The sequence below is a fragment of the Phocoena phocoena genome, chromosome 7, assembly GCF_963924675.1.
Source record: "Phocoena phocoena chromosome 7, mPhoPho1.1, whole genome shotgun sequence".
Taxonomy (NCBI): Eukaryota; Metazoa; Chordata; class Mammalia; order Artiodactyla; family Phocoenidae; genus Phocoena; species Phocoena phocoena.
In genome coordinates, this window is record NC_089225.1 from 9850590 (window position 1) to 9922678 (window position 72089).

The window sequence follows — 72089 nt, forward strand, 5'->3', positions numbered from 1 at the left end:
AGTAGTAGGATGCAAAATTAATGGACTGACATCTCTTGCATTCCTATACACTAATGATGAAAAATCTGAAAGAGAAATCAAGGAAACACTCCCATTTACCATTGCAAAAAAAAGAATAATATACCCAGGAATAAATCTACCTAAAGAGACAAAAGACTTTTATGCAGAAAACTATAAGACATTGATGAAGGAAATTAAAGATGATATAGATGGATAGATATACCATGTTCTTGGATTGGAAGAATCAATATTGTGAAAATGACTGTACTACCCAAAGCAATCTACAGATTCAATACAATCCTTATCAAACTACCACTGGCATTTTTCACAGAACTAGAACAAAAAATTTCACAATTTGCATAGAAACAAAAAATACCCTGAATAGCCAAAGCAATCTTGAGAAAGAAAAAACGTAGCTGTAGGAATCAGGCTCCCTGACTTCAGATTATAGTACAAAGCTACAGTAATCAAGGTAGTATGGTACTGGCACAAAAACAAAAATATAGATCAATGGCACAGGATAGAAAGCCCAGAGATAAACCCACACACATATGGTCACCTTATGTTTGATAAAGAGGCAAAGATATACAGTGGAGAAAAGTCAGCGTCTTCAATAAGTGGTGCTGGGAAAACTGGACAGCTACATGTAAAAGATTGAAATTAGAACACTCCCTAACACCATACACAAAAATAAACTAAAAATGGACTAAAGACCTAAATGTAAGAACGGACACTATGAACCTCTTAGAGGAAAACATAGGAAGGACACTCTTTGACATAAATCACAGCAAGATATTAAAGATCATTTACTTATAATGCAATGATTTATATCAAAATCTTTAGATCATTTTATTACTCATTTTCTTTTTTTGCTTTCTGTTTTTTGTCCCTCTGTTCCCTCTTTATTATTTTTGATTATATAAATAAATTTTAGCATTTCATTTTAATTTATATACTGTTTTTTTGGTGATATACTTTTTTTTATTGTTTCAGTGGTTGCTTTAGGGATTACAACATACATGTGCCTAGGCTTTTACAGCCTATTTAGTTTAATATTTTAGTACTTCACATTAAACTTACGTCTTAAAAACATCTAAGACTGTTTACCATTACCATTCTCCTTTATTTTATAGTTGTCAAATATATTACATCTATATACAATAAAAATCTACTGAAAATGTGGTAATTTTAATTTTTAATATTTATTTGTATATTTAAGGAACTTAAGAAAAAATAGTCATATATTTAGCCAAATATTTACCACCCAAGTCATGGAGCTCCCTAATTGAGTTTCACCAGTGGAAATGGCACAAAAGGAAAGCTAAAATTCAAATATGGATACCCGCTGCCCTCTTTGGAACAGGCAGTCTCATTTTCTTTATTCCTATGGCTAGAAAGATGGGATTTCAATTGGAGATTTAGCTGACAGCATGCCCACTGCTCCATAGCCTCATGACTGGAGAGTTCCCTCAAAGCAAAGCTGTAAAAGAAACAAAAATAATGAGAACCTCACCCACATACCAGGTGGTTCTCTGTTTTTTGACTTTTATCTACAATTTACTTGTAAGTGTCCTCAGATAGTTGATTTTTTGCATCAATTGTCCAGTTGCTTAGCAGGAAGGACAGGTTAAAGAGGGCATACTTGGCTGAAAGGAACATAATTCCATGTATTTTTTCCTGTGATGATAAGAAGAGTTACGACAAAATGAAAAACTGTAAATTAGAGTTCTACGTGACGTATTTGATTTCATAAAATCTTTGGATTTATGCAATAAACTAAATATACAAACTTTATGGAAATTTAATAAAAAATATAAGATTTAATTTGAAATGTACTGTGTGAGGAAAATGAGCCTCTTTTTTGAATTACTAGGAACCAGATAAACTGGAATTATGTAAATCTATAGAAAAAGCTTCTTCTTGAACTTAACTTTCTTTCTTTTTAAAATATTTATTTGTTTATTTATTTATGTATTATTTTTGGCTGTGTCAGGTCTTAGTTGCAGCACACGGGATCTTCATTGTGGCAGGTGAGATCTTTCATTGTGGTGTGGGCTCTTCATTGTGGCATGGCTTCTCTCTTGTTGTGGCATGTGGGTTTTCTCTCTCTAGTTGTGGCATGTGACTCCAGAGCACATGGGCTCTATAATTTGCAGCACATAGGCTCTCTAGTTGAGGTGTGTGGGCCCAGTAGTTGAGGTATGTGAGCTCAGCAGTTGTGGCGCATGGGCTTATTTGTCCTGCAGCATGTGGGATCTTAGTTCCCTGACCAGGGATTGAACCCACATCCTTTACATTGGAAGGCAGGTTTTTTTTTTTTTTTACCACTGGACTGCCAGGGAAGTCCCGAACTTAACTTTCAGATAAACTGGATATTATGTGAATCTATAGAAAAAGTTTCCCTAGAACTTTCTGAGTAAATTTTACTGTTATGATATTTATCACATAGTTATTTTAAAAATTATCTTTACTAAAAAATACAGATGAGAAATAAAATGACACATGTAAGTGGAGTTTTCATGATTTGACAGAAACTGATTCTGGCCCTTCAATATATTATTTATTTGTTTTTTAAATGATGTAGGAAGTACAGTGAAATTCCAGAAGGATCAGGGTTTAGGATTAAACTTTTGAAGGGAAGAGGTACAACAAACATAAATGCTCATCATTTATAAAAGAGTGATTGACCTCCGTAAACCTTGTTTTCATCATCTCTAAAAATAGGATAATAACCTTCCTCTTTGTTAGATTTGTTTAGCAGGTTATATAAGATAGCATTTACAAAGCACCTCACCATGTTTCTAGTGCATGATGCTCAGTAAATGGCAATTGATGTCATTATTATATTCCAGTATTATATCACATGCTAGGGAAATGAACCATAATGAAAACACAATATCAAGTCTCAAGAAACCGAATAGGGAAACATGCTAGTGAAAAAACATTATATAACCACATTGTAACCAGATTATTGAATTATAACACAATAATTGTAGAAACTTTAATATAACACATGTCACTGAATGTGAAGGTAGAAAAGAAAGGCCATTTCCTTGTGTATGTTACCTCATACTATCCACATAAAGTTTTTCTTAAATATGAAAAAAAAAGGGAAAATGTTAGAAAAATGAGAGCTCCTCGGTGCTGGGGTAAGAAAAATGTCCAAGATACATTGTTATGAAGCTATAGAGATATAAATGATTGTATATTGATTATGCTGTCATTTGAGTAAAATGAAATATACTCATGCAAACATGTATGATTATTATTGGAAAGATAATGTAAAAAAAAACATAAACAGTTTTTATCCTTGAGGAAAGATACTGCATTACTGGGTTATAGGAACAAAAGGGAGATTTGCTTTTCAATGTAAATCTTTAAAAATATTTTCCATTTTTTAGATTATGTCTATTTAGAATTTTAATAACATAGTGAAAACATAATATTGGAAAATTTTGTTGACAAAGTATTTTGATGTAAAATGTATACAGAGTAGTCATTCAATAAAGGTTAACTAATTTTTTAAAGCAACCTAATTAATGGTTATTATCATATAATTAAAGAGTTCCTTCTAAAGATCCATCAGTCAATCAAACTTCTTATTTATTACTATCACCATTCCAAAATTCTTGGTGAATTTCTGGAACTCCCTTAGGGTGTCAGAAATATTCATTGATCTACATACAAACCAAACATATTTATCAAGTGTCTTCCAATTTTCCAATATTTCTACAATTCCTTCCATTTTTCCTATAGTTTGCTAAGCTCAGAATGACATTCTCTGCTTCCTTTAATGACTATCCTACACTTGAGTGAAGTGGGGGTTTCTGAGGCTCATAAACCCAAGGGCTCTACATCAGTTAACCTTGAACAGTTAACCATGCATCTCTCCATCTAGGTCACCTGGACTCTGAGACTGAGATCATCCCTGTCATTCTTGCTGCTCAAACACATACACTGGATCTCTTAGACTTTTCCAACATTTTAGTTTGGTTTATTTCACATTACAACATGGCATAAACCTGTTTTATATATGTGTATTTTCTCAAAAAAATGTATATATATATTTCTTTTTTAAATTTCAAACTGAAGTTCTTTGGGGCCTCCTATAGCACTTGCTATTTTTAAGTAAGTTGTTAAACAATAGGAGTTTGTAGCAGACACAGCAGGTTGCCTATTAAATACCCATTTTCTCTTTGTGCTTACTAAGAGAACCCCAGTTCTAATTAGGGTGGCATTATACTTTGCTAAAAGTATGCATTCTTCCAGCCTATCTGGCTGCTAGGTATGGCAATATTGCACAGTTCTGGACTGGGCCACACCTCAGTCATTCAGGGATCCAGGCAAATATTTTTGTGGGCCTCTCTCTATAAATCGTTTGATGAAAAATATATTACAGACTTCCAGTGTGATACATTAGACATATTTTTCCTATTTCTCCTGGTGAATGCAACTGAAAATCCTGGTTATTATATAAAACAAACATAGAAAGATGCTAAATGGTGAAGAAAAGTAGACAGCCTGGTTAGGAATATTGGTATTGGAGGGATGGCGAGGTAGTAGTTTCCTGGGTTTTCTTTTTTTCTCATATATCCCAGACTGTGAAGCCAGCAACCTGGAAATATCAGTGGGCACAGATTTAAGAAAAATAAATAAAAAATAAACAACAAGAAAAGCCTGCTTTCTTTGCTAAAAGACCAAGAAAAAGGCAGCCTAGCAGGACAGAAACTTTTGGAAATAACCACTGTACTCCAGCCAAACACCACAGGAAAAAAAAACACAAAAAAGCAAAACAAAACAAAGCAAAAAACAGGAATTCCACTCTCAACTCCACCAGCAAAACTGAGTGGAAATCCAAAATTGTACAAGGAGTCCCACACTCATAGGGTGATGTCAGAGAAGACATAGTAGAGAGTCAGCACTCTCATCACCAAGGAGTCTTAATAAGCTTACCCCTCTGTTCAGACTAAGTGGATACCATGATACCATATGGGAACTGTACACATTACCCATAGGTAACAAGAAGCCTCTTCCCTGCCTGCTTGGAGGGATGTTGGAGGATGTCTTATGGAGAGTCAAATGTTTACTAACACTTAGTGAGAACAGCGCTACCTTCTCCATAGTATCAGTGGAGGCCACATGCAGAACAGTAAAAAGGCTTCTCTGCCCTTTCCTAGCCAGATTGATATAAGTGGCTGCTTAGATGGGAATTTGGTCTACATAAGAATCCCTCAGGAATCCATTAAAAAAAAAGAAATCTCGGGTATTAATAATGAGTCCAGCAAGACCTCAAGACATAAGATCAACACATAAAAGTTAATTGCATTTTTATATACTAGCAATAAACTTGTGGAATCCGAAAATAAAAAGGCAATACCAATTACAACTATTCAAAAAAAAAATCACAGAGGTTTAAATCTAACAAAACTTGTAAACTAAAAACTATAAAATGCTAATGAAGGAAACAAAACAGGATCTAAATGATGAGATACATTTTGTCTCAAAATCGACCTAAATAAATGGTGAGACATACCATGGATTGAAGGACTCAACATAGTAAAGATGTCAACTCTTTGCAAATTATTATACAGGTTTAATATAATTCCTATCAAAATCTGAGCAAGTTTCTTTTGTTTGTTTATTTTTTGGATATAGGACAGTTTATTCTAAAATTTCTATGGAAAGTCAAAGGAACTAGAATAGCCATTATTCTGAAAAAGTGGAATAACAAGGTTATTTAAGATTTATTACATAGCTTCAGGAGTGAAGACTGTGTAGTATTCACAATGGGATAGACAGACAGATATATTGAGCAGAGTAGAGAATTCAGAAACAGATCCATACACATGCAACCAACTGATTTTTGACAAAGGTGAAAAGACTTTTCAACTATTTGTGCTGGAGCAGTGGATATTCATAGTAAAAAATTATATCTCGGGCTTCCCTGGTGGCACAGTGGTTGAGAGTCCGCCTGCCGATGCAGGGGACACGGGTTTGTGCCCTGGTCCGGGAAGATCCCACATGCCGTGGAGCGGCTGGGCCCGTGAGCCATGGCCGCTGAGCCTGCGCGTCCGGAGCCTGTGCTCCGCAACGGGAGAGGCCGCAACAGTGAGAGGCCCGCGTACCGCAAAAAAAAAAAAAAAAAAAAAAAAAATTATATCTCAAAACTTACACAAAAAAATTAACTCAAAATGGATGATAGATTTAAATGTACAATTGTAAAAACATAAAACTTTTAAGACATAACATAGGAAAAAAGATTCTAGACTTAGGGCATTAACCACAATCCATTAATGAAACAATAGATATCTGACTTTATCAAAATTAAAAACCTAATCCAATTAGGAAATGGGAAAAGACATGAAGAGACATTTCATTGAAGAGGATTCATAGATGGTAAGTAAGAACAGGAAAAGATGTTCAACATCATTAGCCATTAGAGAATGGCTAATTTATACCACAATGAGATATCACCACAGACCTTGTAGAACAACTAAAATTATCAAGAATGACTATATACCAAATGCTGGCAAGGATACAGAGAAACTGGCTTTCTCATACATTGCTGGTGAGAAAGTGAAATAGCGGTACCATTCTGGAAAATACTTTGGCACTTTCTTAAAAACAATATTAAACGTACACTTAACATGTGACCAACAATTATACTACTGGGCAGTTATCCCAACAAAATGAAATCTATGTCCACATAAAAACTTACACATGGTTGTTCATAGCAGTTCTATTTGGAGTAGCCAAAGCTAGAAACAACCCATAAGTGAATGGTTAAACATCTGTAATACCCGGACTTCTTTTGTTTTTTAATGCCTTTTTATATTTATTTATTTTTTGGCTGCATTGGGTCTTAGTTGTGGCACGCGGACTCTTTGTTGTAGCACACGGGCTTCTCTCTAGTCGTGGCACACAGGCTTTGTTGCCTCCTGACAAGTTGGATCTTAGTTCCCTGACCAGGGATTAAACAGTGTCCCTTGTATTGCAAGATGGATTCTTAAGCACTGGACCACCAGGGAAGTCCCTGTGATACCTTGGAATTCTACTTAGAAATAAAGTGGACTGAACTGTTGATGCATCCACCAACTTGAAAGTATCTCAAGGGCATTGTGTTGAATGAAAAAAGCCAGTCTCAAAATGGTCAAAGTGTGTGATTCTATTTATATAACATTCTCGAAACAACAAAATTATAGAGATGGCAACAGATTAGTGTTTGCCAAGTTATGAGATGTTGGGGGAAGAGTGTGTGTATGACAATAAAGAGATAATATGAGGGAAACTTTTATGGTGATGGAATAGTTCTGTGTCTTGACATAGTGTGGTGGTGGTTACATGAACATACACATGTAATGAAAAGAAAATTGGACCTACAATCCATTGAAGTCAAATTCCTGGATTTGATATTGAACTATAATTATGCAAAATGTAACACTTGGGGGAAATTGGATGAAGGGTAGAGGAGACCCCTCTGTACAGTTTTACAACTTTCTACAAAACTGCTATTATTTCAAAATAAAAAAGTATATGGGTATACATTATATACATAAATATTATATGTATGTGCATTATATACATATATATGTTATAAATAATATGTATATAATATAAATACATTTTATATATATAATAGATTTAATGGGCCCATGTAAAGTATATTGACTTACCAATTAACATATATGACAATGTGAAAAGAGAGGCTCTTATATATTTTTTATTGTCCAACCAGTGCATGCGAAGATTCTTCATGAATCCACACCCACCTAGAGGTATGGTAATACGTGGAATCTACTTTCCTTACACATGCTTTTACTACAGGACCCCTGTTCATTCCTGAGCTTTCTCCTCTGCTCCTTTGTTTTAAAAATAGGAGTTTTGCATGGGAACCTAATACATAGTTTGTATCTCTAAAACGCTCTGCTTTCAGTGTTGACTTCACCTGATTTCATTTTTGACATGTGCTGCTTCCCTTTATGAGGTTAAGTTGCTGCTGTTTTTCCTTTTGTTCACTGCTATATCCCCTGGTTGTAGAACATATTGAGAAAACACAATAAAATTTTCAGTGACTGGATGCATAAATATGTATCAACTAATTAAGGAATTAGACAAAATTTTTGATAGATTCTAACAAAATGTAAGATGCTTTTTATTGGGTCTCTGGAGGATATACATGTGTCAAAGAAAAACAGAGGTGAATGGCTTCACCACCACTTTTCTTTTTCTTTTAACTTGATTATGTTTTTAAAAAATTTTTCTATTGAAGTATCTTTGACTTACAATGTTGTACAATTTTTTTTTTTTTTTGGCAGTATGCGGGCCTCTCACTGCTGTTGCCTCTCCCGTTGCAGAGCACAGGCTCCGGACGCACAGGCTCAGCGACCATGGCTCACGGCCCTAGCCGCTCTGCGGCATGTGGGATCTTCCCGGACCAGGGCAGGAACCCGTGTCCCCTGCATAGGCAGGCGGACTCTCAACCGCTGTGCCACCAGGGGAAGCCCTGTTGTACACTTTTTAAATTAAGTAATCCATTGATTGATTGAGTCATTGTACATTTGCTTGATTTCTATAATAAACATTTACAGGACAGCTCATATTGTTTAATTAAACAGGAATGTATTTTGAGCATTACAAACTACAAAGAACTACAGTGAGATAAACTTCTAATTCTGGAGTTTGGGAAGAAAAAGTGAGGCTGAAACAAAAGGGATATATATTTTTTAAAAATAAGAATGTAGAGAAATGGGGGGGAAGAAGGAAAAAGAAAAACTGAAATACACGAGGTGTAATGGTAGACACCTGGTCCAATGCCCACCCTCATCTTGGTCATCCATAATAACCCTTACATAATGAACAGCTTGTATGTAACAACATAAGAGATGCATTCTGCAGGACATGATTCAGTACAACAAAAATAAAATAAAGGCACTTAGTTCAATGATGTTCAAGGAGAAACTGACGGTTCTGCATTGTGCCATGTTGTGATATGCTTGTAGCAGGGACAATAAAAAACAGGGAGAAAAGATGAGTAAGAAATGAAGTTAATTAAAAATACATGTCATATCCAGATGAATTGATTTAAATCATCCAAATTGTACAATAACAATTTTAAACATGCAACTATTTATAGAATATTATATTTATTAACCCATCCTAAGAAATCTAACAAAGATGACTTTTCCAATCCAAGGCCAAGGGAAACTTTAACTGTTTTATATTGGTAAAAGGTTGTCATAGAAAATTAAACATGAAACTATAAAATTAATCTTTTCTAAATACCAGAATACCAGAAAACTAAACAAAACAGTAAAGAAAAAACGTAATACTTGAAGGATCAACCAGAAATTAATAAAAATCACTACATTGAGGGGATAGGTGGGAACAGGGTAAAAGAGAGAGAACTAGACATACGATTTACATATTACTTTTTATAGTTTTGGGTTTTGAAGCATGTAACTTATTTATAATTTCAAAAATAAAAATTAAATTATGAAGATGAAATTGGAAAATAAGAGACCTACATGTGTAAAACAGATAATAAAACTACAGAAAAGAAAAATTAACCTAACAAAATTTTTGCTGATTTTTTAAGCATTTAATTTTGAAATCATTTTAGATTTACAGAGAAGTTACAAAATAGTATTTCTTTCCCCCCACTTCCCCTAGTGTTTTCTCATATAATAATCATATATTTACAAAAACTGTTAAAATAATATTGTCAGAATACTATCAACAGTTTTATTCAAATTTCACAGGTTTTTCTATTTATGCCCTTTTTCATAGAATCCAATCTATGATACCCATTGCAGTTTGCCTTCATGACTCTGTATTCAAGGTTAATGTGTGACGGTTTTTTGGTCTTCCCCTGTTTTTCATGACCTTGTCAGTTTTGAAAGGTACTGGTCAGCTATTTTTTTACAATATCCTTCAATTTGGGTTTGTTTAAGGTTTTGTCATGATTCAACTGAGACTATGGATTTTGGGGAAGAACTCACAAACGTCAAGTGCCCTCCTTGCTGTATCAAACAGGGGGTATATGATCTCAGTATGAGTTAATTATGGTGATATTGATATGGAACACTTGGTTAATGTGGTATCTGCCAAGTTTCTCTACTGAAAAAAAAATTTTTTTTCTCTTGCCAGAAGCTATTTGTTACAAGTGAGATACAGTCCACACCCAAGAGGAGTGAATTAAACTTCATTTTTAGAGGGATGGTTGCCAAACAATTAGTGGACATACATTAAAATCAACACATCAATTAATAGATAATTTTAGGGGATATTTGGATTCTATTCAAATAGCATTTTTCTTCGTCATAAAGTTTCCCACACTTTTTATAACATTCATCAGTGCATTTTGCCTGCAGCAGTAATTACAGTGATTTTCTGTATCCCTCACTCATTCTCCATTTATAATTGGAACTTTTTCTCCAGGCAATGCATCCCTTCTCCCCATTCATTTATTTACTTATGCTACCATTTATTTATATCAGCATCAACTCCCTGATACTTGTTTTGTTATTTTGATTATAATTCATTATAATTCTATTATTATTTATATTGCTACTCAGACTGTTCCAATTTCAGCCACTAGGAGCTGTCTCACATGTCTCTCTTCTTTTTTTCTTTCCTACATTCTAGAACTAGATGTGCCAGACTCATATTTTCCTTGCTCATTTGCTAATTAGCCATTTCTCTAAATAGTTCAGTTCCTTTTATTGGTGAATAGTGTTTAGAAACCAAATCTGTGCCCCAAGTTTTGCTCACTACTATTTTGTTATATCTGTTTCTAGACCACCTCTGCAGAGAGATCATGGGTCATTTTACATACATATAACACGCATGTAATTTTAACATGTTATATGTATGTGAAATATAACATGTATGTAAAGCCATGTAGACAGATCTTTATTTATATCTCTATATGTATGTAGAACAAAATAAACTGGAGTGCATGCTGATTTCTGATTCTAATTCAGTACCACATTATTTGTTCTAGCCTCCTCCCCCCTTGTTTATTTATAACTTTTATGTAATAGGATACCTGGCTCCCTTTTTCCATAATTTATTTGATCATTTCTGGTATACATGCAAAGCATTTTCAAAACTTCTAACCCATATCCCTGTGAGAAACAAAGTTATCTATTAAGCAGAGAGTTTATGTACAGTTGTTTTTATTGTCAGTCTTATAGAATACAGTCAAAAGACTCTTTTCCAAAGTTACCAAGCCAGCTCCTTTTTACTTACCTCCCCATGGCACATGTGGATGTGCCATGCATGTACAAAGAGCAGATTCACTTGTCACAGTTCACATTTCATCCTGGGATTCCACAACACCCTGGTTGATTTCTTAAAATTTGCATAAAGTTCACCCTTTTATTGGTTTTAAAAATGTATAGAATCATTTGCCTACCACCTTGGTAACATAAAAATGGTTCATTCAATCACACAAAAATCTCCTTCTGTGATCTCTGTTGAAATCTCTTTCCATTTCCCTGACCCTTGGTGACAACTGATCTTTGTTTCTGTTGGTTATGGTTGTACCTTTCCAGAATACCAGATAAAGGGGATCACAGCACTCAGCTCAATTTATATTTCTCTAAATGACTCACATACTCTACAGCACGAACAGCAAGGCTTTGGAGCTTGCTCTTTCACTTATCAAATGCATTTACCAATATAACTGTGTAGATCAATAAAAATGTCTTTGTCTATTCTTTTTTATTGCTGACTGGTGTTTTGTTGTATGGATGTACCACAGTTTGTATATATGTTCACTCGCTGAAAATCATCTAGGTTGTTTCCAGTTTTGGGTCATTATGAATAAAGTTGTTATAAATGCTTTCAGATAGGTCTTGGTATGCATACGTTTTAGTTCCCTTGGAAAAAAATTCAGGGGTGGGTGACTTCCCTGGTGGCACACTGGTTAAGGGTCCACCTGCCAATGCAGGGGACACGGGTTAGAGCCCTGGTCCGGGAAGATCCCACATGCTGCAGAGCAACTAATCCCGTGTGCCACAACTACTGAGCCTGCACTCTAGAGCCCGTGAGCCACAACGAATGAGCCCATGTGCCACAACTACTGAAGCCCGAGCACCTAGAACCCATGCTCCACAACAACAGAAGCCACCTCAATGAGAAGCCCACACACCGCAACAAAGAGTAGCCCCCACTCGCCACAGCTAGAGAAAGCCCGGGGCGCAGCACTGAAGACCCAACTTAGCCAAAAATAAATAAGTAAATTAATTAAAAAGTAAAAATAAAAAACAATTTAGAAGTGGTATTGCTGGGTCCTATGGTAAGTGTAAGTGTAACTTTATAAGTAATTGTCAAATTATTTTCTAAAATGACAGTGACATTTTCCACTGGAACCAGAAATGAGTAAGAGTTTATGTTGCTCCACATCCTCACCAGCATTTGATGTTGTGAATGTTTTATGTTGTTGTTTCTTTTGCTTTTGCTGCTTTTGGTGTCTATGACATTTACTTGGAATTTAAATTTACATTTCTCTAATGATAAATGGTGCTGAGAATCAATTAGCATAGCTATTTTCCACACAAATTTAATTGTTGGTGAAGTGTTTGTCCAATTTTTAGCGAGTTGTTTACTTTTTTATTGCTGGGATTTAGGTTTTTAAGACAATATTCTAGATATGTCTTTTTTAAGATATAACTTGCAAATGTTTTCTCCCAGTCTTGGCTCTTCTTTTCAACTGTAACAATTTCTTTGAAAGAGTAAAATCTCCTAAATTTGATAAATCCAGCTTGTTATTTTTTTCTCTTATGGATAATGCTTTTGTTGTAATAGCTTATTGTCAAATTCAAGGTCATCAGATTTGCTCTCATAATTTCTTTAGGGTTTCTATAGCTGAATGCTTTGCATTTATGTCTATGATCAATTATGAGTGAAGTTTTGTATAAGATGTGAAATATAAGCCAAAGATGTTTGCTTTATTTATATTTACTCACTTATTGCATATAGATGTCCAATTATTCTAGTAACAGTTGCTGAAAATAGTACATTTTCTCTGTTAAATTGTCTTGGCACCTTTATCATAAATCTGTTCACTATTTTTGTGGGTCAAATTCTGGGCTCCTTATTCTGTTCTACTTAATCTATGGATCTATCCTTTCACCAAAGCCATAATCTTTATTATGGTAGCTTCATATCAATACCTATGGAAGGATAGTGTGGGTCCCGAATACTTGTTTTCCTTTTAGAATTATCTGACTATTTTAGTTTCTTTGCCTTCCCATGTATATTTTAAAATTGGTTGTTAAAATACACACAAAAAATTGTAGGAATTTGAATAGTAGTCTACTACTCCTCTAGATCAAATTGGAGATAATTGACATTTTAACAATATTGTATCTTCTATCTCATAATTATGGTACATTTCTCAATTTTAAAAAATCTTTGCATTCTTTTCAAATATTTTATGGATTGTTAATATTTTTTCTTACAAGTATAGTGAAATCGATAGGTGGAAGCATGTATTTGAGCATGCTTTAAACTACAAATTTAAAAAATAATTATAGGGGCTTCCCTGGTGGCGCAGTGGTTGAGAGTCCGCCTGCCGATGCAGGGGACATGGGTTCGTGCCCCGGTCCGGGAAGATCCCACATGCCGTGGAGCGGCTGGGCCCATGAGCCATGGCCGCTGAGCCTGCGCATCCGGAGCCTGTGCTCCACAACGGGAGAGGCCACAACAGTGAGAGGCCCGCATACTGCAAAAAAAAAAAATAATAAAATAATAATTATAGATAATTCAGGTTACCTATTTCTTCTTGAGTTTCTAACTTGTGTATTTTAAGGATTTCTTCCATTTCATTGAATTTATTGAACTTATGGACATAGAATTGTGTGTAGTATTTAATTCTTACTCTTTGAATATCTGTATGGTTGGTAGTGATATCTTTCTTTTCTTCTTGATATTTGAAATTTGTGTCTTTATCTTTTTTCCTGGTCAACCTTGGTAGAAGTTCATACATTGTATTGATTCTTTCAAACATTTTATCTATTGTTTTGTTTTGAATTTCATGTATTTTTGCTCTTGTTTTTATTGTCTACTTGCTCTGAATTTAATTTGCTTTTCTTTCTCCTATTTCTTAAGGTAAATGCCTAGGTTATTTACTATAAATTGTGTTTTTTTTCTACTATAATAATTTAGTGCATGCAGTTTTCCTCTAAGCACTGCTTTACCTGAAGTTCAAATAATTTGACATGATATATTTTCATTTCATTAAGTTCAAACTAAATTTTATTTCCCTTGAGAGATTCTCTTTGACTTATGAGTTATTTGAAAGTATGTCACTTAATTTCCAACTATTTGGGGATTTTCCAGATATGCTTCTGTTATGATTTCTATTTTAATTCTGTTATGAACTAAAAATTAATTCATATCATTTAATTCCTTTCAGATTTGCTAAGATTTGTTTCATGGCTCACAATATCAACTATATGGATCCATGTTTCTTGTACATTTAAGAAGATTGTATATTTTTCTAGTATTTTTTGATTGTTCTATACCTGGCAATTTTGTCCAGTTCCCTAATGGCTTTGTTTAGGTCTCTATAACCTACTGCATTTCTCCCTAATGGTTCTATCCATTACAGAGAGAAGAGTATAGCAACCTCCAACTATACTGTGCATATGTCTATATCACTTTTCAGATCTATTATAGGAATCATATATGAAGCTTTATTGTTATGTATGTACAACAATTTAGTATTGTCATATATTCTTGAAGAATTGACCTACTTATCAATATGTTCATTTCATGTCATTTACTGTATGAATCCAAGTTTCGGATCTATATTATATTCCTTCTCCCTGTACAACTTCCTTAAGCCTTCTTTGTACAGTAGTCTACTGTCAGTGGATTTCCTAAGATTTTTTTTCTTTATTTGTGTTAGAAAATCTTTATTTTTCCTTAATTTTTTAAGACTACCTTCTTTGGATATATGATTCTGGATTGACAGTGTTTTTTCCTTCAGTACTTAATGTTTTAAAAAATTTCTTCTTACATAAGTTATGACTATAAGTTACTTGTAATTCTTATTCCATCCCACTATAAATAATGAATCCAACTCCATTATATTTCAAGAATTTTTCTTCATTTTCTAGTAGTTTGAATATGTCTATGCAAAAAATATTATTTTGCTTAGTGTTCTATTAACTTTTTGAATTTGTGGTTTAGAATCTACATTAATTTTGCAAAAATTTGGGGATAGTTTAACATTTCTTCTGTTCCATTTTCTTTTCTTCTTTGGGGATGCCAACTACATGGATTTTAGGATGGTTTATATAGCTCTTGTGTACTGCTTTTCACCTATGTTATCTTTACTTTTTGCATTGAGTAATTTCTATTGACCTATCCCTTAATTTCAATGACTCTTTTCTTAGCTGTATTGAATCTATTGATGATTCTGTCAAAACACTATCACATTACAGATTAAAAAAAAATCTTTCTTATAATATCTATCCCTCTTACAAATTTATGTCTTAATTTTGTTCCAATGATGGTGTCATTTCTTCATACTCTGTTTTATCCTGCAGTTTTTTCCTCTAGGTCTATTTTTTTTTAATTATTAAAAGCTGGACATGTGGTAGAGAACATTAGATACCACTATGATTGAAGTTAAGCTAGCCTTTCTTACTCCCAGGGCTTTAATATGGAAATTTATATTAATATTCAGTATAATCAGTAGTTCAGCTGAGTGTAAAATTTGAGATTGATCACATTATCCTAAGTGCATTCCAGGCTTCATATGCTGCTTGTGATTTATTTGTGTTATCTGTGCTCATGATACCCTGTGTTAGTTTGTGGACTAATTTGTCAGAGAATTTGTATCAAAGTTTTCTTCCTTCTTGTCTTTGAGCATCTCTGCTTTGCTTTGGATTTTTCTTTTATATTGCTTCTCAAATAGAATTGACCTGTTGCTTTTCCCAAAGCTGCATTCACAGTAACTTTTTCTTGTTATTTCCTTTATTTCTTGCAAATGTGGTGGTGTGGCACAGAGGAGCATTCTGTGGTATTTTTACCAAGTCTTAAATTAAGGCAAGCACTGTGAAACTTTGGGCTTGTGGCATTTGAGCACGCTCTTACCCCTCCCTCAGTTGGGATGCTGGTCATAGCATATATTCCTGCATTGCCTTGTGGGTAGAGTTTTCTTATTTTTCTTTCCCTATTCACCATACCTTAATGGTGATGTGTTTCCTCTGGATCCCCAAGCTACTATTTTTATTTTAGCTTTCCTCTGCAGAGTAAGGTTTTTGGTTCACAGATAGAAACAAGATTGATCTGGGCTGAAATCCACTCCCAGCCATCATGGTGAGAGAATTTTCTCAAAATTCTTACCAACTTTCCCTTTAAGGGAAAGCCTATGAGAGGATCAAATTCCTCTTTATCCAAGGTCTCCATGTGAGCTAACAATTGGGCTTTAGCAATTTAATAAAAATTTCTAGGGGGATAGCTTCAAGATGGCAGAGGAGTAAGACATGGAGATCACCTTCCTCCCCACAAATATACAAAAAATACATCTACATGTGGAACAGCTTCTAGAGAACACCTACTGAACACTGGCAGAAGATCTAAGAGTTCCAAAAAGGTGAGAAATTCCCCACATAACTTGGTAGGGCAAAAGAAAAAAGAGAGACAAAGAATAGGGATGGGATCTGCACCTCTGGGAGGGAGCTGTGAAGGAAGAAATGTTCCACACACTAGGAAGCCCCTTCACTGGCAGAGATGGGGGGTGAGTGACAGGGAAGTTTTGGAGCCACAGAGGAGAACGCAGCAACAGGGGAGCAGAGAGCAAAGTGGAGAGATTCCCACACAGAGGATCAGTGCCAACCAGTTCTCACCAGCCTGACAGTCTTGTCTGCTCAGCTGCCGGGACAGGTGGGGGTTGGGACCTGAGGCTCTGGCTTCGGAGGTCAGATCCCAGGGAGAAGACTGGGAGTGGCTGCGTGAACACAGCCTGAAGGGGTTAGTGCACCAGAGCTAGCCAGGAGGGAGTCCAGGAAAATGTCTGGAACTGCCTAAGAGGCAAGAGACCATTGTTTCAGGGTGCATGAGGAGAGGGGATTCAGAGCACCACCTAAATGAGCTCCAGAGATGGATGCGAGCTGCGGCTATCAGGGCAGACACCAGAGATGGGGATGAGACATTAAGGCTGCTGCTACAGCCACTAGGAAGCCTGTGTGCAAGGACAGGTCACTATCCACACGACCACTTCCCCCCGGAAGTCTGCAGCCCACCACTGTCAGGGTCCTGGGATCCAAGGACAACTTCCCTGGGAGAACACATGGCGTGCCTCAGGCTATTACAACATCACACTGGCCTCTGCTGCTGCAGGCTCACCCTGCATTCTGTACCCTTCCCTCCCCATGGCCTGAGTGAGCCAGAGCCCCATAATCAGCTGCTACTTTAATTCAGTCCTGACTGGGAGGGGAAAAGACGCCCTCAGGTGACCTACATGCAGCGGTGGGGCCAAATACAAAGCTGGACCCCAGGAGCTGTGCGAACAAAGAAGGGAAAGGGAAATCTCTCCCAGCAGCCTCAGGAGCAGCAGATTAAATTTCCACAATCAACTTGATGTACCTGCAACTGTGGAATACCTGAGTAGACAACGAAACATCCCAAAATTGAGGTGGTGGACTTTGGGATCAACTGTAGACTTGGGGTTTGTTTTCTGAGTCTAATTTGTTTCTGTTTTATGTTTATCTTAGTTTAGTATTTAGAGCTTATTATCATTGTTAGGTGTGTTTATTGATTTGGTTGCTCTCTTCCTTTTTTTAAATATATATATATATAAAATTTCATTTTTCTCCTTCTGTGAGTGTGTATGTGTATGCTTCTTTGTGTGATTTTGTCTGTATAGATTTGCTTTTACCATTTGTCCTAGGGTTCAATCTATCTGCTTTTTTTTGTTTGTATAGTTTTCAGTGCTTGTTATTATTGTTGGATTTGTCTTTTGGTTTGGTTGCTCTATTTCTTTTTTTTTTTTTTTACTACTTTTGTATTTTTTGATTTTTAATAATATTAAAATTTTTTTTATTTTAATAATTTATTATATTTATTTATTTATCTTTCTTTCTTTCTTTTTATTTTTTTCTCCCTTTTCTTCTGAGCTGGGTGGCTGACAGAGTCTCAGAGTCTTGGTGCTCCAGGAGGGAGAGCCGAGTTCAGGACATTGATCCACCAGTGACCTCCTGGCCGCATGTAATATGAACTGGCAAAAGCTCTCTCAGAGATCTCCATCTCAATGTTAAGACCCAACTCCACTTGACAACCAGCAAGCTACAGTGCTGGATATCTTATGTCAAACAGCTAGCAAGAGAGAAACACAACCCTGTCCATTAGCAGAGAGGCTGCCTAAAATCATCATAAATTCAGATACCACAAAACACACCACTGGACCTGGTTCGGCCCACCAGAAAGCCAAGATCCAGCCTCATCCACCAGAACACAGGCATCAGTCCCCTCCACCAGGAAGCCTACACAACCCACTGAACACACCTTACCCACTGGGGGTATACACCAAAAACAACAGGAATGGCGAACACAAAGCCTGTGAAAGGAGACTCAAACACATTAAGTTAACCAAAATGAGACAACAGAGAAATACAAAGCAGATGAAGGAGCAAGATAAAAATCTACCAGACCAAACAAGTGAAGAAGAAATAAGCAGTCTACCTGATAAAGAATTCAGAGCAATGATATTAAAGATGACCCAAAATCTTGGAAATAGAATGGTGAAAATACAAGAAATGTTTAACAAGGAACTAGAAGAACTAAAGAGCAAACAAACAATGATGAACAACACAATAAATGAAATAAAAAATTCTCTAGAAGCAATCAATAGCTGAATAACAGAGGCAGAAGAATGGATAAGTGACCTGGAAGATAAGAGAGTGGAAATAACTACTGCAGAGCAGAATAAAGAAAAAAGAATGAAAAGAATTGAAGACAGTCTCAGAAACTTCTCAGAAAACATTAAACACACCAACATTGGAATTATAGGGGACCCAGAAGAGGAAGAGAAAAAGAAAGGGACTGAGAAAATATTTGAAGAGATTATAGTTGAAAACTTCCCTAATATGGGAAAAGAAATAGTTAATCAAGTCCAGGAAGTGCAGAGAGTCCTATACAGGATAAATCCAAGGAGAAACATGCTAAGACACATATTAATCAAACTATCAAAAATTAAATAAAAGAAAACATATTAAAAGCAGCAAGGAAAAAACAACAAAAAACATAAAAGGGAATCCCCATGATGCTAACAGCTGATCTTTCAGCAGAAACTCTGCAAGCCAGAAGGGAGTGGCAGGACATATTTAAAGTGATGAAAGAGGAAAACATACAAGCAATGTTACTCTACCCAGCAAGGATCTCATTCAGATTCGATAGAAAAATTAAAAACTTTACAGACAAGCAAAAGCTAAGAGAGTACAGAACTACCAAACCAGCTTTACAACAAATGCTAAAGGAACTTTTCTAGGCAGGAGACACAAGAGAAGGAAAAGGCCTACAATAACAAACTCAAAACAGTTAAGAAAATGAGAATAGGACTATATATATGGATAACTACATTAAATGTCAATGGATTAAATGCTCCAACCAAAAGACATAGACTGGCTTAATGGTTACAAAAACAAGACCTGTATATATGCTCTCTACAAGAGACCCACTTCAGACTTCGGGACACATACAGACTGAAAATGAGGGGATGGAAAAAGATATACCATAAACATGGAAATCAAAAGAAAGCTGGAGTAGCAATTCTCATATCAGACAAAATAGACTTTAAAATAAAGACTATTACAAGAGACAAAAAAGGACACTACATAATGATCAAGGGATCAATCCAAGAAGAAGATATAAAAATTGTAAATATTTATTCACCTACCATAGGAGTACCACAATACATAAGGCAAAAGCTAACAACCATAAGTGGGGAAATCGACAGTAACATAATCATAGTAGGAGACTTTAACATCCTACTTTCACCAATGGACAGATCATCCAAAATGAAAATAAATAAGGAAACACAAGCTTTAAGTGACACATGAAACAAGATGGACTTATTGATATTTATAGGACATTCTGCCCAAAAACAACAGAATACACTATCAAGTGCTCATGGAACATTCTCCAGGATAAATCATATCTCGGGTTACAAATCAAGCCTTGATTAATTTAAGAAAACTGAAATCATATCAAGTGTCTTTTCTGAATACAATGCTATAAGACTAGATATCAATTACAAGAAAAAAATCTGTAGGAAATGCAAGCACATGGAGGCTAAATAATATGCTACTAAATAACCAAGAGGTTACTGAAGAAATCAAAGAGGAAATCAAAAAACACCTAGAAACAAATGACAATGAAAACACAATGATCCAAAACCTATGGGATGCAGCAAAAGAAGTTCTAAGAGAGAACTTTTTTGCAATACAATCCTAGCTCAAGAAACAGGAAACATCTCAAATAAACAACCTAACCTTACATCTAAAGCAATTAGAGAACAAAGAACAAAAACAACACCCCCAAAGTTAGCAGAAGGAAAGAAATCATAAAGATCACATGAGAAATAAATGAAAAAGAAATGAAGGAAACAACAGCAATGATCAAAAAAAACTAAGAGGTGGTTCTTTGAGAAGATAAACAAAATTGATAAACCATTAGCCAGATTTATCAAGAAAAAAGGGAGAAGACTCAAATCCACAGAATTAGAAATGAAAAAGCAGAAGTAACAACTGACATGGCAGAAATACAAAGGATCATGAGAGATTACTACGAGCAACTATATGCCAATAAAAACGACAACCTGGAAGAAATGGACAAATTCTTAGAAAAGAACAAACTGCCGAGACGGAAGCAGGAAGAAATAGAAAATATAAACAAAACAAGCACAAGCACTGAAATTGAGACTGTGATTAAAAATTTTCCAACAAACAAAAGCCCAGGACAAGATGGCTTCACAGGTGAATTCTATCAAACATTTAGAGAAGAACTAACACCTATCCTTCTCAAACTCTTCCAAATATAGCAGAGGGAGGAACACTCCCAAACTCATTCTATGAAGCCACCATCACCCTGATACCAAAACCAGACAATGATATCACAAAAAAAGAAAACTACAGGTCAATATCCCTGATGAACATAGAGGCAAAAATCCTCAGAAAAATACTAGCAAACAGAATCCAACAGCACATTAAAAAGATCATACACCATGATCAAGTGGGGTTTATCCCAGGAATGCAAGTATTCTTCAACATATGCAAATCAATCAATGTGAGAAACTATGTTATAAAATTGAAGGAGAAAAACGATATGATCATCTCAGTAGCTGCAGAAAATGCTTTTGACAAAATTCAACACTGATTTATGATAAAAACCCTCCAGAAAGTAGGCATAGAGGGAACTTATCTCAATATAATAAATTCCATCTATGAGAAACCCACAGCCAACATTGTTCTCAATGGTGAAAAACTGAAACCGTTTCCTCTAAGATCAGGAAAAGGCTAGGTTGCCCACTCTCACTGCTATTATTGAAGATAGACTTGGAAGTTGTAGCCACAGCAATCAGAGTAGAGAAAGAAATAAATGGAATCCAAACTGGATAGGAAGAAGTAACACTGTCATTGCTTGCAGATGACAAGATATTATACATAGAGAATCCCATAGATGCTACCAGAAAACTACAAGAGCTAATCAATGAATTTGGTAAATTAGCAGGATGCAAAATTAATGCACAGAAATCTCTTGCATTCTTACACACTAATGATGAAAAATCTGAAAGTGAAATTTAGGAAACACTTCCATTTACCCCTGCAACTAAAAGAATATAATACCTAAGAATAAACCTACCTAAGGAGATCAAAGACCTGTATGCAGAAAATTATAAGACACTGATGAAAGAAATTAAAGATGATACAAACAAATGGAAAGATATACCATGTTCTGGCATTGGAAGAGTCATCATTGTGAAAATGACTATACCACCCAAAACAATCTACAGATTCAATGCAATGTCTACCAAACTACCAATGGCATTTTTCACAGAACTTGAACAAAAAATTTCACAATTTGTATGGAAACAAAAAAGACCCCAAATAGCTAAAGCAATCTTGAGAAAGAAAAACGGAGCTGGAGATATTAGGCTTCCTGACATCAGACTATACTACAAAGCTACAGTAATCAAGACAGTATGGTACTGGCACAAAAACAGAAATATAGATCAATGGAACAGCATAGAAAGCCCAGAGATAAATCCACACACATATGGTCACCTTATCTTTGATAAAGGAGGCAACAATATACAATGGAGAAACGACAGCCTCTTTAATAAATGGTGCTGGGAAAACTGGAAGCTACATGGAAAATAATGAAATTAGGACATTCCCTAACACCATACACAAAAATAAACTCAAAATGGATTAAAGACCTCAATGTAAGATCAGACACTATAAATCTCTTAGAGTAAAACATAGGCAGAACATTCTGTGACATAAATCACTGCAAGATCCTTTTTGATCCACCTCCTAGAGAAATGGAAATAAAAGCAAAAATAAACAAATGGGACCTAACGAAACTTAAAAGATTTGCACAGCAAACCACAAACAAGATGAAAAGACAACAATCAGAATGGGAGAAAATATGTACAAAATAAATAACTGAGAAAAAATTAATCTCCAAAATATAGAGGCAGCTCATGCAGCTCTATAGCAAAAAAACAAACAACCCAATCCCAAATGGTCAGAAGATCTAAACAGACATTTCTCTGGAGAAGATATACAGATTGCCAACAAACAAATGAAAGAATGCTCAACATCTCTAATCATTAGAGAAATGCTAAAGCTACACTGAGGTATCACCTCACACCAGTCAGAATGGTCATCATCAAAAAATCTACAAACAATAAATGCTGGAGAGGGTGTGGAGAAAAGGGAACCCTCTTGCACTGTTGGTGGGAATTTAAATTGATACAGCCACTATGGAGAACAGTATGGAGGTTCCTTAAAAAACTATAAATAGAACTTCCATATGACCCAGCAATCCCTCTATTGGTCATATAGCATTAGAAAACCATAATTCAAAGAGTCATGTACACATGTTCATTGCAGCTCTATTTACAATAGCCAGGACATGGGAGCAACCTAAGTGTCCATCGACAGATGAATGGATAAAGAAGATGTGGCACATATATACAATGGAATATTACTCAGCCATAAAAAGAAATGAAATTGAGTTATTTGTAGTGAGGTGGCTGGACCTAGAGACTGTCATATGGAGTGAAATAAGTCAGAAAGAGAAAAACAAATACCGTATGCTAACATATATATGGAATCTAAAAAAAAAATGGTTTTGAAGAACCTAGGGGCAGGACAGGAATAAAGATGCAGACGTAGAGAATGGACTTGAGGACACGGGGAGGGGGAAGTATAAGCTGCGAAGTGAGTGACATACACATATATACACTACCAAATGTAAAATAGATAGCTAGTGGGAAGCAGCCTCATAGCACAGTGAGATCAGCTCAGTGTTTTATGTCCACCTAGAGGGGTGGGATACAGAGGGTGTGAGGGAGACACAAGTGGGAGGATATATGGGGATACATGTATTTGTATAGGTGATTCACTTTGTTATAAATCAGGGACTAACACACCATTGTAAAGCACTTATAGTCCAATAAAGGTGTTTAAAAAACAAATTCTAGCTTAATCTCCTTATTAGCTTGCATAGTCTGGCAGCATCTGTCCAAGCAAGCAAATTCTCAGGTCCTGTATCTCCCTGCAGGTTCCTATCTCTTCCCAGATTTCATGTTAGTTGTTTACCCTTCAACCTTACTTTTCTGATGGATTCCAGAAGTGGAATTATTTGCACTTTGTCCAGCTTTTTTCTTATTTTAAAGGTGACAGCAATGCTTTTGCTTGCCTTCTCTACATCTCTGAGGTGAAAACTTCCTCTCAACTAATTTTTTAAAATGGCATAATGATTTCATATCCTTAGTAGGATGTACTCTAAGGACAAACATAACTATGAAGAAATCTTAAACTTCAATTAGTTGGTTTATTTGTAAAAGTGATACTGGTATTGTAATTCTGTAATTATTTTATGAACATTGTAATATGAAATAGGTTGGTAAATATATTAATATTCATAGGAACAAAGGTTTCCTCTGTAAGAGAAAATTAAAAAGTGAAGAAATGTAAATCTGAATTAGAAATGCCAAAATGAACTCAAATATTTATAAGTATAAAAATACATATTTTTTTCTCCTTCTATCCAATGAAACGTTAGAATATTCACATAACACAGATGTTTGTTCTAAGTATCATTTCCTTCTAAAAGTTACTGAGCCATTACAAAAGTAGGTCATTTTGAGTATGGGACAGGAAAAATATAGTACCAGCTTCAAGCTCCTTGTTTGGCCATAAAGCAAGCAGGTACACAAACACTAATGAGGTTATACCTAAAAGGAAAATATGCTGTAAAAAGAAAACCATCATTTTGTAACCACTAAAGTAATACTTAGACAAGAATCTTCATGCATGTAAAATCACTTGTTTAAAATAGGTAGAGAACAAGACAATTATGTTATCTAAAAAATATCATCCCATAAACTGCTTACAAGTTGTGCTTATGAAGGGACAGTATACCTTTAAAATGGAGATATCTGGTGTTTACCAGCTTAACCAATTTATCAAATTTAGCATCACCAGTTTTGGGACAATCTGAAATCATGTCTCCTGACACAATGCAAAAAGTGTACTCTACATCAAACAGAAAACTCTACATAATTTTCTTGCCAAAAAAATGTTTAATATAAAACTAACCTTGAGTAAATAATCTGACAAATTCAGAATATGACTGATTACACAGAATAATGGGCTTTGAAACTTCAAAAGAGTCACATAATGAGAAGCATAGGGAATGTTCTAGAATTAAAGAGATTAGAGACAATCATCAAATACAACATATAATCCTTTATTGAATACTGAATTTTAAAAAAAGACAATGAAATTCACTTTCAGAGTAAATGAGGAAATGCGAATGTGGAATTTATATTTGGTGAGAACAGAATTTAATTGAAATGTTAGTGGTGTGATGATGTTACTGTGGTTATGTAGGAAGTTATTCTTAAAAGGAACACATGGAAGTATAAAAGGTAAAATGTAATATCTGCAACTTAAAATATAACACTAAATACATGCATGCACATGTGTGCATGCAAATTATATGTGAATAGAGGGGGAAGAAAATTAAATGTGTTGAAAGTTTGCAATTCATGAATCTAGGTTAAAGGTAAATGGGTTTTCATTGTCCTACTGTTCAGAATTTTTAAAAATAATTTTATTTTATAGTGGAGTATAGTTGACTAACAGTGATGTGCTAGTTACAGGTGTACAGCAAAGTGATTCAGTTGTACCCATACAAGTATCCATTCTTTTTGCATTAATAAATATTTCCAAAAATGTTTGCAAGATAAAAATCTTAAAAATTTACATCAATGAAAATAAAATGACAAGTAATATGATTAAATGGTAAATAAGTGGTAAAGAAAATACCAATTTTTCCACAAAGGAAGTGATCATGGAACCTCCAAAGTAGATGAAAATTGGCATAAATATTTATATATGTTCAAAGTGTTGGGTGTATCTACTTTTGTATTTGTATAATCAAAACAATGCATGCACATGTTTACAAAACTAACATTTAAAATGTCTTCTGATGTTTTTCCATCTCTCCCCACCTTAGCCTCACTCTCCAGAAGCAATTTCTTTTACCGATTTCTGTTTTATTTTTTCACCTGCTGTTTCTACAGTGACCACTCCCCCCAGCATATGAATTCTTTTTTTCTGTTTAATGCTCTAGGTAAATGCACAAATCAGAGGCTGTTAAAAAAAAAATCCTAAATTTCTTATGAATTACAGCCACTGCATTAATCAGCAAGATTTAAAAAGTATGATCATTCTTATTTGCAGTAGTGTATAACCAGAGGACTCAATGTTAGAAGATGCAAGCAAGTTAACATGCAAGAAAAACAATACAAAAGCTGTCTGACTAGGAGAAAATTAGCCATACACTGAAGTGGGTATAATACTAGTTGTTTCTCAGAACAGGTGCTCCAAAAATTATTTACTGATTCACTGGTAAAAAGGTGCAGCACAAATTCAAGGTGTCAATAAAATTAATAGATAATACGAAAATATTATTAGCAATGACTGCTTCACTCCGTAACCAATTTCCCTTCTCTGTTCTATTCAAGCTCCTTCAAATAATGTTCAAAGGTTCTCTACTCAATAACACACACTGACCTTGGTTTCTGAGCCTAGATCCAAAGAACAAGTTTTACCAGGATTATCATTTCTCTATGCATTTATTAGGAGTATAATTTTGACCTTACTAATTGTCAGGTATTGACAGACAGTCATTCTCTGTGTGTGGTCACTGAGATGACCTGGGAAATTTTCAGAAATGTAAATTCTACAGTCCCTTTGTCCCATACCTACTGAATGAGAAACTCTGGAGGTGGGGCCCAGCAACCTAAGCCTTATTAAGCCATTCATGTAACTGTTGGATAAAATAAAATTTTAGAAGCACATTGATAGGGTAAAGAAGGTGACATATGTATATATATATATGATAATATTTGTTCTTTGTGACTTACAGTTAAGTATAGGAAAGTGTAAGGAAAACAAATGCAAAATAAAAATAAAATGTTTCCAGAGTGAGAGTCATGAGATATGTAATATAATAAATACATGCTGTTACAACATAGACTATTATATATTATAAAATCCACACATATGGATTCTAAGGTACATATCTTGTGTGTGTGTGTGTGTGTGTGTGTGTGTGTGTGCTTCACAAACATAATTTTTTATTTGCTATGTGGAATAAAGACTGGGGAAGGGAGACACAAAAGTTAGAGACACCACTTAAGAGGGTATTTTATTACAAAGGTACAAAATAACAGGAGAAGGCAGTTACAGAGTTAATTAGGAGAGAAAGCCAATTCAGGAAATTGTGTTTCTTTCTAACTGATAGAATTCCAAGAATTGTGTTTTCTTTTTTAAACATCTTTATTGGAGTATAATTGCTTTACAATGTTGTGTTAGTTTCTGCTGTAAAACAAAGTGAATCAGCTATATGTATACATGTAATCCCATATCCCCTCCCTCTTGCATCTCCCACTTACCCTCCCTATCCCATCCCTCTAGGTGGTCACATGCAGCAGTTGATCTCCCTGTGCTATGCAGCTCCTTCCCACTAGCTAGCTATTTTACATTTGGTAGTGTATATATGTCAATGTTACTCTCTCACTTGTCCAGGTTACCCTCCCCCCTCCCTGTGTCTTCAAGCCCAGTCTCTACATCTGCATCTTTATTCCTGTCCTGCCCTTAGGTTCATCAGAACCATTTTTTTCCTTTAGATTCCATATATATGTGTTACCATACAGCACTTTTTTTTCTCTATCTGACTTACTTCCCTCTGTATGACTGACACTAGGTCCATCCACTTCACTACAAGTAACTCAATTTCATTTCTTTTTATGGCTGAGTAATATTCCATTGTATATATGTGCTACACCTTCTTTCTCCATTCATCTGTCGATGGACACTTAGGTTGCTTCCCTGTCCTGGCTATTGTAAATAGTGCTGCAGTGAACATTGTGGTACATGTCTCTTTATGAATTATGGTTCTCTCAGGGTATATGGCCAGTAGTGGGATTGCTGGGTCATATGGAATTTCTATTTTCAGTTATTTAAGGAACATCCATACTGTTCTCCATAGTTGCTGTACCAATTTATATTCCCACCAAGAGTGAAAGAGGGTTCCCTTTTCTCCACACCCTCTCCAGCATTTATTGTTTGTAGATTTTTTGATGATGGCCATTCTGACCGGGGTGAGGTGATACCTCACTGTAGTTTTGATTTGCATTTCTCTAATAATTAGTGATGTTGAGCATCCTTTCATGTGTTTGTTGGCAATCTGTATATCTTCTTTGGAGAAATGTCTGTTTAGGTCTTCTGCCCATTTTTGCATTGGGTTTTTGGTTTTTTGATATTGAGCTGCATGAGCTGCTTGTAAATTTTGGAGATTAATCTTTTGTCAGTCGCTTCATTTGCAAATATTTTCTCCCATTCTGAGGGTTGTCTTTTTGTCTTGTTATGGTTTCCTTTGCTGTGCAAAACTTTTAAGTTTCATAAGGTCCCATTTGTTTATTTTTGTTTTTATTTCCATTTCTCTAGGAGGTGGGTCGAAAAGGATCTTACTGTGATTTATGTCATAGAGTGTTCTATGTTTTCCTCTAAGAGTTTTATAATGTCTGGCCTTACATTGAGATCTTTAATCCATTTTGAGTTTATTTTTGTGCATGGTGTTAGGGAGCATTGTAATTTCATTATTTTACATGTAGCTGTCCAGTTTTCCCAGCACCACTTATTGAAAAGGCTGTCTTTTCTCCATTGTATATCCTTGCCTCTTTATCAAATATAAGGTGACCATATGTGTATGGGTTTATCTTTGTCCTTTCTATCCTGTTCGATTGATCAGTAATTCTGTTTTTGTGCCAGTACCATACTGTCTTGATTACTGTAGCTTTGTAGTATAGTCTGAAGTACAGGAGCCTGATTCCTCCAGCTACGTTTTTCTTTCTCGAGATTGCTTTGGCTATTTGGGTTCTTTTGTGTTTCCATAAAAACTGTGAAAATTTTTGTTCTAGTTCTATGAAAGATGCCAGTGGTAGTTTGATAGGGATTGCATTGAATCTGTAGATTGCTTTGGGTAGTATAGTCATCTTCACAATGTTGATTCTTCCAATCCAAGAGCATGGTATATCTCTCCATCTGTTTGTATCGTCTTTAATTTCTTTCATCACTGTCTTATTTTTCTGCATACAGGTCTTTTGTTTCCTTAGGTAGGTTTATTCCTAGGCTTTTTATTCTTTTTGTTGCAGTGGTAAAGAGGAATGTTTCCTTAATTTTTCTTTCATTTTATTCATCATTATTGTATAGGAATGCAAGAGAGTTCTGTACATTAATTTTGCATCCTGTTACTTTACGAAATTCATTGATTAGCTCTAGTAGTTTTCTGTAGCATCTTTATGGTTTTCCACGTAGAGTAGCATGTCATTTGCAAACAATGACAGTTTTACTCCTTTCTGATTTGGATTCCTTTTGTTTCTTTTTCTCCTCTGATTGCTGTGGCTAAAACTTCCAAAACTATGTTGAATAATAGCAGTGAGAGTGGGCAAACTTGTCTTGTTCCCGATCTTAGAGGTAATGGTTTAAGTTTTTCACCACTGAGAACAATGTTAGCTGTGGGTTGTCATATATGGCTTTTATTATGTTGAGGTAGGTTCCCTCTATGCCTACTTTCTTGAGGGTTTTTTATCATAAATGGGTGTTGAATTTGTCGAAAGCTTTTTCTACATCTATTGAGATGATCATATACTTTTTATCCTTCAATTTGTTAATATGATATATCACATTGATTGATTTGCTTACATTGAAGAATCCTTGCATTCCTGGAATAAACCCCACTTGATCATGGTGTACGACCCTTTTAATGTGCTGTTGGATTCTCTTTGCTAGTATTTTGTTGAGCATTTTTGCATCTATGTTCATCAGTGATATTGGCCTGTAGTTTTCTTTTTTTGTGACCACTTTGTCTGGTTTTGGTATCAAGATGATGGTGGTCATGTGGAATCAGTTTGGGAGTGTTCTTCCCTCTGCTATACTTTGGAAGAGTTTGAGAAGGATAAGTGTTAGTTCTTCTCTAAATGTTTGATAGAATTCGCCTGTGAAGCCATCTTGTCCTGGGCTTTTGTTTGTTGGAAACTTTTTAATCACAGTCTCCATTTCAGTGCTAGTGATTGTTCTGTTTATATTTTCCTTTTCTTCCTGGTTCAGTCTCAGCAGTTTGTGCTTTTCTAAGAATTTGTGCATTTCTTCCAGGTTGTCATTTTTATTGGCATATAGTTGCTTGTAGTAATCTCTCATGATCCTTTGTATTTCTGCAATGTCAGTTGTTACTTCTGCTTTTTCATTTCTAATTCTGTGGATTTGAGTCTTCTCCTTTTTTTCTTGATAAATCTGGCTAATGGTTTATCAATTTTGTGTATCTTCTCAAAGAACCACCTGTTAGTTTTTTTCATCTTTGCTGTTGTTTCCTTCATTTCTTTTTCATCTATTTCTCATCTGATCTTTATGATTTCTTTCTTTCTGCTATATGTGGGGTTTTTTGTTGTTGTTGTTCTTTTTTCTCTAATTGCTTTAGGTGTAAGGTTAGGTTGTTTATTTGAGATGTTCCTTTTTCCTTGAGCTAGTATTGTATTGCTATAAATTTCCCTCTTAGAACTGCTTTTGCTGCATCCCATAGGTTTTGAATCATTGTGTTTTCAATGTCATTTGTTTCTAGGTATTTTTTGATTTCCTCTTTGATTTCTTCAGCTACCTCTTGGCTGTTTAGTAGTGTACTGTTTAGCCTCCATGTGTTTGCATTTTTTACAGATTTTTTTCTTGTAATTGATATCTAGTCTCATAGCATTGTGATCGGAAAAGGTACTTGATATGATTTCAATTTCCTTAAATTTATCAAAGCTTGTTTTGTGACCCAAGATATGGTCTATCCTGGAGAATGTTCCATGAGCCCTTGAGAAGAAATTGCATTCTGTTGTTTTGGATGGAATGTTCTATAAATATCTATTAAGTCCATCTTTTTTAATGTGTCACTTAATGATTGTGTTTCCTTATTTATTTTCATTTTGGATGATCTGTCCATGGGTGAAAGTGAGATGTTAAAAGTCCCCTACTCTGATTGTGTTGCTGTCAATTTCCCCTTTTATGGCTGTTAGCATTTGCCTTATGTATTGTGGTTCTCCTATGGTGGGTGCATAAATTTTTACAATTGTTATATCTTCTTCTTGGATTGATCCCTTGATCATTATGTAGTGTCCTTCTTTGTATCCTGTAATAGTCTTTATTTTAATGTCTATTTTGTCTGATATGAGAATTGCTACTCCAGCTTTCTTTTGAGTTCCATTTGCATGGAATATCTTTTTCCATGCCCTTAGTTTCAGTCCGTATGTGTCCCTACGTCTGAAGTGGGTTTGTTGTAGACAGCATATATATGGATCTTGTTTTTGTATCCATTCAGCCAGTCTATATCTTTTGGTTGGAGCATTTAATCCATTTACATTTAAGGTAATTATTTATTTATTTATTTATTTATTTGTGGTATGTGGGCCTCTCTCTGTTGTGGCCTCTCCCATTGTGGAGCACAGGCTCCGGATATGCAGGCTCAGTGGCCATGGCTCATGGTCCTAGCCACTCCATGGCATGTGGGATCTTCCCGGACTGGGGCACAAACCTGTGTCCACTGCATCAGCAGGCAGACTCTCAACCACTGTGCCACCAGGGAAGCCCTTAAGATAATTATTGATATGTATGTTCCTTTTACCATTTTCTTAATTGCTTTGGGTTTGTTTTTGTAGGTCTTTTTCTTCTCTTCTCTTTCCTGCCTAGAGAAGTTCCCTTAGCATTTGTTGTGAAGCTGCATCTTAAATAGAAATAAATGGTCAATTCTAGCCAGAAATAAAGAGGAGTTCTTCACGAAAAAGATAATAATTATGAATCAAAATCACGACCTGGAATTTGCCACATCTGGAATCTAGTAAACTATGCAATTTTTTTTTATTCTGCCAATTAGCTAAACATTGAATCCAGGCCTCAGGACTCACTTTTTCCCAAGCAGCATAATTAAGTTGTGAAACCTTTCTGCTCTTCTTGGTTTCCTCTGGAATCAAAGCCTTATTCTGACCTCAGTTGGTGATGGGGAGTCCCTGCCCTCTTGTTTCTCCTGTGCCTACCATATTTCTTCTGTGGATTCCCACCTGGATCCTACTATATGTGGAAAATGGTGACCAGTGTTCACTGCCCAAGATGTTCTCACTATTCAGTTTCCCAATGCTGGGATCCTCCAACGACTTGAATTCCTTTAAATGTCCTACTTTGACATAGAATTGAAAGAGCTGCCTCTATACACCCTGCCCAACCTCCCCACAACATACCTGAGTTTTGATTACTAGTAAATGTTAAACTAAGAATGGAATCCAGAAATGTGACTTCCAGACTAATGTTCCTTCTCTACTTTTCTTGTAACTTCTGATGACTTTTTAGTTATCACCTTTTAATCCCTCTTCCTTTCTCTATTGTTCTGTCCTCTGTATATAATATATGATGTAGTTAAAATATTTATTACAGTATGCATAATATATTTTATATATGAATGTGGGTAAATAATTATCTGTATACACTTAAATGCACCCATTTTATTTTTAAGTGAATCCACACATGTATTAGTCAGGGCTCTCCAGAGAAGAAACAGAATTACTTATATTTAATTATTTACATTTAAAAAAAAATTAGACCCTTTATTTTTGGATTGTCACCAAAATCATTTTGGCTTGGAGACACACTGTGAAGTTTCAGAGGAAAAGTGGGCTAGTAGGAGACAGGAGAATGTCTATCAGCTGCACCAACCATTTCCTTATAGGGAGGAAAATCAGCCACACAAAGAATAAAATTGGTTTTGTTGTGCTGGATAAACAAAAGGAAGGGGTGGTCTTCACAGAACCTGGGGATCATTCTTACAGGTGGCATCATCATGATGGCAGCAGTGGTGGCCATTATCTCCTTGCCTTCTTCATTGACATCTACGAAGGAACTGTGCAGGACCTTGGACAGAAAGAGGTCTCGCTTGGATGACACTCCAGAAGAGTTGCCCTGGCCTGCTCCAAGGCATCCATCATTCCCATACTGCAAAGAGCATCCTGCCTGTCCTATTTCTCCACCAGTTTAAATCTCAGGAGGAAACCTTCCACCTCTTCTTCATTCATCATGTCTAGTTTTGTCCATTCTATGATTTTCTCATAAGTAAGTTATATTTCCACCCTTTTCTAACTGGTCTTTTCATCTGGAAGCATGATGAACATATTCAGCTACTTGCCAATATGGGGAAGCACCAAAATTTTGGTGAATAGTTCTCCTATATAGGTCTTTTTAAAGGTATATTCCTTAAACATCATTTGCACAGGCTTGTCGTCATTCTTGCTGAGTTTCCATTGTCTTTCTTTAGTCTACACTTTGTTAAGTTGATGAGCCCAGTTTCCTTTGAATTAGATGGCATTCACAGGAATCAGATAAGTCACTGAATTAACTGAATTTGGAGACAGCAACTCTATAATTTTAACTTTTAACTTTTGGCTACCCAGGTGTTTATGTGGTTTCTGGACTCCTCTAAAATGTTGCTCAAGTCGACTCTTCCACCTCTGCTTGGTAGAATTTGCAACAGGAAACTCTGAAAGATGAGAGGAAATCACAGGCCTTTTCTCCAAGGAGACTGTTGGCTGTTCTAAGCAAGTAGCGTGTGCCAGTTCTGTTAAACTTGGTGAGGAGTAACTTGAAACCCTGGTGAGCATCTTCACCTCTGCCTCTGCTTTTACTTAAAGAAATGCCTGGGACACCTGGGCTGTGGTTTTTCCACTTGCTCCCATGAAAACTATGACCAGGGCAGAGAAGATGCTCATGGGGTAGAAAAACATGTTTCTCAATATCCGTACAAGTCAGAAGTATATTATAATATACTTGTGTATAACATAATTACATACATATATATTTACATATATATATATATATGTGTGTGTGTGTGTATATATATATATATATATATATATATATATATATATATATCTCCTTTGGAATAAGGAATTGACTCATATGATTATGGAAACTGAGAAGTCTCAAGATCTGCAGTCAGCAAGTTAGAGAACTAGGAGAGCTGATGGTGTAGCTCCAGTCTGAAAGCCAACAGGCTGGAGACCCCACAAGAGAGCATCCAATGTTTCAGTTCCAGGGCAACGCCAGGAAATGACTGATTTCCCAGTGAAGGCATTCAGGCAGGAGGAGTTTTCCTTACTCAGACATCTTGTCCTATTCAGGTCTTGTTACTTAGTAAGAGGCTCACTCAAAACGGAAAGGCCAATCTCCTTTACTTAGAGCACTGATTGAAATGCTAATCTCATCCGGAAACACCTTCAGAGACACATCCAGAGTAATGTTTGACCAATTGTCTGGGCACCCTGTGGCTCAGTCAAGTTGACATATAAATTTAGCCATCACAACACATAATTAAATACAATTAATCTTTGTATTCAAATATTTGCCAAGAATGCCATTACCTTTATTTTAAAAAATCTTTATAAGCAGATATTATCATTTGAACTAGAAACTTGCATACATTGCAGAGAAGAAAATCCTCCACTTCCTGTTCATGTTCCAGGATAAGATGCTTATTTTACATGATTGAAAATTGAAAAAAAGATTCTGGAAGTGGGTCAGTAGAAAATCAGAAAGCCTCTTAAAGGTAAACTCATTTAAAAGTGGGCTAATCATGGTCTTATGGGTCCTCCACCTGCCATCCCCCCTGTAATGAGTTTGAGCTTTTTTCCAAATACATTTTTTTTATCAAGAAGAAAAATATTCTATCTTCAGGTGCTTCTCTGAGTGTCATTGTTTCATGTTCTATTTTAATTATCCACTAGATAACACTAAAGTATATTAAAATAAAAGTGAAATGAAATCCCTTTTAAATCAACATGTGGAACAACTCCAGAAATGATTTATAATACATTCATTCATTCTGGGAAGACTTTGCCACATATGGATCTGCCACATGGGATTTTTTATCCCTCAAGCTGTCAACTTTGTTACTAAACCACTGAGACTACGGTTTTTGTCTGAGGCCAAATCTCTCATTCTTTTTCTTTTCTGCAGACCTCTCACTGGCTTCAAAGAGGAGATACAAGGAAGAAGGGCTTTCTTTAGCTCTTGGGAACTGGGGCAGAGGTGCTTTTTCAGCATTTAACAATACAAAGAAGGAGAAGAAAAGATGATCATAGCTAACTTTACTGTAGCAACTTATTGCAGGGGGGAAATTGCTACATCAAACAGGAGCTAGATGCTTTCAGGCATTGCTTCCGTACTAATCCTCTCTCTTGAGCACAGATAAGGGAAAAGAGATGTATGGCTGTCATTTTATTCTCTGCTATTATTTAATAGAGACCTTCATCCAAGACAAATGGGATTTTATTAGGTAAAAACTAAGTACAAATGTGAATCATCTATTCTGGTCTTGTGGAAAGTCTCCTTTTATACTTATTCTAAGCCTTGCTTTCATACTTACTCATTAATTCTGTTGAACTAATGCAACAATCACTTTCTCTGAGTACTGTTAAAATATTATTAGAGTCACAAATTTACTCATGGTCTTATCTTCAAAGTAATGAAACCTAGGACTAGTGCAGAGTTTACAAAGAGGAGGCAATTTTCTCTCTTCTTGCACATAGGAAATATTCAATAAATGTTAGCTGTCATCATTGCTATTATGAACATTAATTGTTATTTGCCCTCTCATTCCCCCATTGACCTGTCGGCTATCCCAGTGCCACCACCAAAACACACACACCTGCATACTGGCAGAACAACAACCCACCATTCACATTTACACTCAGAGAAATCCAACTGAAAGATTCCACAATGACCCATTCACAAGGGGGTTAATGTACATCCCTGTACCTGAAGACAAGAAGAATGACATCCTTGCTCACTCCCCAGCCATCAGAATACAAGACTAAGAGGGAAAAAAAGGAAAACTTTCAATTTTGTTCCATACTGCCAAGAGGTCCCTGTATGATGCAAAGGAATAAGCCCAGATTTTTAGAGTCAAAGAGACCTGAGTTTGAATCTCAGCCTCCTGCTTTACTAAATCTGTTATCTGAGTTTAATATACTTGTCTATAAAATGGAGCTAGGGAGAACCTACATCATAAAATATTTCCTGTCCTAACTCATGTCTCAGGGACTTAAAATCAGTAATTATGAAAGGGTCCAGTTTCTGCTAAAAATTTCCATCAATTTTCTTATAATTAAAAGTCAGGAGATTGAGCTAGAAAATTCTCTTCCAAGGTACCTTATGGCACTATGAAATTATGTTATACATAGATTCCTGAAGCTCCTAGTTACATGATAGTCCTTAGTTAGCCCTTGGGAATTACCACAATATTGACATCAATCTTTTTTTCCCCTAATTTCCCCAGTGATGAAATTTTTTTGCTTTAATTTAATATCTTTGTAGGTTGCCAAAGCTCTGTAGGCTTAAGTTTTGGTATTTTAAGCTTGGGTCTTATGAATTTAAGTACCCTCACCTCATGAGTTACAGCCAAGATAAGCATTCTGATAGATGCTGGCTATACTTATTCCAACTATCAATATATGCTTAAGAACTGGGGGATAAACATAGAATGGGTTTACAGACCTGTTCTGAGACTATCTCAGTTCAAACCTCCATCAATCCTGCCATTTGAAGTAATATGGATGGACCTAGAGAAGATCATACTGAGTGAAGTAAGTCAGACAGAGAAAGACAAATACCACATGATATCACTAATATGTGGAATCTAATAGATGACACAAATGAACTTATATACAAAACAGAAACAGACTCACAGACATAGAAAACAAAGTTATGGTTACCAGGGGGAAGGGGGATGGGAGGAGGGATAAATTAGGAGTTTGGTACTAACATATGCACACTATCATATATAAAATAGATAACCAACAAGGACCTACTATATAGCAGAGGGAACTATACTCAATATTTTGTAATAACCTGTAAGGGAAAAGAATCTGAAAAATAATATATATATGTATAACTGAATCACTTTGCTGTACACCTGAAACTAACACAACATTGTAAGTCAACTATACTTGAAAACAAACAAACAAATGAAAAAACTCCATCAATCTTGAGTGGTGAGCCATGCTGCCCTTATGGTTTCTGGGGGTTAATATTAGCTCTGAAAATAGAGGTGGGCAAATTTTGAAAAGTAAAACAAGTATCAGTCTTTCTCTTTATAGTACTGAGCAAGTAGGTTTTATTATTTTAAACTAAACACCCTTGCAACACTTTCCTAAGGTTCTGAAATTAGGTATTTTTATTTTCATTAAATTGTGTATGACTTTAAACAAACAAACAAACAAAAAAGCAGCTGAAGATAAGAAGAAACAAACTGTGCATTTCAGCTCCCAGAAGACAATAAACTGAAATCCATCTCAGTATTTAGTTAGTCAAAGACTTCACAATTTTCCAAAAGAGGGAGAAGGAAGACAATTCCTTCAAAAACACAACTAAGTGCTGTGCTCAGACCACTTGACTTCCTGTTTCATTATTGCTGCTCTTGCAACAATACCAGGCAGCACGGAACAAAAGGTATGTCTCATCTCCAGCCCCCACTTCCCACCCCTGCAGGCCTTTCAAAGACCCTACCCAAGGTCTCTGTCACTGGATACTCAGAATAGCCCAATCTAGAACTTACCTTATTTTCAAAAATGTAGCCATTGGTTTGTGTATACTTCAAGTTGAATAATAGATATGATCTGTCTTCATGTTTGCTGATCTATCATCACATTAGATCCTTTAATATTGATCATATGTATTTTAAAGCTCCTATGATGGTTCAAAAATTTAGGTGACATCTGGGTCTGCCTTATTTTCTCTTCATTTTTTTTCTTGTTATTTTGATGGAATTCTGGATATTATGTTCAGATGAATAGTAAAGACAGAGGTAAATAAGTTTCTCATCCATCTTCTCTCTATGTGGGGAGTTGAATCTCTTTATTCAGTATTTTAGCTGGATTTGGGACTTGTTTTTCTACCTTCAGGGCACCACAGATTTCAAACATCTACAGGGTTGGGATAAAAGTATGTAATGCTTAGAGTGGGACCTGGGGCTCCATAATATAGTTTTTTGAGAATAGTATTACCATCCTCAGCTGTTGACTGCCCTTGCGTACCTGCTGCATGGGTGTTCCCTTTACTCTACTGCCCCTGTACTAGCACTAGCCTACTTCTGCTTATAACTTTGCATCAAGTTATACAGAGGGAGTGTTCTTGCTTGGTTCTACAGTTCCAATCTCAGTCTTAGAGAGGTCTTGTGATCCTGGACTACAGGAGTAAGAATTTTTCAGTGTTTCTTCCCCTTTATTGTAGCCAGAGTCTGCCTAGTGTTTGGGAAGGGGGTGGTTTTGAAGGGACAGAGTTTCCTGACCTTCATCCTGTAGTATTTATAATTGATAGTTGACTTATCTTTGTGTCATGCAGAATCATGTACTCCATAGATTTTCTCATTTCCATGTCCAGTGGCAGAGAGATTTTTTTTTTCCTCTGTTAGTCGTCTATGTTTGCTTGGGCCTTGAGAGCTGGAAGATTTCCTGCCCCTTCCCCACCAGCTTAAATCTTTTGATTAATATAAGAGAAGGACATGGGGAAGAGTGGGATTTGGGTTCTGTAAGTCACTAGAGGGCTCTCAGCAGATCTTCCATTCTGCCCTCAAACATTCTCTTGAATAGCCAGTGGAGGCCAATGTAAAATAGTTCATGTGTGAATATAGACACCCCTTGGGTTCAGTGTTCTCATCTATTCTAACCTGTCGTGCCAGCCCATAATAAACTTACAAGAAATCATTAAAATTGTGGCTGCTTTATTTTTACAGCAGCCACCTCTTTCTTTTGTGCTTTGTCAACAGGGAAACAATTTGGTGTCCCATGTCTCCTTGTATAGATCTAGCACTCTTTAGAACTTAATGCAGTTTGTTGCCCTGTAGACTCAACTCTCTAATGGATTTAAGGAAAACTGTAATTTTTTTAATGGATAGGGTAGGAGCAATGTTCTCTTGTGGGTTCCTACATTGTAAGCAGAAGTGGAACTCTATATTGAAGTACTCTAATGTCAATTTCAGAAAATAAAATAGGTAAACTTTTAATTTCTAAAATATCTATGCTGTTTATTTATCTTTGGATTTATGTTTCAGATTAGTTGATGCCTTTGCAATCAGAGACATTAGAGGCACAGCCATGACTGACATTTTTCTAAATTAAAGAAATTGAGAGCTTGAATTCCGCTTATCTCCTTGAACTTGTTTTCAAATACTCATCATGTCCATAACTTGTCATAGAAGTTCTTAAAGGGAATACTTTTCTGATGTGGATTCTTATTTTTAACTTTTTCTTATTGTGGTAAAAATACGTAGGATGAGGTTCACCCACTTAATAAAATATTAAATATATAGCACATTATTGTTAACTATACATACAATATTGTACCGTGGACCTCTAGAATTTTTCATCTTGCATCACTGAAATGCATCTCCCCATTTCCTTCACCCCCCAGCCCTGGGAAGCCACCATTCTACTTTCAGCTTTTAACGATTTTGACTATCTTAGAGACCTCATATAATTGAATCATGCAGTATTTGTCCTTCTCCTACTTTCTAATTTCATTTAGCATAATGTCCTCAACATGGATGACACTTGAAGACATTATTTCAAACTTTTGATCACAATCCATATTCCTAACAGTACCACAATATTCATCTATCTTACATGAGAGAAAATTGGCTGTTAAAACCAAGTATTACTTATGGTATTAAAAGTTGAATAAAACCACAAAATAAAATAAGAAAAATGCATTCTTGTTTCTTCAGTCAAGACTTTGTTTTGCTGCTGTTAAGTAAATCTTCCTATTTCATCTTGTATCAAGTAATCCCTACAATATAGTGAACAATGACACAATAGGGAAATTAACACAACTGAAAATAGTTCTTAAGCATCTTAGCAAGGATAAAGCCACATAGAAATTGCAGGCAATTGCAAGAATAGTTAAATTGGTGGTCAAAAAGAAAACTGAGTCAGAGAACAGAATACCGAGAGAGGAAAATCGAAACTTCTAAACTGAAACTGGTAGCATCAAAATGCGCCCCAGCTGGAAGTAATTATAGTTAAAATTCATTGGTCTGACATAATCACCTGTTTCACATCATTATTTCTTCCAAATAAGCAAGTAGAGCAGATATTAGTTTGATGCAATGTAATATGAACAAGATTTGGAGTCATCAACCACGATTTAAATCTTGTACTCAGTTGTTCCACGACTTTTAATCACTTAGTTACTCACTTTGTTAATCTTGGTTTCTTCATCTGTAAACTAGGTGCTAGTATCTAATTCCCAGGGTGTAAAGATTAAAGAAATGTATATAGATGTATAATGTGTATAGCACAGTTCCAATCACATAGAAAGTATCAATTTTCTTTGTCTAATCTTGTAAAAGCTTTCACAGGACTTTGCAGTGCTTTATCCTTCTGCCTTCTTCTAAAACCAAGAGGCACTTGACATTGGTTCACCTTGGAATGACTCAGCATCATCAGATAAATTCTCTCTGCTTTTAAGTCCTCTATCAATTACTGTCAGTGTAATTCAAGGGACAATTAATCACTTACTACTTATGAAATCTCTTCTCTTGCTGTCTTATGGCTAATCAGCAGCCTGATTTTCAAATTAACTGTTGGTGACTTTCTCTACCTCTTAGTTTGTAAGCACCTTGAAACCTGAGAGTGGCTTTAAGTTTTTCTCTTTCCAATAAAGTTTTAGCAAATACAGTAAATTGGAAAGTTGTCATGTTTTTGAAAATAAAGCATACTTGTGCAAATCTATATTTAGTAAGACATTCAAGGGTCCTATTTATTTATATGGTTTGCCCCTGCACTGAATATTCTCATTCAACTATGAGTTTATAGCATTTAACATTTTCTGTCATTGTGTGTACATTAATGTGTCTGTTTCAAGTAGTCTCTCTCCACTCAGCTTCAGGATTTCTAAATTGCTCCCTACTGTAACAAATCGACTTACATATCAGTGAATTTCCTTTATTACAACTTGAAGCTAACAAATTCTGTCTGGTGACCCAAAGAGTGTGCCAACCAAACAGGTAGATATGCTCTGTGGAAATAGTTTTTCTTAGTACCACATAGGACTTACATTATAGATTCATTTTCCGTATGAGATTTACATCATTGTTTGTCAAAATGTAGTACTTCATTGAATGATTCAGAAGGATCGTTAAAAGTACAGATTCCTCAGACATACTTAAATATTCTGATTAATGGAATAATATATAATAATAATAGTAATTATATATTTGCAACTGCCAACTAAGAAACCACAGACAACTCAAAGTTTGATAATTTTTATGGACTTAGTGTTTATGGTGACAACATACATTCTCTTCCCCACCCCTCATATATTTCCTGCTTCTTCCTCTTGACTGCAAATTTCAGTGAGATCTTCCTTGCATGAATGATAACATGTCAATTGTGAAGTTTTGATTAGAGAGATTAAAGGAAAGGTTAAAAAAAGAAGATGACACATAAATAACAACAGATAAGGTTCTTGCTACTTCCCTCTATGGGGCACTAATTCATTTACTTGTTTATTTTTTTAAAAAATTACTTATTGTGTTTGTAGATTTACATTTATTTTTCACTCATAATACATATTTATATATTTGTTGATTTCTTTGTCAGGCCCTATGTCATGCTCTTCTCTATAGGTTTTCCTAACATTTTTCTGTCCTTAATATATTCTGGGTAAGCATATATATACATGTACCTGCAAACACACACACACACACACACACAGCCCACAGCATTTGAAGTCCATGCTCTATACACATTTTAAGCCAAAGATTTTATTTTATACATCTCTATAACTCCATTCAAATCTCACAAAAATTCTCATTTCAGATGGGAATTCAGTGTGGAAACTGAGATAAGTAAAATAAAATTACCCAATGTCACTCAGCTAGAATTTATCAGAACAAATCAGAACAAAAATTTAACACAGGATTATCTTTGCTCAAATCTATGCTATTAACTTTTAACTCCTCAGAAAAACCTAAGACTTCTAGAATTTCTCCTCTACATATTATGAGCAACTCCTAAATAATAACTTATATTACCCATGGCATCAATAAACAAAAAATAAATTGATGCATGTTGGTAAGAGACTGTAATGCTATCTGGTTTCTGACAGCTACATTCCTGTGTATTGGAAGGAGAAGGAATTAAATTGTTAAAAAACTAAGCCTATTGCTAGGATATTTTTTATATATAAAAATAAAATGTAATAGTAAATAAATATTTATATTTAACATATACTCCAATCACTGATCTTGTACTTTCTTGCTACTTCTCACAAAAAGTATTTTATGAGTACTAAAAATGGTGGTGATCTTTTTTGTAGAGAAACAATTCCCTTCGAAGCTGGTTTATAGGCAACAGAGATTAAGTAGATGGGGAAAGAAACTTAGAGGAAATCTTAGAGTCATATGCTTTGACAGTCAAGTGGAATATAGGACATTAATACAAGTTATGTCCTAACATGATTGAATTATGACAAATTCAAAAAATTCAAATCTGTATAGGCACACACACATTGAGAGAGAGACACACAGACAGAGACAGAAACAGAGAGAGTGGGATGCCTAGCTATATAAAAGAAAATTCAAGGATGATGTAACATTACAATTTTATATGTATGTCAGTGTCTTCATGCTCCCAAATCTGTTCTCTTTGTCTTTGCATGAAATAAACTCCCTTTAACATTTGCCTGATTAACTCCTGCCCATCCTTCAACAAACAGTTCAACAGCTCAGTGTTCACCTTTTTCAAGAGGATTTTCAAAATCCGTAAGTTTCTTTTCCTATGAGTTTGGAGCAGTGGATATGTTTGCAGCCATCATGTAATTACTAATTAGGACAGTTGCCTGATACAGTCCATTTATACATCAGATATTGTCTACCATACCCTGACTAATATTAGAGTCAGAATTATCTTAGAATTATCTCTGTGCTTCTCATCTTCATGACTGTAAGTTCCCAGAGGATGGGGACTTTCTGATTTTACTAAGAATAGTGCACAAAATGGGTAATCCTAAAGATCTGTTTGAAATAGACTAACATAAGGAAACTAACATGTTTGTAGACTTGAATTTTAAAGTATTTCCTATATATATTCCATGTGCTCTGGTGGTTGATTACACACACATAACTACAAAACAAAACAAAACAAAACAACAACACATGTCCATTTCCCTGTACAGATTTAAACTATTTCCAAACTAGTTTCAATAAAAATAGAAATTGCCCTAATAAGCCTGGAGAGAAATTAGTCCTTCTACTTATTAGTGCTACTCCTTACTAAGTTTTGTTCTATTTTTTTAAGATGGCAAAATTTTTCAAATTTTTGTCCAATAAAATCCCCCGAAGGTGGAGAGGTATTTTTGTGTGTATTTTGTGAAATTAAATAACATATCCAAAAGAGCAGTTAGCCAATGGAAGGAACAGAAATATGGTCAGAGTTTTGCAGCATCTCATCACTTGGTAAAATACCTGACAATTCTATACATCGTTAGCCATACATGTTGTTTGCTTTCCTTTGGTTAAATGAAACACAGCCTAAAACAAAACTTCAAATATTTTTTCCCTTTTTCTTTGCTTTGTTTAGTTTGTGGTAAAAGTGTGCCTCTTTTGAAACATTATGATACTAGGTGATAGTTTGTGGAAAATCAACCCTCCCTGGACGTGGAGAATCTAAACTTTGGATTATTGTCCTGTGGTGGAAGGTACCATCTCTATTTTTCTGTATGGGCTGTTTTTGTGCATTTATGTTATTATTTTTATTGTTAATTCTTGGACCTAATCTGTGAAGACCTTCATTAGATGTGGATGCTGTGTACTCACAAATTAGAGTTAAACTCTCCTGTAGTATGGCACTTATTCCTTACCCTTATAGAAAATTCTCAAATCTTCCTTCTAGTTAAATACAGTACTTACACATTTAATACATGTCTATTGAAAATAAAGGACAGAAACATATTCTTAGAAACAGGGTGCCTGTCATCTGGTATCTAACATTCCAGAGGAAAGCAGAGAATGCCATATCTGAAGACTTAATTTTTTTCCACATTATCTTATTTGCAGCTGAGAAGTTCAGAGAATCCATGAATCATGACACTTTCTGGTCTAAATGGGTATATGAGATCATCTAAATCCAGTTTTCCCCTAATAATTTTGGCTCCAATATCCTTCTTACTGTACTTTATTCTATTTGTAAATATCTTATGGATTTAACAGTAAAATTATTATTGTGTGATACAGAAATAATTGGATAAGTTTTCTGAACTCTTCTTTATTTTTTCATCTTTAAAATGGAAATGAAATAGTACCTATCTCATGATATTGTTAAGTGGATTCATTTTATTAAATTTTAAAGCATTTTAAATAGTGCCTGTCACAAAAGGTTATAGAAATAAATAAATAACATTTAAGCTAAGTATATTAACAATTTTTCTATAGAATTCACTTAAATAAAATTCTTAATATTCTTATTGCAAAGGAAAACTGTATAACTTTAAATTATAAGTACTACTTTGAGTTATTTATTTTTCCATGAGTGTGTATTGTCAGGAAATACATTTAAGCATTAATTGCTGTTTTGTTATGCAGATCTAAACTTATGTTAGGGCTTCCCTGGTGGCGCAGTGGTTGAGAGTCCGCCTGCTGATGCAGGGGACACGGGTTCGTGCCCCGGTCCGGGAAGATCCCACATGCCACGGAGCAGCTGGGCCCGTGAGCCATGGCCGCTGAGCCTGCACGTCCGGAGCCTGTGCTCCACAATGGAAGAGGCCACAACAGTGAGAGGCCCGCATACTGCAAAAAAAACAAAAACAAAAACAAACTTACGTTAAACTATAGGCTGAACGTTAAGCAAACAGGCAAAAAGTGCTCTTGACTTTTTGAGTTCTTTTTTGACTTTTTGAGTTCTTTTTATAAATAATAAAAATAAATTTATTCATAAATAATAAACATTTTCTTTATTTTATATTTAAATTAAAAATTTTATATTTAATATTTCTTTTATTTAATAAAAATCATTTGCTTAGAAATAACATAGGTTTGGGCTTCCCTGGTGGCGCAGTCATTGAGAGTCCGCCTGCTGATGCAGAGGACGCGGGTTCGTGCCCTGGTCCGGGAAGATCCCACATGCCGCGGAGCGGCTGGGCCTGTGAGCCATGGCCGCTGAGCCTGTGTGTCTGGAGCCTGTGCTCCGCAATGGGAGAGGCCACAACAGTGAGAGGCCCACATACCACAGAAAAAAACAAAAACAAAAAAACAACAAAAAAGAACACATAGGTTTGATAAATGTATTCTCACTAAAAAATAAATAACCATAATTATCTTTATATCTTCACCACCTAGCACAGTTTTTTGTAGTACTAGAGATATCCTGAGTTAGCTAGTAAATTAGTTTGATCAAATAAATGAGTCTAAGGTACCTTTAGAATATCTTGAGGCAAGTTTGTACAATTATCAACTTTATTCGCATCTTTAATTTTGTGCATTTGTATTACTAATATTTTCCATCTCTAACCACTGAACTCTAGTGGATTTTAAAGCGAAATGCAAAAATGAGGATAAAAACAATTTATAGAATTAAAAAACAAACAAAAAATGACCCCAAGTGATAAACTGTATTACCAGCTCTATGATAATAAATAGACATATTTAGTAAATGGAATGAAATGACATCCCAAGGTGTTGAATAAACATGTGAATGAATAAATGTTCGATGCCCAAAGTTTAACTGCCTCCATCTGTGTATATGAAGTTCATGTTCTCTCATCAGAGGTATATTAATGCCAGGCTCCATTCTCATCGATACCCATCTTTGGAGCACCTACCACTGTGCATGGTAGTGATCTCTGGGAGGTGCTCCAAAGCAAAAACAGCACTGTGTAGTGTTTCAGTCTTCCTGTGGTCACCGTCACATTCCATAGTGTTGTTGAAGAGATGGACTCTGCTTGTAATATAATTTGAAATGTTGGCACACAGTGATTTAAAATATAACTGCATGGCTGAGTTTAGCTATAGATTTTAAACAGGTTACCATGCTGTTTATAATTGGTGAACCCCCTCCTCCCAGCTCTTTTCTACCTGCTTACTCAGCACTAGCAATGAAACTAAGATAAAAGTTGGGAAAGGGAATTAAGGCAGGCTTGAGAGATCCTTTAATTATTTGATTAATCGAAGGAAATGGATTTAAGTGATTTTCTGTCTGACTAGGAACTAGAGAAGGGAGGAAGTGAGCTATCCTCCTTGTGCAGCCAAGGACTCTGTTACAGATTGAACTGTGTGCCCTCCAAATCCATATATTGAAGTCCTAACTCCAACGTGACTATATTTAAAGATAGGGCATTGAGAGAGCTAATTAAGGTTAAATGGGGACGTATGGGTGGAGTCAGAATCTGATGGGATTTGTGTCCTTATAAGAAGAGGAAGAGACACCAGAGACAGATGTCTCTCCACTCACGCACAGAGGAAAGGTCATATTAAGACATCCCGAAAGGTGGTCGTCTGCAATTCAGGAAGGTATTTGCAGAAACAACCCTGACGGCACCTTGATGTTGAACTTCCAGCTTCCGCAATTGTAAGAAATACATTTCTGTTGTTTAAGCCACCAACTCCGTGGTATTCTCAGCCTGAGTTGATGAATATAGTTCCCAAGAAGAGAGGTTAGAAGTGATCCCAGGCACAACTCTTTAGAATGGCCAAACGCTAGCCCAGGAGAGATTAGATGTGAGGCTTCTCTCCTCTTGTATGGATGGTGGGGGGGGGGGAGGTGTGTGGTTGTGAATCTTACCCCTGACAGAAGTTGTATCTTCTATATTATGTTGTGGATGGTTCCAGCAGGAGACTGTAAAACCTCTCCAGGATATTAACCATTCTAAAACAGACTTCCTAGTCGGCTAATCCCATGGGTTCAGTTAGAGTATAATCTAGTGGTTTGTTTGCTGACTAAGTCTCAAAGATTGCCAAAGGCCATGTCAGATTAGGATATATGGGAGGTTAGATCTTTACTAGGGCATCTATAAATTTATATTCTTCTCCTCCTTCCCCTTCTTCTTCTTTTTTTTCTTCTTCTTTTTCTAGTGAATCCATTTATATAACTGGAAAATAAATTCACTTGCTTGAAGAAAGAGAGCTATCTTGGTTCAGTTCTGTGTCCATCCATCTTTATATTTTAGAGGCCTCTGGAGTTGCTTTAAACTGAGGTTTAGACTGAATATGCCAAGTTTTCAAGAAATAATGAGACCTTCATCAGTAAATGCAGATAAAATAAAATTGGAAAAAACAGGGCCAAGGTTTTTCTGGGGAAGTTTTGAACAGGACAGTTACACTGCATATTTCTAATATAAAGAAAGCATGGTATCATGGAGAAATCCAGGCAAGGAAAAGGGCAAGAAGTGTAGAAAGAAAATTAGTTATTGAAGAGGGTTATCTGAAGTACTAGAGTTAACCTAAAAGTTATTATTTTAATTTAGAGTAATATGGTTTATATAGAGAGATAACCAATCTAGTCATTACCTTGACCTCACTGTCTGATGTGTGACAAAAGCTCCTCGAGATACAAAAATGAATTTTAATATGGCATATCAGAATGTATGTTTCAGACCCACTTGGTTTTAAATCTTTCTTCTGATCAGTTAGGGACTTATGGGGACCTAAAGCACTATCTGTCATTTGTATCTTGCAGTATGGAAAGAAGCATTTTCTCCAATTGTCATGAATCTGTAGACAATTGTTCTTTGAGAGGTCATGGTTGTTCCATCCCACAGTTTCAATAAATTGAGACAAGTTATAACTAGAATATGATAGAGAATTCTATTGAGAGCAGGCAAAGAAACTACAAAAAGAATGCATTGGGCTTCCCTGGTGGCGCACTGGTTGAGAGTCCCCCTGCCGATGCAGGGGACACGGGTTCATGCCCCAGTCCGGGAGCATCCCGCAGGCCGTGGCGTGCTGGGCCCGTGAGCCATGGCCGCTGAGCCTGCTCTTCCGGAGCCCGTGCTCCGCAACGGAAGAGGCCACAACAGTGAGAGGCCCACGTACCACAAAAAAAAAAAAGCATTTATTTATCCTACTTTCAATGTGTTCAAAAGTAGCTGGAAGAGGGCAAGGTTTCTGTTGTTGTTCAGACAGTGGCAAGTGAAGGCAGCAAAGTAGTCAGAAGAATTAGTCGAGAGGCAGAGTTTGTGATGAGGAATCAAGTATTGATTTCAATCCATAGGAGTAGGTATTTTGGAATCAGTAACTGTGGCTGCCTCAGGGAATGAGGTTGGAAGAAACACAGTGGGTGTTCTGAAAATGCCATGACTTAGCCACAAGGAAACCAAATCCAAATAACTGGATGCTCGTCACCTGAGAATGTTTTCAGTTTCGGACGTCATGTAGACAGTAGTATCAATGGCTGGGCTACCAGAAAAAAGGATTAGAAACAATGACAGTAAGAAAAATCAGCTTTTCTTGAATCAAATTAGTAGTAATAACTAAAGAAGAGAAATCTTAGGAAGATAGTCTATCAGACTGATAAAGATGATAATTCCATGGGTGGACCTAGAGTATCATACTAAGCAAAGTAAGTCAGAAAGAGAAAGACACATACCTTATATGTGGAATCTAAAATATGACACAAATGAACTTATCTATGAAACAGAAACAGACTCACAGACACAGAGAACAGACTGGTGGTTGACAAGGTGTGGGGGAGGGTTGGGGAACGGTTGGAGTGGGAGGTTGAGGTCAGCAGATGCAAACTATTATATAGAGAATGGATAAACAACAAGGTTCTACTGTAAAACACAGGGAACTATATTGAATATCCTGTGATAAACCATAATGGAAAAGAATATGAAAAAAGAACATATATATATGTATAACTGAGTCACTTTTCTGTACAGCAGAAATTAACACAACATTGTAAATCAACTATACTTCAATAAAATTTAAAGAAAGTTGATAATGCCAAGCTGAAAAATCACAAACTCAAACTACAAAACTATTGTGAAACCACCTGTGTAACTGAAATAATTGGTGATTATATCCTAAGAACTGCAATCAAAATGAAAGCAAATACTGAGTTCCTTTCACATCTTTAATCTTGAAATATTAATGAACTAATCTGCACTCATTTTTATCCAAGAGACCCACTGTCTTTTGTGCCCTCTACACAGTTCACAAACTCAGTTGTGGTCAGACATGGACATCTATTTTTGTTTAAATGAACCATCCTCAACCTCCCAGTGTGAATAAAATGTGTACTGTACCCATTCCTTGTTGTTTAAGTATGACACGTACTTTTTTCTCACAATCTAGATAAATAATTATAACTGATTCCTTCCTGAAGTTTCTAAGGGTATTAAAAGTATTACTTATAGATGTATTATAGGTATTTTATATATACTAAATAAATAGTTTCCAATAAGACAACTATTTAAGAGCTCAGCTAACCAGGATTTTAATGACCCTTCACATGTGTTGACTTCACAGGAATCTGTATATACCAATCTCATCTTCAAAGCTGTGCTCTAGTCCTGAACACTTCATAAAGAATTTTGTTGCTGTTAAGGCCTGCAAACAGCTGTTTATTTTTTTTCCAAAATCTCACTGCCCTTAAGATAAATTCTACAGTCAAAAATTTGCTTTCTCACTCTAGAATGGCCATGTGAGAAGTTCAGCAAACCCTCCTCCCAGTGAAACAAGCCTTTGATTGGTAAAAATTACTGTACAATTTAAAAGTATCTGAAAGTTTTCCTTGGAACACATAGAAAATGAAGAAATGTTTAATCAAGAAAATCTACCAAATATTTGTAAGAACAGTAAGAATATGTGTGTGGGGTGTGTGTGTATGACTTAAGCCATGATCTGCTCTGGTACCGACTGCCATACCCAACTCAGTGTGAAGGAAGCTCTACTCTAGGTGACTATGGCCAAAGCCATGGGGACCCTCTTCTCCCAGCACCTAGTCTAAAGCCATAGTTTTACTCCAGGAGGTGTATGCAGCCAGAATCTCTCATCCTCCTCAGCAATATACTGCAATACAGCAAGTCCCCTACATGCAAAAAAGTTCCATTCTGAGAGCACGCTCGTAAGTCCAGCAAAGTTAGCCTGAGTACCCAACTAACACAATCAGCTAAATAGTACTGTATTGTAATAGGTTTAGAATACTTTTCACACAAATAATATGTGAACGACAAACAAACACAAAAAATAAAGAAAACATTTTTTAATCTTACAGTACAGTACCTTGAAAAGTACAGTAGTACCAGCTACATCACCACTGCTTTTACACTGCTTCAGGACATCTTGGGCTTGAAATAAAGATACCGTACTACTGTACACTATACAGTCCTGTACAGTAAAGTACACAAAAGCACAACCACGTGTAGAGGATGCACATACGTGACAATGTATGCCAAACACGTGAACTAACTTACGTGATTGGACATGCGAATGCACATTTGAATCTTTGAAAGTTCACAACTTGAAGGTTCGTATGTGAGGAACTTAACTGTAGTTCTAGTCCAGGCAGGTGAGACCAAAAGGATCTGAGTTTCCTCGCCCACCAAACACCCATTCATGAGGCAAAAGCTATAACCCAGGTACAGCAGGTTGAGAATACTGGGAATTCATTCACTTTGTCCCAGCTTGCTTGTACTTTGTAGTTCCATGATAACAGGACCAAACCAAGAAGACCAGGAGTTACCATCACCATGCAACACTCCACCCATAGAGTAGCATGCACATCTGGGAAAAACAAACCGTTGTCCCCAGCTCCAGGCCCAGTGCAATGGCATAGATATTCTGCCCTGGGATGGGACATACTGGAAGGACAGAAATTTCTGCAGCCTTCCCTAAGGGGTCTGACTTTATTTGGAATAGAGCTTGCAAAGTTTATGCCTAAGGAACATCTTGGTGGTAAGCAAAGAAGAGAAGGTTAGTAGCTCCATGATAGTATTAGCAACAAGCAAGATATAAAAAACTGGCTCAAAGTCAAAGAGATCTAGGAAAAGAGACAGTTAAGAAATCCCTTCCTGAGACTGAGAAAGTCTTAGAGATAGGCAACACCTTGCTCATGCAAAATGTCCACTTTAATTAGAATTAGATTGTGGAGCAATTTGCTCCCAGGGTGTTGTCAAAAACAATAGAACAATCAGCCAGCAAGGAGTGGAGAGGAATAGCTGGGTGTAATACCAAAAGAGGCAGACCAGCTAAAAGCTTAACTGGGAGTTCAGAGAGAGACCATGAGAGAGCTTGACTAAGACCACACTCATCCCTGATGGTCAGAGGACTGTGCACAAGCCCAGCAGAAGCCACACACTGTGGGGGAAATAGACTTCATGGATCGGCTGCAGCCAAGTTCCTAAACAAAACAATAACAACAGGCCCTTGGGGATGGGGGTGAGGGCTGGGATGTGGTATCCAGAGTAGCTACAATCCATTATCTAAAATGTCCAGTTTTCAACAAAAATAAAGAGACATGCAAATAATAAAAAGTGTGATACATATACAGGAAAAAAAATACATGCACTAGGAACTTCCTTTGAGGGTGTCAAATGTAGGACTTTGCAAAGACATGAAAGCAACTTTTAGAACTATATTCAAAGAATTAAAGGAAGCTGTGTTTGAGGAATTAAATGAGGGTGATGACAATGTCTCATAAAAAGGATAATAGCAACAGAGATAGAAATCACAAAGGGAACCAAGTGGTAATTCTTCAGTTGAAAAGTATAATAACCAAAATTGAAAATTCACTAGGGGGGCTCAATAGCAGATTTGAGATGGAAGAAGACAGAGCCTGCAAATTTGAAGACAGATCAAGAATAGGCAATCTGAGAGAAAAGCAAATGAAAAATGAACAGAGCCTCAGAGAATGTGAAAACCACCAGTGCGCCCACATATGCATAATGTGGGTACAGAAAGAGAGGAGAGAGGCAAAGAAGTCAAAAATATATTTGAAGATGTAATGGCTGAAAAGTTCTGATATTTTATAAAAATAACCAATCTGCACATCAAAGGAGCTCTATGAATCCCAAAGAGATCTACACCTAGACACATTATAGTTAACACACTGAAGGACAAAGAGAAAGTCTTGAAAGTAGCAAGATTAAAATCACTCATCATGTATATAGAAACCCTGATAAGACTAACAGCTGACATCTCATCATAATTATATTCTTTTTCCCATATAAAATAGGGGTAATTCTAATAATAAATTATTTATTTGAAATTATAAGGCAATGGCACATAAAGGTATACTTCTAGATGACAAAGTACAAAGTTGCTTGATAACAACTCCCTCAGTGCTTTTTTTACCTTCACTAAATGACACACACATATAATTTTAATACATAAACTACAGGTCTTAATTTATAAGTGCTTTTAGTCTTGAATTCATGTAGAAAACAGAATATGGTAGCAAAAATATTTATAACACAGGTTTGCATATGGTGAGTGCTGAGTATTGTATGAATTGGTATAGACTATATTATTTTACTTACCTCACGGAAGACCCTGCACACAAAACTGAGTTTCATGGCTACCAAGTTGCTATTGAAATAATGGAATAATAATTTAAAATTTATAAATTTATGTATGTGAAATTTAATGAGAAAGTAGTCCCTTATTTGATGAGAGATTTCAACAAAGTTGTTTTTTTCTGTCCTTTTTTTATTGAAGTATAATTGCTTTACAATGTTGTGTTAGTTTCTGCTGTACAATGAAGTGAATCAGCTACATATACACATATCCTCTCCCTCTTAGACCTCTCCCACCCGCCCCATCCCACTCATCTAGGTCGTCCCAGAGCACTGAGCTGAGCTTCCTGTGCTATACAGCAGGTTCCCACTTGCTATCTATTTTACACAAGGGAGTGTATATATGTCAGACCTAATCTCCCAATTCGTCTCACCCTCCCCTTCCCCCATTGTGTCCACATGTCCATTCTCTACATCTACATCTCTATTCATGGCTTGGAACTAGGTTCATCTGTACCATTTTCCAGATTCCACATACATATATTAATACACAATATTTGTTTTTCTCTTTCTGGATAACTTCACTCTGTATGACAGACTCTAGGTCCATCCACGTCTCTACAAATGACCCAATTTTGTTCCTTTTTATGGCTGAGTAATATTCCATTGTATATAAGTACCACATCTTCTTTATCCATTCATCTGTTGATGGACACTTAGGTTGTTTCCATGTCCTGACTATTGTAAATAGTGCTGCAATGAACATTGGGCTACATGTGTTTTTTGAATTATGGTTTTCTCAGGGTATATGCCCAGGAGTGGGATGCTGGGTCATATGGTAGTTCTATTTTTAGTTTTGTAAGGAAACTACATCTTGTTCTCCATAGTGGCTGTATCAATTTACATTCCCACCAACAGGGCAAGAGGGTTCCCTTTTCTGCACACCTTCTCCAGCATTTATTGTTTGTAGATTTTTTGATGATGGCCATTCTGACTGGTGTGAGGTGATATCTAATTGTACTTTTTGAAAAATTTATTTATTTATTTTTGGCTGTGTTGGGTCTTTGTTGCTGTGTGCAGGCTTTCTCTAAATGTGGTGAGCAGGAGCTACTCTTTGTTGCGGTGCACAGGCTTTTCATTACAGTGGCTACACTTGTTGTGGAGCACAGGCCCTAGGCATGCAGGCTTCAGTAGTTGTGGAACACAGGCTCAGTAGTTGTGGCTTGTGAGTTCTAGAGCACAGTCTCAGTAGTTGTGGTGCACAGGTTTATTTGCTCTGGGATAGGTGGGATCTTCCCGGACCAGGGTTCCAACCTGTGTGTCCTGCATTGGAAGGTGCATTCTTAACCACTGTGCCACCAAGGAAGTCCAAACTCATTGTACTTTTGATTTGCATTTCTCTAATAATTAGTGATATTGAGCATCTTTTCATGTGAGTCTTGGCCATCTGTCTGCATGTCTTCTTTGGAGAAATGTTTATTTATGTCTTTGGCCCATTTTTTGATTGGGTTGTTTGTTTATTTTGATATTGAGCTGCATGAGTTTTTTATATATTTTGTATATTTTTTGTATCCTTTGTCCATTGCTACATTTGTGAATATTTTCTCCCATTCTGAGGGTTGTCTATTCATCTTTTTTATAGTTTCCTTTGCTGTGCAAAAGCTTTTAAGTTTCATCAGGTCCCATTTGTTTATTTTTGGTTTTATTTCCATTGCTCTATGAGGTGGATCAAAAAAGATCTTGCTGTGATTTATGTCAAAGAGTGTTCTTCCTATGTTTTCCTCTAAGAGTTTTATAGTGTTTGGTCTTACATTCAGGTCTTTAATCTATTTTGAGTTTACTTTTTTGTATGGTGTTAGGGAGTGTTCTAATTTCATTCTCTTACATGTAGCTGTCTAGTTTTCTCAGCACAAGTTATTGAAGGAACTGTCTTTTCTCCCTTGTATATTCTTGCCACCTTTATGAAAAATAAGGTGACCATATGTGTGTGGGTTTATCTCTGGGCTTTCCATCCTGTTCCATTGATCTATATTTCTGTTTTTGTGCCAATACCATACTCTCTTGATTACTGTAGCTTTGTACTATAGTCTGAAGTCAGAGACCCTGATTCCTCCAGCTCTGTTTTTCTTTCTCAAGATTGCTTTGGCTATTCAGGCTCTTTTGTTTTTCCATACAAATTGTAAAATCTTTTGTTTTAATTCTGTGAAAAATGCCCTTGGTAATTTGAAAAGGATTGCATTCAATCTGTAGATTACTTTGGGTAGTATAGTCAGTTTCACAATATTGATTTTTCCCATTCAAGAACATGGTGTATCTCTCCACCTCTTTGTGTTATATTTGATTTCTTTCATCAGTGTTTTTTGTTTTTTTAACATCTTTATTGGAGTATAATTGCTTTATAATGGTGTGAGAGTTTCTGCTTTATAACAATGTGAATCAGCTATATATATACATATATCCCCACATCTCCTCCCTCTTGTGTCTCCCTCCCACCCTCCCTATCCCATCCCTCTAGGTGGTCACAAAGCACCGAGTTGATCTCCCTGTGCTATACAGCTGCTTCATCAGTGTTTTATAGTTTTCTGAGTACAGGTCTTTTTCTTCTGTAGGTAGGTTTATTCTTAGGTATTTTATTCTTTTTGTTGCAATGGTAAATGGGATTGTTTCCTTAGTTTCTCTTTCCAGTCTTTGGTTGTTAGTGTATAGGAATGCAAGAGATTTCTGAGCATTAATTTTGTATCCTGCAACTTTGCCAGACTTATTGTTTAGCTCTAGTAGTATTCTGGTGACATCTTTAGGATTTTCTATGTATAGTGCCAAGTCATCTGCAAAGAATGACAGTTTTACTTCTTTTCCAATTTGGATTCCTTTTTCTTCCCTGACTGCCATGACTAGGACTTCCAAACTATGTTGAATAATACTGGTGAAAGTGGACATCCGTTTCTTGTTCCTGATCTTAGAGGAAATGCTTTGTTTTTTGTCATTGAGAATGATGCATGCTGTGGATTTGTCATATATGGCCTTTATTATGTTGAGATAGGTTCCCTCTGTGTCCATTTTCTGTAGAGTTTTTTTTTTTTTTAATCATACATGGGTGTTGAAATTTGTCAAAAGCTTTTTCTGCATCTATTGAGATGATCATATGGTTTTTTTCTTTAATTTGTTAATAGGTCTATCACATTTATTGATTTCCATATATTGTAGAACATTTGCATCCCTGGGATAAATCCCACTTGACAATGGTGTATGATCCTTTCAGTGTGTTGTTGGATTCTGTTTGCTAGTATTTTGTGGAGATTTCTGTGTCTGTGTTATCAGTGATATCAGTCTGTAATTTTCTTTTTTGTGTGTGTGATACTTTATCTGGTTTTGGTACCAGGGTGATGGTGGCCTGATAGAACTAGTTTGGGAGTGTTCCTGCCTCTGCAATTATTTGGAAGAGTTTGAGAAGGATAGCTGTTAGGTATTCTCTAAATGTTTGATAGAATTTGCCTGTGAAGCCATCTGGTCGTGGACTTTTATTTTATGGAAAATTTTTAATCACAGTTTCAATTTCATTACTTGTGATTGGACTGTTCATATTTTCTATTTCTTCCTGGTTCAGTCTTGGAAATTTGTACCTTTCCAAGGATTTGTCCATTTCTTCCAGGTTGTCCATTTTATTGGCATATTTGTTTGTAGTAATTGTTCATGATCCTTTGCATTTCTGCAGTGTCAGTTGTTACTTCTCCTTTTTCATTTCTAATTTTATTGAGTCCTCTCCCTTTTTTTTCTTGATGAGTCTGGCTAAAGGTTTATCTATTTTGTTTATCCTTTCAAAGAACAAACTTTTAGTTTTATTGATCTTTGCTATTGTTTTCTTTGTTTCTATTTCATTTATTTATGTTCTGATTATTATGATTTCTTTCTACTAACTTTGTTTTGTTTGTTTGTTTTTATTCTTCTTTCTCTAGCTGCTTTATGTGTAAGGTTAAATTATTTATTTGAGATTTTTCTTGTTTCTTGAGGTGTGATTGAATTGCTATAAAGTTCCCTCTTAGAAATGTTTTTGCTGTGTGCCATAGGTTTTGGGTTGTAATGTTTTCATTGTCATTTGTTTTTGTGTAATTTTTTATTTCCTCTTTGATTTCTTCAGTGATCTCTTAGTTATTCAGCAATGCACTGTTTAGCCTCCATGTGTTTGTGTTTTCTACAGTTTTTTTCCTGTGATTGAATTCTAATCTTATAGTGTTGTGCTCAGAAAAGATGCTTGCTATGATTTCAATTTTCTTAAATTTTCCAAGACTTGATTTGTGGCCCATGATGTGACCTATCTTGGAAAATGTTCCCTGTTCAATTGAGAAGAAAGTGTATCCTTCCACTTTCAGGTGGAATGTCCTTTAAATATCATTTAAGTCTATCTAGTCTAAAGTGTCATTTAAGGCTGTGTTTCCTTATTAATTTTCTGTGTGGGTGATCTGTCCATTGGTGTAAGTGGGGTGTTAAGCTCCCCCACTATTACTGTGTTACTGTCAATTTCCCCTTTACAGCTGTTAGAATTTGCCTTATGTATTGAGGTGCTCCTATGTTGGGTGCATAAATATTTATAATTGTTATATCTTCTTCTTGGATTGATCCCTTGATCATTATATAGTGTCCATCCTGATCCCTTGTAACTGTCTTTATTTTAAAGTCTATTTTTTCTGATATGAGTATTGCAACTCCAGCTTTATTTTGATTTTAATTTGCATGGAATATCTTTTTCCATCCCCTCACTTTCAGTCTGTATGTGTCCCTATGTCTGAAGTGGGTCTCTTGTAGACAGCATATATCCAGACCTTGTTTTTGAATCCATTGAGCCAGTTTGTGTCTTTTGGTTGGAGCATTTAATCCATTTACATTCAAGGAATGTTCCTATTACCATTTTGTTAATTGTTTTGGGTTTGTTTTTGTGGGTCTTTTTTCCTTCAATTTAATTTTTGTTAGTTTGATTAATATGTGCCTGGGTGTGTTTCTCCTTGGGTTTACCCTGTATGGGACTCTCTGGGCTTCATGGACTTGGGTGGCTATTTCCTTTCCCATTATAGTCAAAGTTTTCAACTATAATCTTTTCAAATATTTTCTCAGACCCTTTCTCTTTCTCTTCTTCTTCTGGGACCCCTATAATTTGAATGTTGGTATGTTTAATGTTGTCCCAGAGCTCTCTCAGACTGTCCTCAATTCTTTTCTAAAATGTAAGTAGACATATATAAAGGATACCAACTATTAGGTATAAAATAAGCTACATATTATACAACATGGGGAGTATAGCATATTTTATAATAACTATAAATGGAGTATAAACTTTAAAAATTGTGAATCACTATATCGTACACTTGTAACTTATATACTATATATCAACTCTAGTTCAATAACATAAATTAAATATAATGTAAGTGGACATACAATGTTTGAAGTACATTTGAAGGAAATCATTAATGTGAAAAGGCTAAGATAAAAAGACACAAAACTTGTATCAGAGGGTAGAGATCAAATTGAGGGAGTATAAGAGTTTAAAATATATGACTCTGCAAGGGATTTTTAGGGAGGTGAAACTATTCTCTGTGGTACCATTGTGGATATCCGACATTATGCACTTGTCAGTACCCATTGCACCGAATGGCACAGAATGAAATCTCTGTCAAAACTTTAGCTGAACGTGGGACTAAAAAGCAAAAACTTTTGTGAACACACACAACAAGGAATAGTCTTTGTAAAAATAGTTAGAAAGAAAAAAAGAAAGAAAATGGGCAGACTATGAGAGAAAACGAGAGACTGAAGAGTTGGGAATGATTCCAACATATGAATTTAAAGGGGAAGGAAATAGGAAATACACAGAGGAAATAATTAATATGTAGTTATAATAATTCCTAGTGGTTAAAATAACTCATATATAGATATAATAATATATGTGTCACTGTACATAATTCTTTGTCAACTGGGAAGTGATATGATCCTTTAGATTAAAAGGGCTGAATACCACTGAGGATAAGTTATTTCTTAATGATCCACAATTAGACATATTACTATGAAATTTAACACAGTAAAATAATGTCCTAAAAATCTTCTAGAATGGTAGAGAAATATGAACTACTTTTTATAAGATGTCTTATTAATAACATCGGAAGCTGAATTTTATAAGAAAAATTTATAAGAAGGGATTGCTAAAGTTTCTGAGTAAAAACTAAAGGAATAAAGATAATATTTAGAGTTAGTGAAAAGTTTCTGTCCCCACTGCCCGTGAACCACTAGCAGATCGGGTCTACAAAATTCTGAGGAAAAATAATTTTGATCATGAACTTCAGCTTAAGCATTCCTAAAACATGTATTCAAAATGTTGCCACTGCAAAGAATGAATACATTTCTGTTTCACACACAGTTTCTTAGGAGGATACTTGAAGATGTAGCTAACCAAGATAACTGTCACAAAAGTGAAACACCTGGGTTATAATTATAGATTTTAGTGAGGAAATCTCAGGATAGCTACTGTTGATAATCCTGGCAAGTATTTTATGTGGTCTGAATTAGGATACAAATTCAGAGGCCTGAGTGAAGCATGTTTTTCAGGATAAAAATGGAATGGTTTCAGTAAAGTAGATAACCTCAGTAATGTAAGATATTCATGATATGATGAATAAAGAAAAACTAACAAAGAGAAAGAAAGTTAAAAAAAAACTCAGGGGCAAACTAACTAATAAGCAAAAGAAAGGCACAAGAAAGTAAACCAAACTATATCATATTTTGAATATTTGATGGGGTGAAAGGACAGTCTAAAATACTTGCAATTGTCTCCCCTGATTGTCACAGGGGTTGTGCATTGGATTTATAAAAGAGGTAGTGCATTCCTAGGATTCTGACTTTATCATGAACATTCTTACTATAAAACTAACAATAAATCATCACATAGTGATTTTCATGTTACAAACAAAATATAGAAAAAAGGGCAGAAAATGTAATTATGATTCCAGAGCTTAATATAAATAATTTCATTAAAAATGCAGATGATAAATTAAACAAGTAGAAGCAGAAAATGAAAAGGCTTTAAACAGGTCAGGATGTTAATATATCAATTCATAAAGGAAGAAGCTGAGACATTATAAAACTGATAGAATAGGAAACATAAACTTTAGTAAATATATGTGCAATCTGCGTGAGTGTGTTTGTGTGTGTTATATAATGAGGCCAAAAGAAGAAGAGAAGATAGAGATACAGTGAAAAATTTGGAAACTGAGGAAAAGGAGATGAGGACATCTTAGCAAGTTACATTTTCAACTTTCATAAGAAAATACACAGGTAATTGCTAAAATTCATGAATAAACCAATAAAGACATAAAAATATTATTTCCGGTTAATTGAAAGTATCTCCCTCCATTGTCCATGAGCTCCCAGAAGCTGAATGCCAGGCTCTTGTAGGAGACTTTAATGAGCCTCATTTGAATACATCCTTTCTTCTAATGGCCAAGGACAACGACAAGCAAACTTATCTTCTAAAGCGACCCCTGGGGGCGGTGGAAGAAATATCCTTGACACTAACAGGTAAGAGGAAATAGAAGAAATTGGTCCCTGCTGTGTTTGTGTTCTGTGACTCATACAAATGCTTCTCAAACATAGTCCTCTTCCTTTGCTAGTGCAGAAATGTCATGTTGCCCATCTTGAAGAGAAAATGGAGAATAAGAATTTAGAATCTTGCCCAGCAATTTGACAGAATGCTTGGATGTTTGTTGAATGTAATAATTGTTTGTAATTGTTATGTTTTAAATTTCATTTTTCTAGTTCTACATTGTATAACAGTATCGGTCTGAAAAGAATTGAGGGGAAAAGATCTCATCATTCACCCTAGGCATCTAGAAAAGCACTGCTTTACAGCATTTAGCCACCATGTATCTTTGGTTTATTTCAGGTTCAATTCACTAGTGTCTAGCATGATGGCTGCCATCCGTGTAATTGTGACTCAAGTAATATTTCTGAGTGAATGAATGAAGGGAGAAATGCCTCAAACACAAAAAAATTGAGAAGTATTTATTGAGTGTTCAAAAATAAAAACTGGCTGCCTTTGGGGAACAGGTCTGGGAGGGCAGACAGATGAGCAAGGGGATGCCTTTCATTGTAGTCTTTTATGTGGCTTAATTTTTACCACTAAAATGTGAGCAGAAATAAGACTTTTAAATGGAGAAGAGAACTCATGTGAAGGATTGGTAATTTCCATAGAGTTTAGACATCGTCATAAAAAATTAATTGAAAAAACCAGAAAATCCTAATTTGTATTTTAGACATGTTTTGTTCTCTTTCCATATAGAAAATAGTAGCACTCAGTAAAATACCAGGGTTGATGTGTGTGTGTGTGTAACTTTTTTCCTCAGTCCACTAACATAATAATATAATCCTGGGATAAGCAAGATACATCTGTCATATCTATGAGAATCTTGAGATTCTTTTTTTCTTTCATTATACTCTATGATGACTAACATTTCAAAAACCACTGGGATGAAGTGACAGAGTAGCATGGACATATATACACTACCAAATGTAAAATAGATAGCTAGTGGGAAGCTGCTGCATAGCACAGGGAAATCAGTTTGATGCTTTGTGACCACCTAGAGGGGTGGGATAGGGAGCGTGGGAGGGAGACGCAAGATGGAGGGGATATGAGGATATATGTATACATAGAGCTGACTCACTTTGTTATACATCAGAAACTAACACAACATTGTAAAGCAATTATACTCCAATAAAAGTATATATATAAAAAAAGAAAAAAATTCTTCAAAGCTCAGTTATGAACAAATCCAGAAGAGAAAATAGCCACCTTCTTTCCTCTCTCTGTTAACCTGAAGCCCTCCAACATCAGCTACAATGATTTTGTATTTTTAAAGACAGAAGGATTTCCCTTTCTCTAAAGAACATGAAAGCAGGCTATTTAAGAGTCACCTTGTTGGATCAGAATTCTTCACAAGAAGGATTGAATGAAGTAGTGAAGAGCATTCATTTGCTGTCTGCTGTTGTTTCTAGCCTTGTGGTTTGGGTAGAAATGTAGCAAATGCCTAGTATGTGTAGGACTCCATGGAACTCACTCAAATGAAGAAAAAAAAACAATGAAAGCACCTGTTTTTGAACCTAGTTTCAACTATGACTAACAAGATGAGAATCATTAGAAGCAACATCAACCACCTTAGGAGTAAAGGAAAAAGCCAATTATCTTGCAGTGAGAGATGAACACCATTATAAATAGACCTTAGAAAATGTAAATGACAAGATGTTGAACATGAGACTCTTCAGGCTTATTCCAATTGGTAAAATGGTAATTTTACCCTCGTCCCCTTCTTATGACAGTCAAGAAAAATTGCTTCCACGTGAAGAATTATTGTATTATACATATATGCAACATGAAGAAATGTTAATTCTTCAGGGAAATTTTCCCTTAGGCTTTCAATCTGATTTTGAAATGGATGGAGTGAATGCCGGTATTTCATTATTGAAACCCCCCTAGGAAGGTATTTTGACTTGCCTAGTAAATTGTGAATGTCATGTTGATTTTCTTCTTATTACTCCACTAGAGGATGGTATTGACTCCTTGTGAAAATCAGGCATGTGGAGAAATAAGCTACAAAATGTCTGTCTTTAATCTTCTTTCTTCTCAGTGTTAAGAAGCAAGGAAGAAGTAATATATTCACACTATGTTTGCAGCTATGGCTACTTACCCTAACTTATGACATTTCAAAATACTTATGTACCATACAACTAGATAATAAGATAAAATTTTAGTAATGCCTGCTGAACTTTAAAAACTATCTACATGTCCTTTACTATGGTTGATCATTCCTATAATCCATAAGTTATACTGTACAAAGAGCTTTCATTTATCATTGGAAGACTGGAGAAATCAAGCAAATTGCCCCAAACCACTCAGTCAATAAGGAGTAGAAACATGGACTTTGGAACTTGCCTTCTGTCCCCAAACCATAGCTTCCTCACAAGAGAAATCAGGATACACCCCTAAAAGGTAAGTTATCCTTGCAAATGTCATTCATAGGAAAGTTATGCATTCATATCACAGAGTTAGTTGTCTGTGGTTGTTTTCTCTTGCTGCAGTGAGTTTTCAAGTTTATGTGCTAGCAGTGCTTCTGTCCTTTGTATTTTTAAAGGATCATGTGTTACTCTTGCCCCAAGTCTTAAGGAGTATAATATTTCAAGCCTCAGGGCTTGCTTCAAACACCTCTTCTTTCCCCAAGATCTCCAGCTGAACTTCAAGTCAATGCTTTTCTCCTCACTACTTACAGATTCAGTCCAATTCCAGTTCCTTATGTTGTACTTGGCAGGAGTTACCAACAGTCTCAGCTCTACCTTCCAGATGGGAAAGACTTCACACTTACTTTACATTTTGGATACCATGTCAAAGTGAGAGACACCAGCACCTTGATATCTTAGCATCTGAAACATAATCAGCAATAGACATCTTTTTCTCTGTCATTGTCAGTAGTTCTCAGAGGGTCATACCCAGACTAGCAGCATTAGCTGGAAAATTGTTAGAAATATAAATTCCTGGGTCTGTCAATTCTGAAAAGTCAGATTCAAAATATATACATATATGGACTAATGCACAAACATACACAAATAATGAGATTTAGATTTATAGTCATTTTATTGATGATGGCCAGTTGATAGTTTTACTCTGAAAGTAATCATTTAAAAACTTAAAAAAAATTGTGTCATGGAAAACAATCTGAGCATTTTGGCACTAAGAATGTTCAACAAAGGTGAATTAAATTCTATAATTTTCTCTGCTGCTATTCATGGATTTCTATTACCTTGACAGAACAGTGACTTGTAAAATTAACCTTGATCCTACTTAGCAAATACCTAAAATATTTACTATTTAAGATGTGCCTGCTGCCTGTTTATTGGAATGAAACTACACAGGCAAAAATGGAGACAGGTGAACTAGAAAGGAATCTTAATATCTAGCCATATGATTGATTAGATATAATACATAGGATGGGATCCATTCATTCTGCAAATTAGAAAAAATAAAGACTGCAGTTGAAATGGTAGCAAGCATTATTTGGGTCACATTTTTTTTTGGGCCATGCGGCATGTGGGATCTTATTTCCCCAGCCAGGGATTGAACACGGGACCTTGGCAGTGACAGCGTGGAGTTCTAACCACTGTACCGCCAGGGAATTCCCTATTTGATGAAGAACTGACATCATTTCTTCACCATTACGTTGGGAAATGAGAGAACATGCCAGAGCAAATTAGATGTTATCCAGTTATGCCCCTCATTTTACAAATAAGGAAACTGAGACCGAGAAAGGGGAATAAATTGTACTCTTGATTACATAGCAAGAGAGTGGTAGAGTCTTCAGCTCCTTAAGGAGGACACTTTTGGATTGTAGGAGATACATATGCATTGCAAAGGGAAAAAATAAAGGATTTGCCATTGCTCTTTTAGTAAATGCTCTAAGAAAGAGAGGTCTGGGGGCTAGAACAAACAGTAAACTCTCTGACAGCTTTGAGCTTTCTAGGGCAGGTGTTTTGTAAGGGACTGGGGTCATCCTAAGGACAGTGCCTTATGCTCTTAGAAGCCTTGCTGGAGTTTGGTCACCTCTTAGTGCAGATGTTTGGACAAAGTCATTATGTGTCAAGAGTTGGGCAGTTCTCAGCCCCAAATTAGAAACAACCTAAATATCCAGCAACAAGGGAATGGATACATAAACCCCTCAGCAATAAAGATGAATCAAGTTGTAATACACATGACAACATGATTAAACCTCAAAACCACAAGACTCTGCAAAATAGTAGTGAGGTGGATGGACCTAGAGTCTGTCATACAGAGTGAAGTAAGCCAGAAAGAGAAAACCAAATACCGTATGCTAACACATATATATGGAATCTAAAAAAAAGGTTCTGAAGAACCTAGGGATAGGATAGGAATAAAGACACAGACATAGAGAATGGACTCGAGGACACGGGGAGGGAGAAGGGTACGCTGGGATGAAGTGAGAGAGTGGCATGGACATATATACACTACCAAATGTAAAATAGATAGCTAGTGGGAAGCAGCTGCATAGCACAGGGAGATCAGCTCGGTGCTTTGTGACCACCTAGAGGGCGGGAGGGAGACACAAGAAGGAGGAGATATGGGGATATATGTATATGTATAGCTGATTCACTTTGTTATAAAGCAGAAAATAACACACCATTGTAAAGCAATTATACTCCAATAAAGATTTAAAAAAAAATAAAGCTGTTCACTGGAGTGCATCCTGTGTGCATCTATTCACATGAACCGGTGGAAAAAAAATTGGTGATGAAAGAAAATCAGAAAAATAATTTCTCTCTAGATGGAAAGGGGATTTTTTTGTGGTGTCTCTCCTGGTCTTCCATTTGTAACACTTCTCACATCGATCTATGATTGTCATTAACTAACTTTCCCTGTGAGCTCCTTGTGTCTTACTTACCTTCCAAACACCAGGAATTTTCTCAAGCTCTGGTTCAATGGTTGTTGACAACTTAGTGTTTATGGGACTAAACTAAAACCTGGTCTCATTGAGTTTGACGGTAGCATTTCCAGGGAAGAAGTCCCAGTTTATCCTTCTCTATCCCCTGAGCAAATAGCAAAGAGGGCTTGAGAAATCATTGTACTTGCAATATATTTTATTATCCACTCAAGTCTGTTATCCATTTGGAATTATGTCAGAGGGCATATCTATGTCACAATATAAACTTTCTACCTAGAAGAAAAAGAAAATAACACAAAATATCCCGCATTTAATTACTGCAATAAACGGAAAAAGCATAAAATTCAAGACTGGAAAACGCTGAAACAGTGAATGACCCCCTAGCAATTCTGCTGCCTAACCACATAGCCTTGGAAAGAAGATTTAAAATTTTTAAATAAAAGATATGTTTGTATAAAAGATTAGAAAAGATAAGAAGGGATGCCAGTCTATTTCAGTAATGCACTAATATAATAAAGTCTTTGATAGCCATAGAAAAATACCTCTTAAAAAATGACTCAGAAGTTTTCACAGGATGATATCTGTTAGGCGCTATCACAATGAGGAAATGAAAGAGAGAAAAAAGATACTGCTTTACATTCTCAGTTACAATTTATTTAGAAAGAAATGCTGATTTGTCACCTTTTTTCAAGTGATGCAAAAAGATGAATGTTCATTAGGTAAGGAGACATATAGAAAGGCCAGAAATAGCTATTTAAAGAAACTAAGAGGAGAAAATATGACAGGACACTGTACATATGAATGGGAATATAAAACACACCATTTGTTTCATAGTTTTAACAATCTGGCCAAGGCAAAGGTTTCCAGGCCATTGGTTAGGCAAATGTTATCACTTTGCTCCTTTCCTTTTTTACACCTGTCTGAAGATTCAGATCAAGAACACACAATTATTAAATATCAGGACACAGCAAAAATGATATGAAAAATAGTGTGACTAATGAAACATCATAAATGTACACTTGTTTGTGAAGAGTACAGCAAAACCTATTTACTTTACTGTTACCATTTGGTGTTATTTATTTTTAAGTTTTCTTTTTCCTCTCTCTTTAGATGCTATTCCTAAACAATGTAAGTGAACAAATACCAAAATGCACAGTATATCAATATAATTTGTGCCTTTCTTCTGAATTAACACTTTGAGCTCATCTTCTTTCCCAGTTGATCTCATATGAGTAAGTGTTGTCATATGAGCAAATGGTTTTAAATTCTAAGTTCAAAATCATTAATAATACCAGCTCTGGATTTTTCTTTTACCCAGTTCTCACTTGCTGGGTTGAATCCTGGCCTCTGATGATTGACAGGCAGATACAGAACATGGTCACAGGCACCCTCCTCTCACTTGCTTTTGTGTAGCATTGGGCTGAATCTTTTGAAATGGATGGGTAAGCTCTTGATCGTATATATCTTTCAATGCTTTGCCTTGGTTGGAATTCAAAAAGCCTGCAGAACTTCTTAGAAAAGAATATAAGTGTTCCTGGAGTGCTTCAAAAACATCAATTCCAAAGGTCTAAATCAGCAACAACAATGACAACAACAAAAATGTGTTACTTTCTATTGGAGAGAGAAACCCAGCTAAAAATGCATATGCCCTCAGATGGTCCACTGACTTCTTACATAGGTAGGAGCCCCTTAAAAGCAAGAAATCAGAAGGAGACCCTAACAACAAGTAGACTGGAAGAAACAGACATAGGTAAGGATATCAGAGTCCAGTTGTGATCTAGGTAGTTTCATATCTGTGCTTTCTCTCTGACAGATAAATATAACAGATATTTAAAGTAATGTAATCTACCATAAAATATAGTGTAATTTTGCAGTCAACAGTATTTTACTATTGTAGCTATTCTGTTATAAATTTTTATCGGTTAAAACCATCGACAACTGTCCTTAATAAAAAGACCTATTTGTACGGACCTGCATTTAATAGCAGACAAAAAGTCATGGCATAATATAGATTATATCTATCAAACATTGTGTATAGCTGATATCCCTTGGTCTGTGACTGGATGTGTATCCATGTGTAAGAACAAGATCTTCTTAGAATAACTGAAAATGGTTTTAACAATGACCCGAAATCTAAGCAGAGGGCTGGCAGTTCCTTAACTGCATCTTCCCTCACTTCCAGCATTCCGTGCTATACTCCTATCTAGTTCCTTTGCTCTTATTGACTGTCCACGCTTTACCTAGCACAGATGTGTGTGAATTCCAGTTGCCATAGTTTAGTTAAATAACATTAGTCCCCAGCTACACAATTCAAATTCCAGTTACCCTAGCACTTTAACAGTGAGTAATTACATGAAGTGTAAACTTTGCAGCTAACTCTTCAGTTCACAGATTACAGACGCACATGGCAATCAATGACAAATTACGTCACAATTTTTAGAAAGATTGAGAATCAATGTGCTTTATTTCTTTATAAATAGTACTTGCCTTCTTCTAGTCATATAGCTTAGGATATGGAATGAGTCTTTTCTATGCAAATAGTTACATATTTTCTAAGTTTGTTGAAGCTTCCCGCATTTTATCGTTTGTTCTTTAACTTTGTGAAATAAGTCTGCGAGTGCTTTCAGTGTGCAGGTTTTTGGCACCAACACTTTTTTTGAGACTTCTTCATTCTTTTCATCACATTTATGTTGATAAATACACCTTCACTGAAGTCCTGTAGTTGAATCTGTCGAGTCTCAAAAATTGCAGCAGTGTCAACATTTCTGTGGTCAGCTACTTCATCTATGATAAATTATACGTTTGATTTGAATTTCACTTCTAGTACTATCACATTTTGTTTCTTCTTTGGCTGCAATTTCATCTTCCTGGTCAACTTTCTCTTTCAGTTATGTATTTTTGTATAATGTCACATGAGGTCATCACTGAGAGACAAGGAGGTTACACATGACACCCTTTCTGGTTCATGCATGAACTGAATAGTAGGTGTGCAGTGACCAATCACCACAGACTTTAAAAGACGTGACGTGGGGACTTCCCTGGCCGTCCAGTGGTTAAGACCCCTTGCTTCCACTGTAGGGGGCACAGGTTCAATTTGTGTGTTCATAATTAACACCAACTGCCCACAGGTGTTCCTGCGTTATTTTCTTTCTTAAGGCCCAAATTTGCATTAAATACATAACAAACTTGGAATTTAGAAATTAGTTTAGCATATTACTGTTTCTGAAGGACATTATATTAACTCTTGGTTTTGGCAGGGTGAAAGTCTTTGATAACTTTGGGGAAAAAAACTTTGATAGAGTTGTGGGGATGAAAGCATGCTTGTACTGTATGAGAGAAAAGTAAAAAGGAAATTTCTTGCTTACATATTGTAGATAGAGCACATTTATCTACAATCATGGTCTCTCAAAATATCACTAATGGCAGTAAAGAGTTTAAAAAAGAATAACCACATGAAGACAAAAAGAAATGAAGAAGAAACAGCAGTTTTGAAACAACAATTTACTAAAAAACAAATGAATATATGGTAAAAGATGTAACAGATACACAAGAAGAGGTACAAATAGACAATAAGCACATGAAAAGATGTTTAAAGTCACTAATTATTAGGAAAATCCGTATCAAAAATCAATGAGATGCCATGTCACACCCATTAGGGTGACTATTACAAAACAAAAAATAAAGAAATAAAAAAACAGAAATAAACGTTAGCAAGGATGAGGAGAAATCAGAATCCCTGTGCATTACTAGTAGGAATATCAAAATGGATGTCATTTTTCAAAAAATCAAATACTAAATTACTCTATAATCCAGCAACTCCACTTCTGGATATATACTCCCCCAAAACTGAAAGAACAGACTCAACAGATATTTGCATAGCCATATTTATAGCAGCATTATTTCTAAACACTAAGCACTCATGAATAGATGAACAGATAAACAAAAATTTGACACATGCTACAGCACTGGTGAACCTTGAAGACAGCCTGCTAAGTGAAATAAACCAGTCAGAATAAAACAAATATTTCGTGATTTCACTTATAAGAGGTACCTAGAGTAGAGAAATTCATAGAGACTGAGAGTAGAATGGTTGTTTCCAGCCTCTGGGGAAAGAGGAAATGGGAAATTGTTTGTATTTAACAGGTCCAGAGGTAATCAAGTGTGAGGTTCCAATACACATACGTTTAATATGTAAAAACTAAAACAACAATAAAATTACCTCCAATGCATCTTTTCATGAAAGTTATTAGAGAATTACCATACAAAAAAATTTTTTAAGAGTAAACCAATAAAATGGGAGACATGAGATGATGGAAGTAGGAAATCCATCACCAGAAGCAAGGAGAAAAATGTGTAGGAGGGCAGTGAAGGAAAATTTCAGCAAGACTGCTGTGGACAAGAAGCAAAGGGCACCCTGCATAGCTGAAAAAGACCAGAAGTTATGGGATGTACTTCTTCAGAAAGGTAATGTGAACAGATTATTGAAAGTCTTTTGAGGAGATTCTGATAATTTGGCAAGGAAATAACATTGAGTTTGTGAATGCAGAAAACTAAAGAACAAAACAACATTAAAATATACATGTGAAATAAAGCAACTGTAATTATAGTTTACTATCATGCTCAGTGATAAATAGAATATAATAGACATGAAATGCTAAACTTGGAGTATTTACTTTGCTACCAAAATAGCAATATAACACTTAGCGGGTATGGAGATACAAACTTTATGCACAACAAGGTGGAAGAAAAAATATAGCTTTTCCTATTGGGAAGGAAACATCAATACAACTTAACAAATTAACAACAGCAACATCAGCCTGATGTCTTTAGAGACACAAAGATAAATACGATAATAATTGGCGAAAAGATAGGGAATATTGGCCCAGTGCATTCCGGTGGATGGAAAAGATATTGGAAGCTTGTGGATTTTCTCATGTGAGGCTTTGTTTTCTCAGAGAAAGAGATTCTTCAGCTGAAAGGAGGGACTGAGGAAAAAGATGGTGATAAATTAAGCACAAAGGAGAGAGTTTGAAATAACCATCTGGGAAACAGAGAGGGATGGATGACCTTGTGTAACAATAATAAAACATTTGTATACCCACTTTTGTTTTTCACAACCATCTTTTTATAGTATATCTCTGATAGGGAAGAACAAATCTGACTCCATATTAGGTCTGTTCTTTTCCTTGTTCTTAGTCATGTTGGCTCTGTACCTTTTTAAAAGAATGTTACCTATAGCCTGAAATATACAGAGTAGCCCATTCTCAGGGCTCTGACCTTTAAGGGTATAACACTTTTCCATACATATAGAGATTAAAAAGTTGCAGAACAGAGAATAACAGTTGTCTTGTTGGAGGTTTACAGCAACATGGTGACCTGACCTGCATGGACAGCTGCAAGAACAAAGGATTCCGACACTAAGAAGTTTGCAACAACCAGCCACGCCCCTCCCTCACCTTCCCTTTAAAAGTGCTTTGTTGAAACCCTTCGAAGTGTACAGGGACTTTGGGGGCATGAGCCACCTGTCACCTTGCGTGGTCCTGCAATACACCTTTCTCTACTCCAAACTCCAATGTTTCCATTTTCTTGACCTCACTGTGAGTTGACCACATGAACTTGCATTTGGTAACATATCTAGGTGTGTCACTTACCTTGAATAAAGTAGAATGATTTGCATTTCATCTTCTTTTTGCCATAATGTCAAGTTACCAAACATGTCCCTATTCCCTCCTGCTCATATTGTTTGCCTGGCATTCAATTTCACATATAAATATTTGACCAAAAGAAACTGCACACAAATGGTTATCTAACTGCCTTTCACATTCAAAGACTCTTGAAATGAATGGTTCTCTGAAGTCCAAGTTGCCTTACCAGTTCTCAAACACAGACAATCCGGGGTTATCCTCCACATCTGCCATGGTTGGCATGACTTTCTCTTTGGCTGACAGTATTTCCAAATGGGATTCTGACTTCTTGATGACCTCCTGTCTTGAGGACTGTCTGCCCCTAATTTACACAAGTCCAGACGCTTCCACAAAATTTAGCCTGTAAATGTGTCATCAGTTTTAAAAAAATAATTAATTTATGACATTTATAAAGGCAAAGATAAGGTCTCATAAGACGTTTCTTTTTTAGTCTCCAAGTTACTGAGCACAGATTTCTCAATAAATCTAGGACTGACTGATAAACACGGTCATATTGACCTCTCCTCTCCTGATAAATGTGTTTGTTTATAAATTGTTGTTGCTAAGCGCAGAAGAAAAGCCCAAACTCAGTTACAAGAGAAAAAAAAAATTCTCCTTTTAAAATCATGTACCACAAAACTTCTATTTAGCTATTCACAGCAAGGAACTCAGTAAAAATTATTTAGAGCACATTAATTCAAATCAGCATAGCCTACCTCTGTGAGAAAGTTGTTGCATAAAGGGAACAGTTCCTCTAATTAAATCTAAAAACTACAGCTGTGAAACTATAAATTTTTATCTATGCTAGCACTAGCTGTAAAAGTGATTCTAAATTAAAATATTAACTTTTCCCCCTTACACACAATAAAAGACTTAAAACTTCCATAAAATGAATCAGATTATTTTGGCCTAAGTGGATGTGCTGACTTTGGCAGACTTTTCCCACCTCAGAATAAAATATTTACTATTTGTCATAATGACCTGTGCTTACTTTTTTTTTTGCCACAGTTTTGGTATCATGACCTAACTATAGAGGAACTCACCATTTTGTTTTTTTCCTTCTTTCTTTCTTACTTTTTTTTTTTCTCCTTAATCAGTTGTTCCTGATCGGCCAGTTGCAATAAACAATAACATCTGGTCTATTGCTGGGTGAGTAGTTAAATCTCCTCTTTCCAGGATAGGAAAATCTGTTTTGAGATCCTAAAGGATGGACTTCACACATGTTCAAATATGCATGTCCAAAACCTTGGCTGCTAAATCTCTGCTAAAAAGAGAGAAGAATGTTCCCCTCAAAGGATTGGTTTCCAGAAAGTCATCAAACATAATGGTAAATTTCTAGTTTTGAACCTTTGAAAATGAACAGATAATTAGGAGTTACCACTTGCTGAGCTGGTTCTGTTCCAATAAATTTCAGTTTGCTTGACCCATTTTGTCATTTTTGTGAACAGCTTCTCCCTATACTCACAAACCAGGGTATATGTGGAGAGTATTTGAAGATCTTCACAGACTTTAGTGTGACTTGTCAAAATGATCCTACCTGCGTTAACATCTAACATTTTGACCTTAGCTGATTCTAGAGTTTCTACAGT

General features: G+C 35.7%; 1 pseudogene; it reads right to left on the reverse strand.

The window, feature by feature from the left end:
- Nucleotides 1–32519: 32519 nt before the first annotated feature.
- LOC136125922 (serpin B6-like) lies at nucleotides 32520–37472 on the reverse strand (annotated as a pseudogene).
- Between the last annotated feature and the right edge of the window lie 34617 nt (nucleotides 37473–72089).